Below are 69751 nucleotides of genomic sequence, written 5' to 3'. Positions count from 1 at the left end.
CGCGGGAGCTGCAGCTCGACGACGCGGCCGCCGCCGCCGCCGGGCGCGCACGCGACGCCGCGCCAGGAGCAGGGCGCCGAGGGCGACGCCGCGTCCCACCCGGACATGGCGCCGTAGGGGTCGCGCAGCCCGCGGCGGAACGCGAGGAGCGCGTCGATCTCCGCCCGCACCCCGGCCGTCCGCGGCACCGGCGGCGCGGGGGGCGGCTGCGCCTGCGCCGCGGCGAGCGCGAGCATGAGCAGCAGGAACAGCGACCGCGACGGCGGCATCGCGGGCGCCCGGGAGGGAGGGGAGTGTAGGGCGGAGAGAGAAGAGCCGCCCCCCTTTTGCTCGCGGTCGTGTCAACTTTGGCGGCCGCGGCGGCGTCTAGGCTCTTATGGAGAGGCCGGGGAGTGCGCGAGGGGTGGGAGCGATTGTGAAAGAGGAGAGCGTTCGCGCTTGCAGGGCGGAAGAGGAGGGAGAGAAGAGAGCGAGAAAAAGGAGGGGTTTGGTCGAGAGGTTTTGGACGGGTTTGGGTGGCGTTCGAGGCCGTTTTTTCCGCTCCGGTGTGCGTTTTCTGGGCAGCCTTTTTTTGTTTTCTTTCTCCTCCCCGCTTCTCTCCCTCCTCCAGCTTTAACGCCATTTGAGAGAGGAGAGAGAGAGAAACTGTGGTGGTGGCTAGTGCTAGGTTAACGTTAAACTCGCTTTTAGTGCGAAGGACAGGCTGTCACAGTGAAGGCCCTTTTACTGGGGACGGATGCTGACGGAGCGTCGCCGGCGCCGCGGACGCCGACGAGCGGGGCCCGCGGAAAAGCTGGAGGCGCGCCCGGTGTCAGCGACGCCGTGCGGGTGGGGCTGGCGTGTCTGCGCCGCACGGGTCGGAGGAGGGAGATTAGTGAGGTCTAGCTGGGTGTTTAGCAGCGTGGGTTCGAGCGGAGCTGCAGCTGGTGTGGTGCTGACTGTTGACTGGAACGCGGCCTGCCGCGCAGGCTGTGCGATCCCTGGGCACAGCACAACACGGGCTCGCTGCTTCTGCTTCGTGCCGGCCTGCCCAATGTTGCCTCGCCGTGGCTTGCCGATTGCCATCCATGCCAGATCCATCGTTGCTGCCAAGCTTTCGTGTTAATACACCTACATTCTGTTTATTTATGCATGCAGGATGATGCCTGGAACAGTGCGTGTGAATAATTGTGCAGGATTTTTTGAACCGGAAACTGTCAATCTTGGTGATGGACAGCTCTATCCGCAGGGCGGGGAGAGACTGATTGCGATGGGACTGCATTTACCGACCTCTTTTGAACCTTGGTTTCACTTTCATCAAGGAAAGGTCCAGTGAACATCCCTCCTGTTTCGTTAAAAAAAAAAAGAAAGGAAAGGTCCGGCGGTGAAGGGATTCAAGCAGAACAGTCAGTAAAAAAACAAACAATTCAGCAATGTGCTCCTACGCGGCCAGTAACTGAAATGTCAAATTTTGAATGGCCCGGAGACAACAACGGGGCTACGAGAGTAAACACGGAAGAGCAACTGAGAATGGTACCTGTCGCGATGCTTCAATGTAGAAGCCGTGAACACTGAACAGTACACCCTGCTGAACCGGCCAGGCTTGCCACATACGTACTCCGTATCAGTTCAGCAATGAATCGCCAGATGCCAACCATCCGCGACGTTCGCCTCTGACACCAGCGCACCGTTTCCTCCTGCCCCCTTGGCCGTGTTTGGATGACACCTTGAATTTTTTTTTAAAAAAAAAATAAATGCATGCATCAAGTACTAAACAAAGTTTATTTGCGAAATCTTTTTACGGATGGGTGTAATTTTTTAAGACGAATCTAATGAGCCAAGTTCCACCATGATTGGCTAAAGTGATGCTACAGTAATCACATCTAATCATCCTCTAATCGTATGGTCAAAAACCTCATTAGTTGCAGTAACTGCTTGTCGGTACCCCAGGACTGGGGTACCCCCTCTTGCTGTGTCTAGGCAAGGGTCTCGTAGTTATCATTAACTACGCCCTGACGGCCGAGCAGCCGGACCCCTGTGGTCCGGAGCCCTACTCTCCCGGCCGATGGCCCCGAACCCGCTCCCCGCTCGGGGAGGGTCCGGTGACGCCACGTGTCCAGGAAGGAGGTAGCCCTCAGCCAAAACAGCTGGGGCCCCGGATCCCCGCCGGGTCCCGGACCCCCATATACTATCCGGACCCCTCATCGGGTGGAACCAACATCGCGCCTGGGATGGTCCGGAGCCGCCACGTGTCCGCAGGTGCGGGCACGCGCGCGGTACTGCTTGGCTTCCACTGGAAGACTCGCCTACCTACCGCATTCAAAACGTTAGACGGAAGTGCGCCCTGCCACAGCAGAGCCCGAGGCGGCTTTTGCCAGGTTGCACTGTTGGTCGCGTGTTACCGAGGCGCATAGTACAGTCGCTGGCACCGTCCACGCCGCGTATGTTAGACTACTATGCCAGTTGGACACGACGGCTCGGCTTCGCCATTATGACGCCTACACGGTAGACCCAGCAGTCTACGCCGCAATCTACACCGCCTCAACGGGCGCCTCGCCGATAGGACAGATAAAAGCCTCCCTCGGAGAGAGAGTCTACAGGGTGATAAGCGTATCCGACGAAGAGATCCTCAACACTGTAGCACTTTGATGGTATACTATACAACCTCGTTGGGCCCACGTGTCGGGGTCCAACGCTTGTGTATGCGCCTCACTTGCGCTATAAAAGGGAGATGCCCGTTAGAGAAGGACTCATGTCTGAGGTCTGGGGAAGCAGAGGGTTGACTCATTCTGAAACACAAGAGCTATACAGCACACAGTGGACGTATGGTATTACGCTCCGGCGGCCTGAACCACTCTGAATCCTCGTGTGTTCTTGCGTTCTTGCCCCCAAGTTAGATCGGCCTAATCGCTTAGCGCAATCCCGAGTACACCCCTCTGGGATTAGGCGGATGCGTTCCGCCACCCGGCTGTGGGTACCCTAAAAAGACCACAACACTGCTACAGTATCATAGTAGTGGAGGTGGTTTCATAATTAGATTTTATTTAATACCGTAATTAGTGGTCAAAGCACCGAAAAGTTTTCATGAATTTTTTTTCAGAGACCATCCAAACATGGCCATTGTACCTTGTTGCGTTGTTTTTTCGCGCCATGCTTGAGCACGTTTTTCATTAAAAGAGTGCCTTGTTGCGCTGTTGCCAGCTTCAGCTCTAGTCCCGGGCTCCTGGCAGTGAAAATGCTGGCTCGGTGGCTCCATCAGCGAGCCCAACGGCTGAAGCTACCGTTCGATCCAAATGTGCATACTCCTACCTCGTTGTCGTTGGACAAAATCGCGAAGATGAACCAATTCTCTCTTCGTGTTTTCTCTCTTCGAGAACAACCAATTGTCTCTTCGTGTCCTTTTCTCTCTCTTCGTGAACAACCAATTCTCTCTTCTTGTCCTTTCAGGCCCTGTTTAGTTCCCACCCTATAAATCAGGTAAACACAAAAAAACGTCACATCGAATATTTCGATACATGTATGGAGTACTAAATGAAGTCTATTTATAAAACTTTTTGCATGGATGGGTTGTAAATCGCGAGACGAATCTAATGAGCCTACTTAATACATGATTTGCAACGGTGATTCCATAGTAATCATCCGCTAATTATTGATTAATCATAAATTAATTAGCATCATTAGATTCGTCTCGCGATTTACAACCCATCTGTGTAAAAAATTTTGTAAATAGATTTTATTTAGTACTTCAAATTAGTAAGATTCCAACTTAAAAAAAATTTTGCGCTGAAACTAAACACGGCCTAAAAACAAATTCTCTCTTCGTGTTTTCCCACAAGATCTGGAGCACGGAGCATACATCATAGACCGCGATGGCGTCAGCACACGCTTTACAGTTTACGCAGCGCGATACGGTACGGGTTCCTCCCATTCCGTGCGCGCGTCAAATCAGTCGCCCCCATGCTTCAGATTTGACTCTTTTTTTTTCTGGGGGCCTTTTTCTTCGTCGGAGTGTGTCCCATCAGCGTTTGACGTGTCGGGAGAATTTTCCGAACACTAATTAAAAAACTAATTTCAGAACTCACTTAGAAACCGCAAGACGAATCTTTTGAGGCCTTTGACCGCATCATTATTACATGTGGGTTACTGTAGCACTTATGTCTAATGATGCCCTAATTAGGCTCAAAAGATTCGTCTCGTCGTGTACATCCAAACTGTGTAATTAGTTTTGTTATTTGTTTATATTTAGTGCTTCATACATGTGTTTAAAGGGGAGGTGAAAATTTTTGGGAACTAAACGGGCCCTTAGATGCCGAAAACCCCCTCCAAACTTTCCATCACATATCCATCACATCAAAATATTAAATATAGTAAATGACTAATACATAGAGTACTAAATATAGATAAATAAAAAAAATAATTACATAATTTTGATGTACGTTACGAGACGAATCTTTTGAATCTAGTTAGGTCATGGTAGGACAATATTTACCACAAACAAACGAAAAGTACTACAACATACTACACTGTCGGATGTGACCAGCGTACTACACTGTCGGATGTGACTTTTTCTCCCACTTTACTTTTCCAGAGATCTAAACACAGCCGGAGTAGTGGGCGAGCAGCATATGGAATGGCGTGCTCCGCTCTCTCCGCTGCTTGCAGGTAGTAGTACTGCAATGCTACTGCCGCTGCAGTACGCTCCCAAATCTCTCCCAGCTGGACCCACCCCGATTCTACCAGCCGCATCAGACTCCAAAGTTATGAAGGCACATGGCGTAATCTGGTGGTACCATGCCGTGCAGCTCGGCGGCCTTCAGTAATGCAGTGGGGCAGCACGGGGGCCGTAGAATACTAGCGCCCTGTCGGAGTATCCGATTACGGTGAGAGATGAGATCGTGAGACGCCAAGCTTAACGGCCTTCTAGTCAGCGCATGTGCACGCCACCGTAGGACGGCGGGGGTGCGTCGTGCGAGCAAAACTATCCTTCTTTTCGCCCAGATCTTTCGCAAGGAGATTGTGTAGGCTGCCTACGATGCTTCAGGGCTAGTAAATTTTAACCGGAGCACACAGTCACACAGGTTGGTTTCAAGACCCCGTTTTACTGCACTCGAAACTACTCCATGTTAGATTCACGACCTCGGACGTGATGGCTAAGTTGTTTTTTCACCCCACGAGGCAACGAACTCCCCCTGCTCTCGAGGTGAAAAACGCAACGGTGAATTTGGGGTCTGCATGGTAAAAAAAAAGGTGCAGTAATTGCCAATTGCCACTGGCCAGGACCGGCGTCTTGCCGGCTTGGCGGCTTCGGCTAGCAGCCTACCACCACACACACTCTGACTCACAGCACGGGCACGACGCCTGCAGGAACCAGACGATTTCCTGGTCCGTACTGCCACGCCGCAGGGCTCCAATAATTCATCAAACGGCCATATGGGTGGCGCGACCTGCCACTGTTTCAGCTGACACGGGTCACTGGAGCACGAGCACCAGCAAAGCCGTGTCAGCTTTACTGCTCAATCGTCGCCGTGCCGGGTGCTCCGCTCCGGCTGGCTGCTCCCGCGGTCCTCGAGCTCGGTCTATCTGCAGACCATTTCGGTAAAATCTGCAGCGTGCCTGCATGGGGCCTGTGGTTCTTGAAAGATTGGCGTTCTTCAACGCGCCTCCCCGGAACATTACTGCTCTCCACCTGCGCTTGTTCCTTGGAGAGTTGCCACCCATACCTGACTCTCCTAATGGTTTGAAAACCAATTCAAAACCACACCAAATCATTTCATTATTAATATACTTTAGAAACCAAACTAATTCCATCCACTTGCTATTCCACCCAAATCAATCCAAACTAATTCCTATTTACTCCCAAAACAAACAAAACTAATAGTTTCAACCCAAACAAACTGGTCTCGAACTACTGCGTCTAATTCTCTCCAACTAGTTTAGTGCCTCCGCTCTTGACATGAGGCACACGTGTAGTTTTAGCCATACTATTTTGCACAGAGTAGCTGCCAGCCATACTGAATCATCTACAATAAGTTTTAGTCAATTTCGATAAAATTTTATAATGTGAACGCAATATTTTATTTCTAGCGTCCGACTCTTGACATGGGCTCACGTGTAGTTTTAGCCACACTGCTTTGCACAGAGTAGCTGCTAGTCATACTGAGTCATCTCCAACAAGTTTCAGTCAATTCCGATAAAATTTTGTAGTGTGAATGCGAGGTTTTATTTACAGAGTCCGACTCTTGACGTGGGGTCCGCATGTAGTTTTAGCGACACTGCTTTGCACAGAGTAGCTGCCAATCATACTGGGTCATCTCTAACAAGTTTTAGTCAATTCCGATAAAATTTTATAGTGTGAACGTGAGGTTTTATTTTCAGGGTCCACCTCTTGATGTGGGGCCCACGTGTAGTTTTAGCCACACTGCTTTGCACAGAGTAGCTGCCAGTCATACTGAGTCATCTCTAACAAGTTTCAATCAATTGCGATAAAATTTTATAGTATGAACGCGAGGTTTTATTTCTAGGGTCCGGCTCTTTGTGTGGAGCCCACGTATAGATCTAACCGCACTGCTTTGTCAAAAGTATCTGCGAGTCATATTGAGTCATCTTCAATAAATTTCAGTCAATTTCAAAAAAATTATTATGTGAATGTGTGATTTTTAATTTTAGAGTCATACTATTTTGAACAAAATATCCATTTCAACTTACCCAACCCATTTTAACCCGTATTTATATAGAACCCACTTCATCACAATCCATTACTTAATTCAACCCATTTCAATCCACCCAAACACAATTCGTATCAAAACTCAATCCACAAAACCTATTTCAACCCAAACCATTAGCATGGTGGCCCATACCGCGCGGAAGGAGGTGCTGGATCCAGTCCAGTACGGCTACTAGATCCAAGTGTGCCAAAGCTGGACAGGGCATGACCAGTAGCAATAGGAGGTGTTCTTCCTTAGACGGTTAGATCTGTAGCAGCAGGGGATTGAGGGATTAATTCCCTAACTATTGAGGAGGAAGTTAACTGAACAATTTTTAAGGATTTTACAGAATACCAGCGCTACTCGTACAGAGGTTCTAGGAAATTGTAGGTTACAGATAGGAGCTAATCCGGGGTCAGCAATGATGGTGAGGTCATGATCGGACTCATGATTGATGAGCGAGTTCACGACAGTGATACGCAATTGGGATGTACTCCCTCCGTCCCTAAATAACTGTCGCTTTCGCTTCTCGAGAAACAATTTTGATTAATTTTATATAAAAAATATTAATATTTATGATACATAATTGATATTATTAGATAGATTTTTTAATCTAATTTTTTAATAAATTTATTTGAAGATACAAATGTTGCTATTTTTTATAAATCGAGTCAAATTTATGGCACGCACCTCAAAGACGACACTTAAAAAGAGACATAGAGAGTAGTACAAATTGTTCAGTGAAAAGGACGTGCTCCTATACTAATCCTTTCCGGAGAACAACAATAAATGTGAGCTTGTGGACGGACACGCGTGTTTGCAAGCACGCAAGCATAACAGAGCTCACGCCGTCGGAACCTTCGTGCCAGGATCGGTCTCACACCCTCCAGGTGGACGCCTCGCGTGCCCATTCATTTCTGAAGCGCCGGGTAGCTTCCAAAATCCGCAGACGAAACGCAAACGAGCGGGAAAACAAGACGACGAGAGCGCGATGGAGCGCAGGGAGGACGAGCCCAAAGAAAGCCATGGTCGCTTTCCTGAAAAGAAGAGGCTTTGGTGGCATTTGGGTCGTCATTTGGCGACACGCTGAGGATGAGGACTAGCGCCCGTGGTGGCATGGCCGGCCATGACTTGGCCTATTCGCACATGCAGAGCTATCAACTGTCTTAGGGTTTCTGGTTTGTCTGCACGGGCGGCACCCAAAAATCGGGACTGAACTGCGTACGGACAGTTTCGTCCATACGCATCGGAGTGCTCAACATTCGTTTCTTCTTCCCGCCTTCCAAGGCACTATCTATAGTAAATGGGTTTGTGATGGAGACCTGGGCCGGGCGGCACATCCCGCTGAATTCGGCCGAACTAAACCCTGCTGAATCGTCTGATTCCTTTATGCCTCTGCTCATGAAATTCAGGTGTCTGTCCACGGCCACATTTCGCTATCTCCCCCACGTCCTCAACTCCTCATACAATTCCTTTTCAGTTCCATCCATGAATTTCAGGTACCAACTCCCAGCAACGTCACTCCACAACTCACCAAGCCCCTATAAAACAAAATGTGCAGTGCCCTACGCAAACGAACAGGCCCTAGCAGCTCGCCGATAAAACGGCGCCGGGTGGGGTTTCTTCCGAGTTCAATGTATGATGCCCAGCCCCCACCACTTGAAGCGAAAGGGGAGCTCTCATGGTGTCTGCTCGCCGGGTGGATCGAGCCACCGGGCTAGTGGCCTAGCGGCACACGCCATGATGCCGTCCAGTTTCTGGGCGTCCCCGGACCCGGGCAAAAAAAAAAACCCCAGAATTATGCTAAGGACTGCACTAAACAAGACCTAAAAGAGACTCAATGCAGGTGATGTGGGCGAACACATGTCCCGACTGGGAGGATTAGCCGGGCAAAGACAAGGAGCGTGTCCCCTCTCGCGGATCCCTGGATGTGCTTTCTGACCAAACTGCCATAGATTCCAGCCCAGGTGAGAAGCATGAGTGCTGTAGGTTGGTGGCAGTTTGCTCACTGCTTCACTTTCATCAGAGAATGGCTTCTTTTGCCTGTGCCAAAGGCATAGCCTTTGCTTAATGCTTTTGTGATCATCCCATACTTGTAGAGGATAGTGACTTGACTACTGTGGTTCATGAGTGTACTTATATATAGAAGTTAAAACGGGGAATAGAAGGAAGGTCTGAGTAGCTTGGTGACATCATAGGACTCATCGCACTCGAGAATCTTCAGAAATTAAAGTTTCTCCAAGCCTCAGGTCTCTATTCCCAGAGGTGCCAGTGGCTAAAGCAAGGTGCGGAAAGGATTTCTGTATGAACAAAGCACGATTGTGATCACAGGGTCAGCCCAAGATTTTAACTGCGTTTGCCAACATAGGCCCTGTTTGGTTCGAAGTAGCACAAAAATTTTGACCAATAATTAGGGGTACTAAATAAAGTCAATTTACAAAACTAACTCCACAACCCTGCGCTACTTCGCGAGACGAATCTAATGAGGCCTTTGACCGCACGATTAGAGGATAGTTACTGTAGCATCACTATAGCCAATCATCGATTAATTACTGTCATTAGATTCGTCGTGAAAAGTTACACCCATCCGTGAAAAAGTTTTGCAAATAAACTTCGTTTAGTACTCCATGCATGTGAGATTCTTTTCTCAGGAATCGTGTGCGCTACTCGTGCTACTCAACCAAACAGGCCCTATGGGATTTTCCATATGACCAGTGCTAGTTTCTACAGTTATTTTAAATCTAATAGCTTCTATGAAGCCTGATATCTCTCACAGTCTGATGACATCCATTGCCAACTCTTAAATAATATCAACAGCAAATTGTGGTGGTTCTTTACATAAAAATATTATCCACAAGCCCCCCCAGACATTGGATGACCCACTGAAGTACCCACCCATGATCGTTAAAAATTAGTTAGGTAGATGATTATCCTTTCGGCCAAATGCCATTCCAGTTTTGAATCAATATCCATCTCTATTCCTGTCAAGTGTTGCACTCTGAAGTAAACAGCAGAAAAATGAGGAACGTCTGATATAGAATTTCTGGATTGACATAATCAATGATACTAACAATGCGACTGAAATACAAAACCCACCTCAATCGTTCCAGTAGGATTTCATACACCATGAACAATAAAGGCCTTCTTAGCAGAGATTCGAGCACCATACAGAACTTACCTAAGATCAAACAAGTCTCATCGACGGACATGGGAGTATTTAGAGCCATGATAATGAACAATAATATCATTTGTCTAACTCTCAGCCAGACATTCACAACTTGAGAAGTCCTTTATTCCGGAAGAACATTGTTTGCAATGCTAAAAAATGTTAACCAATAATAATGCACATCAAATATCTGTGTATTTTAATGTACATACACAAATATCATAATAAGTACAAACAGAGTGATTGAAACTACTTAAGTTAAAACAATACAGTACTTCAATGTCTACACTGTCACATTTACATGAATATGTGTTGCACGTTGGACACTTGGACCTGTCCAAGCTGATGAAAACAAACAGAACATGTCTTTGGCATTTCCTAGAGACATCTAGCATACAAATGGAATGATTGCATAGCGAGAGCGAGGGTAATCTTCAAATTTCTGAAGATACCATTTATGAGTTTGTACCGCTGCAAAGGACAAGTTTGTTATCTGCACAAAAAGGAGTGTCAGTTCAGGTTGCTGTAATGAAAGATACTGAAAGAAATCATATTCACAAGTTGCTTTGACCACCAAAAGTGAAAAATGTCACAGAGAAGCCTACCACAAAAAGGTACAGGAACCACACCGAAATGTCTGATCCACCACTAGCTATCAGCATGCCCAAATATATTACCTATATACCAAAATAACACCAAATGTTAATAACATACTGATTTCAACCCCATAATTCAGTGCACTATCTGACAGAAGCAGAAACAGCAAAACGTTCGACATCAACATCATTTAGATATTTGAAAATGGTGAAATAAGTTGTGTTCTTAAGATAATACTAAATTTTTATCAGGTTTAAGTCGTATACAGAATGCGTGCATTCCCTTTTATGGCGCTCCTAAAGAGAACTTTACTGCAGCAGAATCTAGGTTGACGAGGAGCGTGCGTATTTAATTAGAGGTCTGTCATTACATCAAATAGAGCTGCAGCGTAAACCTAAAACAAATCTAGCATAACCTGCAGGAATTTCCACCATTTGAAACGCCCCTCATCCACCAATAGGGAACCCATCCCAGGCTCCCAGACCCTATAAGTTCATAAAATGGAAAATTTACTTTATTGGTCAGCCTACTCTCAATTGCTATCATTATTTTAGCACTTTGATGGGATTTTCCATATTCATCACTATGTGCAACATTCTGAATATTAATGATGGGAGTAGGAACTTAGCACTTTGATGGGATTTTCCATATTCATCACTATGTGCAACATTCAGAATATTAATGATGGGAGTAGGAACTCACTAGTTCAGCAAGGTAATGAGGGCAACACACCTGACTGAACCAGTCACCGCATGGAATTACATATTCATCAGAATCTTTGTGTTCACGCAATGATCCCTGTAAAAAAAACAGGAACAATGAAATCCTAAGCATAAATAACTTCACAAAATTGTCTCATTATTAATATCTAATAACCATAATCTTTACGCTAAACAATTATTCTTTGCAGTTTCAACATTGGCATATTTTCTTCATATCCACTGCTTATATTGTTCAGATTTGCAACAAAAAATAACAGTATATTTAGGGTTCTACATGTGAAAAGTGAATACGTACAAGAATTGCATGGCAGCGGATCTGATGGAGTGAGCCCCAGATGAAAATAACAGCACCGATCCACTGGCACCACCCCAACTTCAGAAGAGGCTTCAAGAGATGTGACGGGTCGATTACTAGATCTGGCATCCTCGCTCGACCCTTTACTATAAACTCAGCTATTTGATATTGAAGATACTGTATTGCTTCAGGAAGAGAAGAACTAGCAAGTGACAAAGGAGCAGCCACATAGTAGCTGGCGGGAAAAAAAACAAACAGTTTGTCATTTCAAAAGGCCAATGCAATAAAAAAAAGAGGATGATGATAACATTGGAAGGTGTTCTGTCCGCAAAACTGGTACATGCGGCCCGCTAACTAGGCATATGATCTTGGAAGCACATAAAGCGCTCGAGGCCGTCAGAAGATTCGTCCTTGGCAAAGTTCCTTCCACGGTTAAGTTAGATGTTCGGGAACCTTGCGGCCGGTGCCATTATATTGAAGTCTAGACATCAGGTTGCTGTAATTATCCAAATGTTTAACTACTCGGTGGTGCCAATGCTTTCTTGAACTGTTTCTTGTTTATTAGGCCATGTACTTTATTTATCAGTTCATGACAGCTTTTGTTAATTCACCACAATTTTTTCATAACAAGTGCGGTTTATGAACATCTGCGTGATGCTGCAGGCTATTCATTAGGTTCTGTTGGCTGGGCAGTAAGGAGACATGGTTACAAATCTATATATCCTATATAGATAGCACCCACTAACTATTTCTCTCTTCATGCAAGATGTTCACATCATTCTCCACTAAATGTCCCGCTAACTTTCAACAATCTTATTAATTAAAAAAATATTCATGTCATCTCTACAATATGCAATACTTTTAATCATTAATTAACTAAAGTAAAATCATATACATACGCTATTTTTTCATCACCTATTCTTCTATAATGTGATCAAATATTCTATTGGTGTTTCTTCTTTTAGCTTATCAATTTTTACGAGATTCAATAAATAAGAAAATGTCCATATGATCTCTACTATGTGCAATACTTTTAATCTTTAATCTATTAACGTAAAGTCATATACATACTCTATTTTTGCAATACTTTTAATCTTTAATATATTAACGTAAAAACTCATATACATACTCTATTTCTTTGAGCACCTATTCTTTTATAATGTGATCAAATATTATATTGACGTTAGTTTATCGATTTCTAACAAATCTTGATAAAAAATAACATGCAAATAAAATTCATATCAACTCTTCATGCAAGGTGTCAACATCATTCTCCACTAAGTGTTCCACTAACTTTCAACTACCTTATTAATTACAAAAAATGTTCATGTCATCTCTACAATATGCAATACTTTTAATCTTTAATTAACTAAAGTAAAATCATATACATACGCTATTTTTTCATCACCTACTCTTCTATAATGTGATCAAATATTTTATTGGTTTTTCTTCTTTTAGCTTATCAATTTTTACGAGATTCAATAAATAAAAAAATGTCCATATGATCTCTACTATGTGCAATACTTTTAATCTTTAATCTATTAACGTAAAGTCATATACATACTCTATTTTTGCAATACTTTTAATCTTTAATATATTAACGTAAAAACTCATATACATACTCTATTTCTTTGAGCACCTATTCTTTTATAATGTTATCAAATATTCTATTGACGTTAGTTTACCGATTTCTACCAGATCTTGATAAAAAATAACATGCAAGTAAAATTCATATCAACTATATAGACTATATAGATGGCACCTACTAAAGTCATTAGCTCTATTTCTCTTAACATGTAAGTTATCCACATCATATAGGAATCCATTATATCAAATGCCACATCAACATCCACTAGGGCCATCTATTTATGTTTTCCATCGATTTCTTTTGTGAATGTTACCATGCAATCATCTTAATTTTTCTACTTTCAAATTTCACATTAAATTTAAGAAATCCCGCAGCAACGCGCGGGGTATCACCTAAGTGCCATGTTGCTATGTCATCAACCCACTAAGTGTCATAATTTCTATTTCTCTCAGTCATGTTTTTCAATATGTTGCGGTTCATCAAAAGTATAAATAAAGAAGCCCAACAACCAAATTTTTTATATATTAATTAAATATTACTATATTCAACATACATATGTTAAATCCCCTCCCTTTATTTTCTTTTATTATTGTCTCATGAACATTATTTTCATTTATCAATTAAATATTAGTCTATCTAATATTAATAAATAAATCCACATTTGTTTCAAAAAGAAAAACAATTAGTCTCCTATGGTATTTCTGTCTTCTAAAATTGATGCATCCCACTAGAAAACATTAACAAAAAGAAAAACAATTAGTCTCCTATGGTATTTCTGTCTTCTAAGATTGATGCATCCCACTAGAAAATGTTAATTTATATTTCTCTCAATCCCCATTGAGCCACCAATAATGTAAGAAGCACTCCTTCATCCACCTTACTATGTCTCTTCATTTCTCTCATGTTTGTAACTTGATCATCCAAGCTGTGATTTCCTTAAGTCTCTCTATCTAACAATACACTACCACCACCACCCCTTCCACTTCTCATAATCTGTAGACCCCAATGCTCTATATATTTTGCTTAGTCGAAGCCATCATAGCGTTACACACACTCGACTCCATTATTCCATTCGGTTCTGGTAGCTCCTTGCCTTCCCCAGCTGTTTTGCTACTCTTAAATTTTGTCTTGCATCACTGTGGCATGCAGGAAGAGCACCGTCAAGGATTGTTCCAGGTCTCTTCTCTTCAATGTTACACATTCATTCATTATGTTCTGATATTGACACTATGTTTGGTTCATCCTTAATATTTTACTATTTGATACAACTATATTTGTACAACTATATTTCCAATTATCAACATTTCACACACAACTGCATTCCTCACATTTCATTTTAAAAAAATATTTGCATAAATTTCGCTTAGCCAAAGAGTCGATACAAAGTCGAATCACTTCACAAAATGAAGCAGACTTTTTCCATTTTCTCCTAGAATAAAATTAAAGTGATCTTACCATACCAATTACAATTACTCTTTTTATCAGTTTCATCAACTTGAATTTTTTTATATGTACTTCAATTTTAGTATTTAAGCATATCTTATATACAACCATGCCATATATCTCTAATGCTAAAATTGACTACAACTTCATATCTCCATCTTTTCAATACACTCAACTTCAACATTTTTGTCCATAAATACCGCAGCAATGCGCGGGGTATTCAACTAGTTTATTAGGTTCTGTGGCCATAGATAAATAGATAAAACAAGTAAACAACACAAAGCAAAGGCCATAGAAAAGAGCTCTGTTACTAGGCCTAATTTCTTTGTCAAAACATTTTGGCCCAAGTCCTGGTTTCCTCGGAGGTTCAAGAGGAGCCCAGCCAGAAAGCGGCCCACGGACTCGATTCCAGTTCGTGAAAAAGCAGAGGCGCGCACGGGTCCTCCGGTCCTCCTCACCGTCCCCGGTGGAAAAGCAGAGGCGCGCGCACGCGGACTCGACCGTGCGAAATTTGCTTCGAACGGAATTCCGCTAGCTGGCTGGATGGAGATTGGAGTCACGCAGCGCGGCGATCCGGGCTCTGAGAATTTGAATCCAGCGGCGGCCCCAATTTTGATTTTCCGGTGCGATATCCGCCTATCCGCCTCCGCGGGGAAACGGCGAAGCGGCCGCTCTCCGCCGTTTCAACTTCGACGCTCGCGTCGCGATTCGTGGCCCGTGGCGCCGCATTCATTCCCCCATTCCAGCGGGACGTGCGTCTGGCGAATCCTTCTCCGCGGGCACGGGGGGCACGCTAAGATGCGCGCACCGCGCAAATATCGCATCGCCTAAGAGCAACAATTGATTTTTTTTCTTTCTCCTTTCTCACTGTACAAGAGAATCCCATTTCTCAATTTCAATATATATAGAAGAAGTGTTCTAATAGATTGATTTTCCCTCTTTCTATATGGAAAGGGAGATGCGATGTCTCTCATTTCTATTAGGGATTGAAAAGAAATTATTGAGGATTGAAAAAAAATAAAAAAAAAGAGAGATAGAAAATTAATTTGCTGGAATATGTTTTTTCAACATCAATTCTCTATATTGAGAAAAAATAAAAAAAATAAAAAATCAATCTATTGGAGTGCTTTAACCGATGTTGGAGAGCAGAAGCATCACCAACCCGTTCCCTGAACTCGGGTCCTGCAAGATAACGCGGCGGCCACTAACAGCTTTGATCCTCTGCCACTAGCAGCGTTGCCTGTCGCTACGATTCCCACGCTAGATTACAAAATGTGGGTGCACTTTAACTGGAGGAACAGCTGCGTACGCAACGATTGTGCGGTGGCGCACTCTTTCACCTTTATCCACAAACCAACCCCACCAATTCCCTTTTACAGAACACAAACCAAAATCACATATTAAAATGCAACGCCCTGGAATCTTTGCAACCCTGCACAAAAAGATTTCAGGCACAAGAGCTTCCATCGAAGCTGCACCTTCAGAATTGCAAGATGGGCTGAATTCCGAGATCAGAAAGTTCAGTGCCCATGATAATTCCCCCATGGTAAAACGAGAGAATCGCAACAAGGCGGTTCTCAAACAAACAATTTCTGGCGAACTGCAACTTCATATCATATAAGAGAGCGAGATACATCTCCATCCCAAGAAACCTATCCATCTGTTACACTAACACCGACCTGGATAGATTGAACCTGCCAAACACAACATCGGATATCAGAGACGCTTGGGGCACGCACTTCATTTGTACAACTCCTAGGGACACACACACCACGATCAGAGCTACGACCTACGGAACCATCTCATGCGGCAACCTTCCGGGCCTTCTTGGAGGCGGGGGACTTGACCGTCTTGGGCTTGGCCTTGGCCTTCGCCGCGGGGGACTTCTTCGGCTTCGCGACGACCTTCTTCTCCGGCGCCTTGCGCTTGGTCCCGGCGGCGGTCTTCTTGGGCTTGGCGGCGGCGGCGGCACTCTTCTTCGGTTTCGCGGCGGCCTTGGCTGGCTTGGGCGCGGCGGTCTTGGCGGCAGCGGGCTTGGCCTTGGGCGCCTCCTTCTTGGCGGCGTCGGAGAGCTTGTACGAGGCCTTGACCTTGACGAGCTTACCCTTGGCGGCGAACCCGCGGAGCTGGATGGAGAGCATCTTCTTGTAGTTGGCCGGCAGCGACGGGCCGTGCTTGTCCTCCATGTACTTGGCGATGGCGTGCGAGCTCGAGCCGGTCCTCTCCTTGAGCGCCGTGATCGCCTCCTTGATCATCTGCAAGGAACAAAACCAAAATCCCGATCAGCCCGCACTCACCACGGAACAGCCCCAATCGAAGACGAAACCAGACGGGGATCGGACAGTGCTCACCTCGAAGTAGGGCGGGTGCGAGGCGCCAGCGGCGGCCGCGGCCTTGGGCTTGGCGGCGGCGGGCTTCGGCTTCGGCGCCGCGGCGGTCTTGGCGGGCCGCGAGGCGGGCTTGGCGAGAGCAGGCATCGTGGCGAGCGGGATCTCGAACGGCAGGGAGTTCTCTAGAAACGGCAACGGCAGCTGGGTGTGCTGGTTCAGTTTCGAAGCGAGAGCTCTGAAAGGATAGATCCTCCGGGACCGGGTCGCCCCTATTTATAGGCCGGGGAGGGAGCGATCCGGCGGGAGGGCCGTTCCGCGTTCTGATTGACTGGAAGGGTGGTGCCACGGATCGCGATCCGCGGGAGGGGGGGCTGGGCGCATCGCGGCCGTCGGATGGAGGGGGCGGCGCGGGCGGGGTGGGCCGGCGTGCGCCGCGCGACGCCCGCAGCGGGAAAACCGCGCCAACGGGTGTCCGTGGAACGCGTGCACGGCAGACCGGTGGGCTGGGGGAGCTGCCGGTGGGGACCTGCGGGTTTGGTGGGTATATAATTTTTCACAGTGAATTTATCGATGGTAATTAATTGATTATTGGCTACATTGATGTTATAGTAACTATTTTATAATCACGCGTTCAAAAATTTCATTAAATTCTTCAGGGTTGCTAGTGTGGAGTTCTGAAGTTGATTTTATAAATTGATTTTGTTTAACACTGTAATTAGCAACCAAACAGGGCCAAGCGGGTGCAGGAGCGAACTGGGGGGGCGTGGATTTGCGCGTGGTTTCAGGCCTCGGGTTCCCAATCCTGGTACGGGTGTACGTGGAATTTTCAAGAAAATTCGGATTCCGTTGAGCTGGGATTACCGAAATGCCCTTGGGCCTGATCGTATCGAACCCGTGAGTTGGCCCACCCAAATTAGCACTGTACAGGCCTAGAAATGCCGTGTGAATGAAAATGTATTGGATTGTAGAAAATAGCCCAGCATAGAGATCAAGGAAAAATCAAATTTCTGGTAGGTTTAAACTTCCGAGGTGTTAGTTTTCTGGTTAATTCACAGTCATCAGTTAAATTGAATCTTCTAAATTCAGTATTTCCCCAACGCCACTCTTCCTCTATAGCTACTTCCTCCATTCCAATTATAGGCTGTTTTGTATCCATATGGTGGTATCAAGTATATATACAACGTTTAGGACACATAGTGTCTGGTAATATCATATAATTTGAGCTGACTATGCGTAGTTGATTATCGCCACTGCAATCTGTTAGAGCAAATTTAGCCCCCATTTGGGAGGGTTTCTAGAGCGGCTTCACGAGCGGCTCCAGGTGAAGTCTTTCCAAACGTTTGTTTTGTAACCGGCTTCACGTGTGAAGCCGGTCCTAAAGCCATCGGCGGCTTACACAGGCAAGGTGAAGCCATGAAATCGTGGCTTCACGCGGCTTACACATCAATCTAATAAGTGAAGCTGTTTTGCCAAATATTTTCTAAAACGGCTCCAACTCCACCAGAGAAGCCGCTCCATCTGAGGAGCCGGAGCTGTTTTTGAAAGAGCCGGAGCCCTGACAAATAGATCCTTAATGGATCCGCTCTGCAAGGCAAGAGTGGCCCCCACTGGCATTTAATGGGGAGCAGCACCTCTCAGCCAGCTTGAGGTCGGCCTGTCGCGAGTCGCCTGTCCTATTCTCTCTTGTTGTTTCTCTCTGATCCTCTCTGATCCACGTAGACATACGTATGCTTGCAGCTGTTATTAAGGTTTTGTTTGGTTTCTACTACAAACCTAGCACGCACATTTTCCAAAAAAAATCTCGTAGAGTTCTAAATGAAGCCTATTTGCGAAACCTCTTTAGAACCGGTGTAACTTTTCGCGACGAATCTAATGACGGTAATTAATTGATGATTGGTTATAGTGATGCTACAGTAACCATCCTCTAATCACGTGGTGAAAGACCTCATTAAATTCTTCAGGGTTCCTAGCATAGGGGTTCCGAAGTTGATTTTGTAAACTAGCTTTATTTGACACCGTAATTAGCTGTCAAAATATTACTATTCCTAACACAACAGCAAACCAAACAGAGCCTAAAAACTTGCTCTTAGCTGGGTGTATAATTGGTTCTTTTTAAACGAACTGCACAAGATACTAACACCGTGTTTAGTTCCAAAAATCAAAATTCCAAATTTTTTTCCGGCACATGTATGGAGACTTAAATCTAGACGAAATAAAAAAACGCATTGCGACTGCTGACTGTAAATCGCGAGACGAATCTAATGAACCTAATTAGACTGTAATTAGACACTAAATTGCTATAATAATACTATAGTAAACAACCTCTAATGATGAATTAATTAGGCTCATTAGATCTCGGTTGTCGATTTACAGACGAGTTATGTAATTATTTTTGTGATTAGGCAACTAAACACGACCTAAGATAATGTGTGATTGGTTGAATAGCACTAACTTGTCTTCGAATCCTTGATCTCGGTTGTTTGTCTTCAGTTATAGTTTTGTCCGAACATAGGATTGCTTAATCACAAATCGATTTGGTCATCCCATCTCGTTTAACTTTTATTGTCCTCTGTGAAGGTTGCCACGAGACCAGCCATTGCCTTCTCATCATCGCTAGCATTCTGCATTTCTGCACGCCCCAGGCAGAGCTGCACATAACTCCCTCCGACAGCTGAACTTCTGAACCACGATGGTGCAAGTTTACACCCATCTTTTCTTGGCGGATCAATAGAAGCAGATCAATTCCCGATCTCCCCAATGCAAAATCGTATCCGCTCGACCACCCAAGGGACCTCGTGCTCAATCCTCCGCTGCCGCCGCCTCCAACACATGAATTAGGAATGAAAATGAAAATAGTAGTTTCCGATTTTTTATGACTGTTTTTGAGATTTTATCAACTTTTAAGGCTAAACGAGAATGAAAACAATTATCGAAAAAATGAAAACGAAAATGGTAAAAAATATAAAAATAAAAACGAAGGTGCTTTGAGCATCTTTTGATCGTCTTCGAGAAATATCGTATTTTTATGGTATTCTATCATATTTTACTGATATAAATATCGTATTATGTAAAGTGCCTGCACACCCTGCTATATATATTTTTAGAATGTCATATCTATATTTTTAGATAGCGATGACTAATTTATCCTAACCCTAAATTACAACCTAGCGACGTGAATTCATGGTACTATGGATAGTTTCATGGATCACGGGATTAATGTCTGAAATTTTAGTATTATCTATTATGAAATGAGATACATATTGTGGATGGACTGATACTTGGATTAATATCTTAACCATTAGTATTTGTGTATGAAATATGTCAAATCATGTGGTTATTGTTGTGCTCTATGATTTGACATATTTATTGTTTTTCAAAATATTGTTTTGATGTGTCCTCGACAGTATATTGTTGTTTTTAAAATTATCACATCATTGATATCCTTTTTATTTTCAGTAATATCGTATCGTTTTTGTTTTTGATAAAAAATTTTGTAAAAGTAAAAGTGGTGAAGCGGATCGCCGACCGATTTCATCCCTTGTCACAGATTCCACTTTCCACAAGATGACGGACGCCGGCGGCCGGCCGCGCCACGCGCCCATGCCGGCGACGTGCGTGCCGCTAAGCTGGCTGGCTTGGGCGGTGGCTGGTGTGGGTTTAGTTGTAGTAGGCTGGGCTGGGCCTGTCCGCGCCGTGTAAAACTACACGTGCTCAATCCGTCCCTGTTTTGGGCTGGACCGGCGGTCGCGACGCCGACGCTCGACAGCCATCAAAAACCGAGCCCAGCGCCGGCGTCAACAAGCAGGTCGTCCCGGAGAAACATGGCGCCGCCGACGGCTAACCCGTGCGTCCGTCTCGTCGGCTGGAAGGAGGCCCCCGCGCCGGGCTTGGGGTCGGCGTCGCGGCTAGCACGGCCTCGCCGCGCCGCGGTCGCCCCGCACAGGTCTGGTACCTCTTTGAAGTCGCGTCTTCCTTTTGCCATTTCTTCAGTTTAATCTATGTTTTGCCATGTGTTCGGCATGCTTGAACGGTCATCTGAACTGCAACGCTGATCTCATTCTTCAATTCGCTTGCCTAGCCCGCCGCCTCACTTCTGCAATTGGAAGGTCGCGGATTCCATTTTCAAAATATCGCTTGATTCATTGATGTACGAATATCAATTAGCTTCACAGAGATAGATCATTGGGTTCCGGTTTGCCGGATTTGGTTGGTGGGGAATTGGAGGCCAACGATTGGCAGTTCTTGAGTTGGAGCGTGTGTGCCTTAGGCGCCTCTAATGTATGCGACTTCTAGTAGTAGGCAATGCCTTGTTAGTAGGGACTAGAATGCTTTACCGGTGGTCCTAGTAGTTCATACTTCCTTTGTTCTAGATGACACTTTTTCTCTGCGGACGTTCTGCATTTAGCCTATAATATAAACCCGCCTATAACAATTACATGTCATTTTGGACTTATATGGCATTGTATCTTTTTTTGATGAACTATGGCATTGTATCTGAATGCAACTAATCTCTCAGAAACCCAATAAATTCTAATTGCTAGGACCACTTTCAGAAGAATATAATCGTGTGTTTTTCATGCTTCCTGTCTAAATTTTTAAAGATACGATGGTAGTCAAAGTCCCAGCAGTTTGAGTGTATTTGCGACCCAAAGGGGTGTGGAACTTGCCTAAAGTTTTCTTTGGGTGTCTCTGTACTGCTTAAGATATTTCATAACTTTCTTTGCTTTTTGAAGGAGTGACGTTCATTTTTTAATTCACTTAGTCTGCAATTCTGCATTCTCCTATAGCCAAACACAACCACTCTAATACTTTGTTATCTGTGCAGGACTGGCAGAGGGAAGTTTCCAGTGGCAGCCATCACTCTTGATAACTATCTTCCAATGCAAAGTACTGAAGTCAAAAACCGGTAACTTCTTCAGTTCAAAAGGAGTGCCCACATTCTTTGGTTTCTTAATTAATTTATTTTATGTAAATTTTCTTACATTTTCAGCTTGATACTACTTTGGGTAAGCTGTCAATTATTTGTGAAGTTGGCTGCATATATCAATTTAACAATAGTAAAGTCTCTTTTGTACGAGATGTTGAACTAATAAATTATTTTTAGGGATATGTTTGCACTTCTATTTTGAACTTGTGCTGTTGAAACCTTACAATGTTAAATAGAAGTTGACCTCACTTTGATCTTACCTACTGCAGACATGCTTATTGAATGATGGTAATTTTGGCAATCCTATCAGAGATTATTTGATTAATTCAGAAACATAAATGTGTTTTTTTTTCCATGAAGCCAATCCTGTGAAATTAACCTAATTATTGTGTATCACCCCCTGTCTCTGTAAGTTGGCAACTTGTAGAGAAATAGCTCAGTCAATATCCCTCTCTAAAAAACTCGACCCCTGGGAGAGACGTCCCATGGGCATTTACTACGAGTAACGGTGGGTCTTACCTGGTGGACAATGATGCCTTTTTCTCCAGTGAGACGGAGGGTTCAAGTGCTAGGGTCACTCTCATCTTTAGTACTCGCCACTATGCTATACGAGCTATATACTTGATATGATGGTTCTTTTATTGAACTTGTGTTCATCTTTTTAGGGAATTTGAGTTGATTCATCTTAATGAAGTCATTCTATACAATTTCTGGTGACTGCAACTGGTATTTTTATGTTTGGTGATTTTAACTCAGTAATCAGTAATCACATGGATCTTACTGTTTTGTCAGCAGTTTTTGAGACCTCCGATACATATTATCCGCTACTGAGTATGTTCTTCTGTCTTTGGTACAGGACATCAACAGGCGACATCACAAGTCTAAGACTAATCACAGCAGTCAAAACTCCCTATTTGCCAGATGGAAGATTCGATCTCGAAGCGTATGATTCTTTGATAAACATGCAGATAGAGGGTGGTGCTGAAGGTGTAATAGTTGGTGGAACAACAGGGGAGGGTCACCTTATGAGCTGGGATGAACACATCATGCTCATTGGGCATACTATTAACTGCTTCGGCACTAGAATTAAAGTGATAGGTAACACAGGAAGTAACTCAACTAGAGAGGCTGCTCACGCGACAGAGCAGGGATTTGCTGTTGGCATGGATGCTGCTCTTCACATCAACCCTTACTACGGGAAGACCTCAACTCAAGGATTGATGTCTCATTTCGAGGCTGTGCTTCCCTTGGGTCCAACTATAATTTATAATGTACCATCAAGGAGTGGCCAGGATATTTCCCCTGAAATTATTGAGGCAATTTCAGGATACTCAAACATGGCTGGTGTGAAAGAATGTGTTGGACACGAGAGGATTCAGTGCTATACTGATAAGGGTATTACAATATGGAGCGGCAACGATGATGAATGCCATGATTCTAGGTGGAAATATGGTGCTACTGGAGTCATTTCTGTAGCAAGCAACCTTGTTCCTGGTCTCATGCACAGTCTCATGTATGGAGGTGAGATTGCAGTGCTAAATGAGAAGTTGTTGCCTTTGATGAAATGGCTATTTTGCCAGCCGAATCCCATCGCGCTCAACACTGCTCTAGCTCAGCTTGGGGTGGCAAGGCCCGTTTTCAGATTGCCGTATGTTCCCCTTCCTCTTGAAAAGAGGATTGAGTTTATCCGGATTGTTGAAGCTATTGGACGGGAAAACTTTGTGGGACAGCAAGAGGCACGGATTCTCGATGATGATGGTTTTGTTTTGATCAGTAGGTATTAGTAAGTGAGCTTTGATACTCTTAAGTATTTTGATGTGAATAAGTGTCGTGTCACAAGGATTTTCGTACTTTAGTGAATAAAACTGTCTCATGGTATGAATGCTGATTTGGCTTATACTACTATTACAGTTTCCGTTGATCTAGGTAGTTCGTTTCTTTATATGACGTGCATCCAGCACATGTTACATGGAAGATATTATAAGATGTAAATCACGAGTACACGAATATATATGGTGGCATGTATTTCAAGCAATATAGAGACAGACCCTTGCTATGTACTTTAACCGTCACTACTATTAGTCTATTACTCCCTCCGTTCCAAAATGTTGGTTGTTTTGGCTTTTTCTAGATTCATAGTGTTTGCTATGCATCTAGATATAACATATGTCTAGATTCATAGCAAAATATATAAATTTAGAAATATCAAAATGACCTACATTTTGAAATGGAGGGAGTATCATTACTTCTATAGGAGTACTTGTGAAAAAACATCCCTTAATGATCCTAGCTCCTGGTAACGAGCGTCTTTCTTCTATTCTGTTTTCTCCTCTTCCTCCTTGTCCGCCGAGTTGCTCTTGGTGATGGAGGACACGAGGGAGAGCGGTGCCTGCTTGGCCCATCGCTTGATGTCGTGCACCCTCTTGCTGGTCCTCTTCCCTTTGCCGCTCGGCTTCACCGCGCCGTTCTGCCGGTCCTTGGTGATGGCGATGGCGAGGTCGTTGGGGAAGAGCGACCGCCAGATGAAGGCGTGCAGGAGCGTCGACACGAGCAGCAGCGACACCATCGTCGTCGACATGAGGGAGAGGCTCAGCGCGAGGGCCCTGCTCGCGAAGCACGGCTCGGCCTCAGCGTACTTGACGGTGGCCAGCGACGCCGTCGTCATGGGGAACGTGTACGACCACCACGCCAGGGAGAACCTGCGGGTAGCATGCGCCCCCCGGAGCTAGTGATCAGTTTGCATTGGGTGGTCGTCGCGGCGACCGAGCTGAGTAACCGAATCGAATCGGAAGAAGATCGACGGGTACTCACCGGAACCCGCGGAAGAAGTTGATGCGCACGACGAGGGACAGGTACAGGAAGATGGCCATGAAGAAGAAGGTGCGCGCCACGGCGTCGAAGCTGCCGTAGATGGCGGCCCAGGCGAGGCTCGCGGCGGAGGGCGTGGCGATGAACATGGAGTACACCGGGTGCAGCTCCTTGGGCAGCGCCTCGTTGGTGGGCAGCCGCTGGTACAGCGTCACGAACACGACGATGTAGTGCGCGACCCCGATGGCCCAGAGGAACTTGCCGGCCTCCGCCCACCCGACCCTCGCCGCCAGGATGGCCCCGACGAAGTTGCCCACCACCGAGAGGTGGGACGACGGGTTGGCCACCTTGCACAGCCGCCGCTTGCCGCCGGAGAGCCACTGCCCGTAGATCTTGAGCTCGAGCGCGAAGAGCGGCAGGACGAAGGCGCACCACACGGCCGGGTGCGGCCGCTCCGGCACGTAGGCGCGGGGCAGGCCGATGGTGACGAACATGGCCGCGATCCACGGCGCGAAGAAGAAGTTGACGCGCACAGGGTGGTAGTACTCGCGCCGGATGGCCTCGAAGTAGAAGACGCACTTGAGCGCGTAGGTGACGGACGTCGCGACCAGCACGGCGACGGCGAGCAGCCACAGCGCGACGTTGATCATGGGCGTCACGTGAAGGAAGCGCATCGCCGGGCTCGCCGCCAGCGCGCCCCAGAGGATGGACTGGCTGCCGAGGCCCAGGCACATACCGAAGCAGCCGATCGGGAACCGCAGCAGGAACGGCCACACCTCGTCCTTGGGCAGCAAGATGTCCTCGTAATCCTGAAGAAACGGCACGTTGCGTTCAAGTGTCAGCCGACGTGCGTGCGTGCGTGCAAAAACGGACGCCGTGTGCTGTGGGTGTCGTGGCAGTAGTACTTACGCGGACTTCGTCGAGCTCGGGGCCGCGGAGCGCGGCGAAGTAGCGGCCGGCGGGGACGCTCTTGTTGAGCGGGTCCTCCGCCGGTGGCCTGCTGACGGACTGGTCCTCGACGTGCGTCGGCAGGTCGAGGTCGGACTCCCTGATCCTCGTCGGCAGCAGCGAGTTCTGCTTGCTCAGCGTCGACTTGGTCCGGAACATGCTGAAGTCGCCCCGGCGCGCCGCCGCGCCGTCGCCCCCGGCCGGGCCAAGGGCGCCGCTGTGGTTGAGCACCCCGAGGCTCCTTCCGCTGCGCGGGAGGGCGCGCTGGCCCCTGCCGCCACCGTTCCTGCCCCCTCTGTCCATGCCCAGCACCGTCACGCCGCTGCCGAGGGAGACCTGCCGGCTGAAGGCGCGCTGCATCGGCGGCGGCCTCCGCTCGCCACGGACGTTGAGCGGCCCGCTCATCGCCGTCTGCCTCGCGTCCTCGGGTGGGGCCGCACGGAAGTCATCCGCGTGCTGGGGGCCCGTCCAAGACGACGAAGGGTCGGCCGCCATTTCTGCAGCTACGCGATCTCAGCTGCTCCAAACAACGAGATCAGGGCAAACAAGTGTTGATCGTGTTCGTGCCGCGCCCATATATGCTCGATCGATCGCGGCAGTGTGTCAACGTGGGCGGTGCTTTCACGTGCACCGGCGGGCGCCACCGCGGGCATGCGTGGAGAGGACTGTCCAAGTGGTTCGTCGATGGGGAGGAGATGGATCGCTGCTGGCCGTGCCTTTTGCTCGAAAGGAAGACGCCAATGGCGAGGTCACGAGATGTAGAATCCATTGGCTGTGATTTGCCCCCACGGTGCAGGTCATGAAATCTTTGAAAAGCAGAGCCCTTGTAACCGTGATGTTTGAAAGGCAGAGGTCGACAAGAGCCGACGGCCGCCAGTCTACTTACTGCTCGAGTTTTTTTTTTTTAACCGTGATGCTCGAGGTCGCCATTAGGCAAGAAAGAAACTCACGGGTATGTTGCCATTGCCAGCTTGTCATGCAAGCGCTCATGGTGGATTCGAGACACACGTACGTACCACGTACGCAAGTCAGGGATAGTATAGTATTAGATGATTCACGAGTCGAGGATTCAGGCGTACCAGGAATAGTGACACGGCTGGGGCGGGCTCAATGGAGTCATTGGAATGTGTTCTGACATGAAGCAAAAAGATTATCACGGAACAAAAACATTTCGCACCCCAAGAGTTTATATGCGCACAAGAGAATTATGAAAAACTGGGTGAACCGTCTGCCATTGATATGAGGTAAATATACCATAAAAAATCATGTGAATCTCAGCATACAATTTCCTCACTCATCTTGCAGCATTTCTGAATGAAGATGCATGCACGTAGTGCTGCAGTATTTGTAGTTGTATCGGTGGAACAGCACTTTGCCGGCCAAGGAAGTGAAACAGCACGAACAAGAATTGTCGTCTGGCGCTGCCTTCTGCACGGAGTTTGCTGGTTCTGCAGCTGCACCTGATGTGCCCGCAGATTGAGCAGCCAGGGCCGCGAGTCTTCTCTCTGCTGCCGCTGCTCTCTTCTCTCTTTCTTCCGCTAGCTTCCTTTGTCGTTCCTCCTGATTAAAAGTTCATCAAGGAATAAATGTATATAATCACGTGTGCAGCTTGAAATTGATGTTGCTATACAATGTTCCAGGTGTGAAATGATCATACCTCCTTTGCAATAAGGATCTGCTGTGGCGTCTGATGCTTTGGTTTAAGGCCTGGCACAGAAGTAGTTCTGTTGGCCATTTGGCCCATCGAAGTTTGGGATTGTGATGCTTGAGCCTACATTTCGATAGGACAAAAGAGATAAATAAGTAGCTGAATGAAAAGATTTTCAAAGGCAATCTAATGACTCGAGCAGTAATGATCACCAGCCAATCACTAACAAGATACTGAAATCAGGAACAAACACGAGCAGGCATGGATGCCATTTGGGGCAACAAACTCATTGTACCCACAACATTAAATAGTTTTTTTTTATCAAACATGCAGGAACAAACATGCAGGAGTAAGAGAGAAAAATGAGTGGTCCAAATACATAAGAAGCAAATCTCATCTTGAACATTAAACAGTAATAAACCAAGTATTGAACTTGAACTCATGAGCAACCGGGATAAATTGGATTTATGCAGCTATACGCCTATATCTACTCCTAATAATTCAGAAATGAGGACAGAGACCTTTGCTTTTTCTTTTTCCTTCTCCTCCTCCTTTTCTCTTGCTTTCTTTAACTTCTTCAATTCTTTCGCACGCGCTTTCTTCTTGGCATCCTTCTCTGCCTATAGTACATATACACAAAATTTTGTGTCAAAAGAAAACAAGCACACACACAATGTTCTGTTCATTCATTTAATGAATTGTTCATAAATTCTTATGAATGCACGAAAGGAGCCGAGACCAAGGGTTTTTTTTTTCCTGGGGCATGTAAGACTCACCTGTTTTGCAGCTTGTGATTCTTCCATTTCCTTTGTCAGTGCACTAGGCACATCTGCAGCATGCCAATCCCATTTGTCAAGGTTGAGAGCCATAAATCTTCTGAATGTATTTCTAACTTCCTTATCCGAAGCTACCAAGTAAGGAGTCTTTCCCCTTGCATCTTTGATGCAAGGATCCAAACCCTGCTCAAGTAACTCCAGGGTCAGCTGTGCATCGCCAGATTTTGCTGCCTCGTGAAGAGGGGTTGTTTCTTTCTTATTGGATAATGGTATGATTACTTCTTCATTTTTGTTCAACAACTCCAAACTGACAGATAAGTTAGAAATAGATTCCGCGGTGTCCACAGCCACTTCCTTCTTTTTCCCTTCACTTTCTTCAACACTTGTCACACTTTGACCATGGGGTAAGGTTTCATCTGTAGTTGAACATTCCATCTCATAATGGAGCTGTGTTAGGTTACTGTATACTCGCTTAGCTTCCTTCAGGGTGGGCCGATGAACAGTCAAGGGAACTGAGCGAATATCACAAGCCTGAATTACCGACTGAGTCTTATCGCCATCAAAGAGCATCTGGCGGTTCTTTGATGGAGCGTATATAAAGGCACAAACACAGGTGTCAAAGTATGATTTCCACGAAACAATTAATTCTTGAACTTCCTGTGATAAGGCAACAAAAAAGAAACACTTACAAAATGAAGCAATGTGAAAACTAAACTGTAGTTGGTTGCTAAAACTCAACAAGAACCAAAAGGAATGTGTGTTCTGAAATTTATAACACACCTTTTTCAATGCTGCTTCATTATAGCGTCGAAGAGAAGAGCCTGCTGAGTGCGCAACTTTGCCAGTAGCATCTTTTCCAGATTGCCTCTTTCCAGCCTTTGCTCTTACCACATACCTACAAAACAAATGGACAAACAAGAATCATTTATCATGTTATGCAGAAAGCAAAGCAAAGCCAATAAAAGGTATGTTCAACAAACAAACAAATTCATCTGATTCATCAACCAAAAAGTTAAAACTATGCCACCTCAATAAAGGAAATACATTATGAAATAAAGACATGGAGCACAGAAAAGGCAGTAGGAAACTTCTGTTGATAACAGGATTCACAATTATATTATCATTGGCAAAGATGCATTTCATGAAAAGGGAAGGTTTCTCATTTGAAGCCCTAAGTTCTACTTATGTTTATAGTTTATGCAATACTAATGGAAATGTCTGCCAGCGCAATGGAATGTTGTTGTAACCTGAGATTTACAAGGTTATTCTAAAGTGAAGGATGAAGGGCTTGCAGAAAATTCATGGAGATATATGGCTCACAAGTTCTTATGCATAAGAGTTGGAGTTTGGCAAATATTACCTATGAAATGTTTTATGTGCTATGACGGAATTACCGTCAAAAACACATCCAGCAAAATGTCCACCACTTGTTAGTAGAACAATCCTCAAATGTGACGCATCACGAGGTTCACATGTCAAACACTTCACCCTATTTATCACCTCATCCTCTTCTACACAAGATGCACTGTCCATCTGACCAGACTTGCAATCAATAAATGGTTCTTCATGTTCTTTCAACAGTATGCATCTCCAGATTGAAATTGTGTCACCCAATTGATGCCGAAAATAAAGCTTCTTCCTGAATTCTTCCTTGCCTTTAACTGAGAGTCCACGCTCTGATGCAGGTCTATTTTCTAGTTCATCTTCCGATCCAGATACGCTGGATATCTCCAAATCATCAAACAGGGAATCAGAATCTGCTTTGTCTAGGTCCTCTTCCTTTATAATAGCTTTACCAGCAATGCTCAACTTAACCTGATGGGAATGACAAAACAAATAGAAGCAAGATGATCAATAATATGAGACACGTGTTTGGCATTCAGACATTGAAAATGATATTTTGCACAATACCAAACCAAATAGTAATTGGATCATATGAGGAAAAAACAAAAGGATATATATTCCTTCTTTTTATCCAAAATTCCATGAAAGAACGTAACTGCTTATTTTCAGAGTATGGGAGAAAATGACAACTAGACCCAAAAAAGAATCATAACATGTTCCACAACACAGTGCAGTCCAACAGAGCAATGTGAAACTGAGCCTTCAGAGTACAATAGCAATGCTCTGCTGTCAGGGACATGATTAGATTTTCCAATGTCCATAGCATAATGTGACGAAGTTAAGAGATTGACCCTCATAAGTTGTTCTTTTCCAATAAGTAAGCAAGTCAACCAACTCCACAGCACAGCAAACTTAATTGGATGTTCCAGCTACAAAGCTACTTGAGAATGCCTACCATGATCAGCATAGCTGTTATAGAAATTGGTAGCCTATTTCATCACATCCATCATCATAAATTACATACTCCAACAATCAATTACAATTCAAAAGTGAAAGATACTTGGTCCAGTTAAGAGTAGGAAGCAGATACGTTGAGGCGGTGTAGGTCGGATTTGAAGTGCTCGCGCTGCTCCTGCAGCGATTCAAACTCGGCAGCGCAGGTGTTGCACGTCCACCTGGACCCCACAGCCTCTGACGGTTGCTGCTGCTGCTGAGTCGTCGGCGGTGGGCGGGAGGGCTCGGACGGTTCCACTGCGGAGGGGGCCGTGGAGGGATGAGCCCGGAGGAGAGCTGTTGAATCGAAGAACTCAGACGGAAGGTCGAATAGCGAGCGAGGAGGCCTCTTCTCCGGCGAGGCCGCCGCCATCTGGGAGGATGAGGCGGCGGCGGCGGCTGGTGTGCGTGGATCCGACGTTCCGGGCGGCGTGCGTGCGGTTTGTCTTCTCGAGTTGCTGGTTCCGGGTTGTGACTTGTGGCCTGTGGGAGGAGGCTGCACGCCAGAACACCGTTGGATCTGAGATCTACGCCCGGAATAACTCCTTGTTTGTTCATGTTTTGTTCCGCCTATTGGAACTTACTAGTTTTTTTTAAGTGTGTTCTTATGTTTAACAAGAAAATTCAAAATTTCACTATATTTGCATGAATGATGCTCTTTAGTTTGCATTATATTACTATCAAAAATATCGATCAACAATCAATATTTCCCTGTGAGTGTGTTGCCCAAGGTATTTAGCTTATTAGTATCATCAAATTGCCTAGCTGCATCATATCCTAGTTTTCTTATTTAGCACTCGAATCGTTTCAAATGTGAGAGGTTTTAGTTTGTTGTAAGTTTAGCTTATTTAACTTTAATATTCTTTTAAAAAAATCTCCTCTGGCTTTCAATATAAGATGTATTTTAACTAGAAAATGGTTAATAAGGTGATTCATCACCACTTCCATCCTCAATACTTGGTTTGTTGACTTGAAAAATGTAATATGTTGTTACATCACCACCTCAGTACCAAATGCTCATATTTGGTACAAAACATGAGGAATAAAAGTAATTCCATATAAAATGATAGGATGAAATCACCATGGATTGTTTCGAATCTAGGATTAGAGGTTCTTCAAAAAAAAAATCTAGAATTAGACGTCTTTAAAACCAAGTATACAATAAAAAGTGTCGGTGTCCCGACCCGGAGGCCCGGATCCCAACTAGTGAATGCTGCGTGTTTTCTCATCCCAGATGATGATGAAAGAGGCAATCACAGTAACGCACGGTTTATCCTGGTTCCGGCCGCGGGGCCGTACGTCCAGCAAAGGGGGTGTGCGAGGGCACTGTATTATCTTGCACCCGGAGTGCTTGTAGTAGGGGATACAAGCGAAGACAGAGAGGGAGAGAAGCTCCCAAGTCTCAGCTAAGAGTGGGGTCGGTGGAGATGAGTGCTCAGTAGTCCTTATGCGTCCTCTTGAGGAGAGAAGCCAGAGAGACCAAGCAGACTAGAGTCCAGACCAGGGGATCAGTCAGCCAGCCTCCGCTAAAGGAAGCCCACCTCCTCCTTTTATAGGTATAAGGAGGGGTGGTGTACACGAGTGGGGCATGGAAGTCGTCGTTTTCCCTTGAATCGCGGGGTTACAGTGGTCGGATACTGTAGGAAGTACACTGTGGGAAGGCGGCGTGCGTCGCTGTCGTCCTGGATCTCGTCCTTCGTCCTGTAGTGTTTCGGCGGTAGTTATGGCGTGGGATGGCTCCGGACCACCTGGTCGGGGCGCAGGCGTGCACACTAGAAGGCCCGGGGGACACGTGGAGGTCCCGGGCCTCTGAGAGGAGGGGGGAGGTCCGGGATCCCACCCGTGTGTGATGCGCCGGACCCCTTCCCCAGTGGGAGGCGAGTCCGGGAGGTCGGCGGGAGCAGTACCGAGTCTGTCTTGTCCCGCGTCGCAGGTCCCAAGGCGCTGCCACAGCGTCCGGGATGGCGGTGTGGTGACCAGAGTCAGCGGATGGGACCACGGTCATATCTACTGTGGGAGTGGCGGCCTGACGCCGCCCGTCCTTCGAGCCGTGGTGGAGTGGCTGGCTTTGAATGCCTTCGTACGGCGAGCGGTTAGGCGGCGGAGCCGTTTGTCCTTTGTGCCGACAGACGGCCTCGAGCGAGGCGGAGGTGCGTTGCGTGATTGAGGGACCTCCGAGCGAGGCAGAGAATAAGTTACCCGCTCGAGGGTATATCCGCTACCCTCGAGCGAGGCGGAGATTGGTCTTCTGCTCGAGGGTAGTTCCGTTGCCCTCGAGCGAGGCGGAGATTGCCCAGCGGACCCGAGAGGGACCCTCGAACGAGGCGGAGATTGTTCAGTGAGTTCGAGGGGAATGTGAATGGGCCGCACGATGGGCTTCTTTGAGTCCTTTCCTTTCTTCCGGACGGGAAGCAGGCCGTGGGCCTTCATGGGCCCAGTTGCTTTAGCAGGTGTTTGTGTTTTTTAAAGCGATCTTAGTACCCTGATTAGGGTGTCCCTAATTGTGGTACTCGACAAAAAGCCAATTGAGTCTCCAGCCACTCTACAGTGCCGCAACACCGCAGCGCAAGTGCGCAACTGATCAGGTCTGGGGACCTCCCACAAGCAACTAGCCTATCACTTTGACACGGGATGCGGTGCACAACAGAGCAGATGAGCCGGCCATAAACGGCATTGTATTTGTTTTTTTTAATATGTGACATTACAATTTTTCAACTTCTAAGATATGCCATTACAATTCATCTATTTTAAAACATGTCATTACAATTCTTCATTTCTTTGAACCGTGCTATTTTATACGTCTTTAGTGCTCTTGGACCCACTCGCAGCCCCGTGTATTTTTGTATGATCTAAAATACCCTGTTGCTTCTTTCCCTTCAACTCACTGGCGTATGGGGCCCACATGTCAGCTTCTTCTTTAACCTCCGGCCTCCTCCAACCTCCTCTCCAACACACACTACTCACCTCCCTCCTTCCCTCTGCCGCCGTCGTCAGAGGGCGCGGCGTCGACAAGCCCGCCCGAGGGCGCGGCAACGACCGACCACACGATGCTAGCGGGCTAGGGGCTCTCCCGCGGGGGGAGGAGCTCACCCGGGGGGAGCAGGCCGCCGCCGGCTGCGGAGGGGGGAGGGGGCGGAGGTGAGCCGCGTGTGATGGAGAGAAGGTTGGAGGAGGTCGGAGGTTGAAGATGAAGCTGACGTGTGGGTCCCACACATCAGTGAGTTAAAGGGAGAGAAGTAGTTGGGGTATTTTGGGCCATACAAAAATACGCGGGTCTGTGAGCGGGTCCAAGAGCATCGAAGACGTATAAAATGGCACGGTTCAAAGAAGTGAAGAATTATAATGACAAGTTTTAAATTAGGTGAATTGTAATGTCATATCTCAGAAGTTGAAAAATTGTGACAGCCTATATATAAAAAAACCTTGTATTTGTATGATTGTATTGCACCTTGGCTCACATTGGTAGTTTTTTAGTACACAGTACAACACAGACGCTCACACACGCACGCACACTCACTCCTATGAACACAGATCTGGAGATTCTCGAGCTTACCACTTAAAGCATAATGCCGGAAAATTCTAGAATAAATTCAAAAAAGTGCGAGTACCATGCCAAGTCGAAGACTTCGGGTGGGTAAGTTTGAGACCTAACTGACTGATCAGTTCGCGCTCACACTGATAGGTGGTAGCGGTCAAAGAAAACGTTCAGCCTGTGTTTACCGAGCGGAACGTGAGCTCTAGTTAGTGCTCAGGCCCATGAGAGTATGGGCCTGTGAGGCCCATTACGGGTGGACCTACGGCCACACCGACACTCGGAGAAAGAAAACTCTCTTTTTCCCCTTTGTTTTTTTTTTATCAAAACTGCGAAAGGGTGGACGATCAACCGCTAGATCAATTCGTTGTTAGAACACCAATTTCGCATATGGTTATGAGTTCGTTTTTTCCTTGTAGGAAACGTCTTCTTTCGAGCGAGGGCTCGCGCATCTCGGCATCAGGAAGCACTGGTGGAGGATAACCAGGGCTAACGGGAGCCATGGCCCCTCTGGATTCCTAATTTTCTCTTATGACTATCTAATTTTACCAACTAATCTGATCCACCAGTCTAATACTAGCCCTCCTTGAGCTAAACTCTGGCAGTCTGGCCCCTCCTGAAATTTTGCTCAAGCTCCGCCTCTGTTAGGAAGTGCATGTGAAAAAGAGGTGGGGAAGCGGCAATCAAACCCGTCCACTGAACCGGCGTCATTTCGCTGGCCACATACCTGATCGAGCTTGGAAATCATGTGTTTTGCTTTTGCCCTCGCACTCAACATCCCGTATGATGGCGTACAGCGCGGTGTGGATCTACGCGAGCAGTGAATGGGCTGTACTTCGTTACAACTGGTACAACGACGTCCTCACTTTGTTTTTCTCTTTGTTTTTTTGATAGAAATTGTTTATCTCTCCCACTCACACACAAAGCCATGAAAGGAAAATCCCAGTAAAATATGAAGTGCTCTACACGTAGTATCAGAGATTCAGAGGAGGACATCAGGGAACCATCGGATCTGCATCGTACTAATAGTACAGTTATTTGCCACTGGTTGCTACCACAACACTCCAGCAGTAGGTCAGTTTTAATGAGAGTTTCATAAAAGATTTTATGACATTAAATATCATCACTTTTGCTAACATGGCAAGGAAAGAGAAGGCTAGTGTTTCATGAGATGTGAGGAGAATTTCATCACCATAAAACTCATCTGGCACAGTTATCTAGTTCTCAGTCTAGATAACTGTGTCCACGAAACTCCCACTAAAACTGACCTTATACTATGAAATATTTTGTCAAAAAGGGAAACCCCACAACAGCAGTACTTTTACTAAATGCGCCAAATATTTTTGGATAGCTTCTTTGTAAAACGAATCTGCATAATTTATCAGATAACTTTTTCAAAAAAAATAAATTTTCAGATAACTTGTACGGCCAGTCTACTCCTCGTGCTCCACTCCATACCGCCCCAGCACGCGAATCACCCCACCCCACCACAGAAAATCATCACAGCAATCGAAGCACCAGCGCTTGCACAGACTATAGTGCCCCACACCCTGTCACCAGCGCCGCTTCACCCGAACCTTAACCCAGGGTCAAAACCCAACCCAACCCAACGTCTCTGTAGTAACCCCGAAAGCCCGAAGCTGCAAAACCCACGCGGCCACACGCCCCCCAAACAAAACGGCCACGCTAAACCCCTCCCCTCTCCAATCTATCCCCCACGCTGCCCATTCTTCTCCGGTTTCTCCCCTTCTCCTCAACCCAGCAGCAGCCAGCAGCAGCCGCCCCGCGACGCGGCGCCATGGCCGCCGCCCCCCACCACCACCGCGGCCACTTCGTCCTCCTCGTCCTCTCCCTCGCCGCGGCATTCGCCGCCGCCGCGGACTCCTCCCACAACATCACGGCGGTCCTCGACGGCCGGTCGGAGTACACGCTGTACAACAGCTACCTCTCCGAGACCAAGGTCTGCGACGAGATCAACAGCGAGCACACGGTCACCGTCCTCGTCCTCACCAACGGCGCCATGTCCTCGCTCGTCGCCAACCTCTCCCTCGCCGACATCAAGAACGCGCTCCGCATGCTCACCCTCCTCGACTACTTCGACGAGAAGAAGCTGCACTCCCTCGACTCCGGCTCCGAGCTCACCACCTCGCTCTACCAGAAGACCGGCCAGGCCGCCGGCAACATGGGCCACGTCAACATCACCGACCTCCGCGGCGGCAAGGTCGCCTTCGCCTCCGCCGCGCCCGGCGCCAAGTTCCAGTCCACCTACACCAAGCGCGTCGACACGGAGCCCTCCACCCTCTCCGTCCTCGAGGTCTCCGACCCCATCACCTTCCCGGGCCTCTTCGGCTCCCCGTCGGCCTCCTCCGTCAACCTCACTGACATCCTCGACAAGGCCGGCTGCAAGCAGTTCGCGCGCCTCATCGTCTCGTCCGGGGTCGTCAAGATGTACCAGGCCGCCATGGACAAGGCGCTCACGCTGCTCGCGCCCAACGACGACGCCTTCAAGGCCAAGGGCCTGCCCGATCTGACCAAGCTATCCAGCGCCGACCTCGTCACGCTGCTGCAGTACCACGCGCTGCCGCAGTACGCGCCCAAGGCGTCGCTCAAGGTCGCCAAGGGCGACATCCCGACCCTGGCCTCCACCGGCGCGGGCAAGTACGGCCTCTCCGTCGTCTCCAGCGGCGACGACGTGTCGCTGGACACCGGTTTGGGCAAGTCCCGCGTCGCGTCTACCGTGCTCGACAACACACCGACGGTCATCCTCACGGTGGACAAATTGCTGCTCCCGTCCGAGCTTTTCGGCGGCGCGCCGTCCCCCGCGCCGGCGCCCGGACCGGCCGCCGACGTGCCCGTTTCGGCCCCGGCTCCCGAAACATCTGCGCCCGCACCCTCCCCCAAGGCCGCGGGCAAGAAGAAGAAGAAGGCCAAGTCCCCTTCGCACTCCCCGCCCGCGCCCCCGTCGGACTCGCCCGACCTGGCCCCCGCCGACGCGCCGGAGGGTGACGCCGCAGACAAGGCAGACTCGAAGAAGAACGGCGCCGCCGCAGCGGCCGTGAACTTCGCGGCCACGGTGGCCTGCATCGCCCTGGCCGTCGCGGCCTTCTTGTGAGCGGGCGAGCGGCAGGTGTTCGACGCCGAGCCCCCGCATAGTTATTCTCCCTCTGAGCATGCGTGATCTGACGCAATGCAATCTGTTGTTGCTCGTGAGTTCTCGTGGGCTCCATTGATAATTTGATATGCTCATCAGGTGTTTCTCCTTCTTCCTGGTTTGCTTGTTGGTAGGTAGTGGAAGTAAGAATTTGTTAGGATTTGGTCCTCCACTTATCAGGTGGAGATGAAGAGCTAGGAACTGTCATTTGAGGTTTATTTGTTCTTCCTATTGTCCTGTCATCCTGTGCTCCTTCCAGCTGCATTCTGGTACTAGCTAGTATTTCACACGATCGAGTCAAAAAAAAAAGTATTTCACACGATCACATCATGTAGTTTCCTGTAGCTTCTTGCATTTACTCGGCGATTACTGTCGTGGCAGGGGATGAGATTGATCTGGCTAATTTTTGTTAGCACCGGTGATTTGGTGGTCGGTTCTGATGGAATGTTGGGACAACGAGAAAGCAGGCAGGCATTGCTGGAGAACAGTAGCTTTTTTGCAATTTTTTTCAGATTAATTTACCTCATGGAGGAGAACAGTTTTCACCTTCATACCGTGTACGCAAACAAAAGACCCCCACGGTGCATCATGTGACTCTGCACTGAACCCTGGAACCAATGGACGTGGCTATGGACCGTATCCTGACCTCGCTATGCTTTGCAGCAACACGTTGGCCGGCGCTGCTCCGGCCGTGGTCCCCCACGGGCGGAGAGGAGCACCGAGCGCGCACGCCCAGGGAAACCGAAAGCGACCGCTCGAACCTCGTGTACTCGGGGATGGCTGCATTGTCTCGTTTTTTGCCAAGCTTTTTGGCAGGCAGGGCGATGCTTGCCTTGCCTCTGCGGCGCACCGTCCGTTCGCGCTTGTTGGCTGGATCGCCCGCCGCGTCTCCTTCCTCTCCCCGAGAATTTCCTTGGCTCCTTTTGGCCCCGCCCGTTCCCGGAAGCGGAGTGGCCGCTGGTTTTCTGCGACGGGGGCGTAAGCCTACGGCAGAGCTCTCGCGCCACGAACCGCACCGGGCGGGGCTTCGCAACGCGTCTCGAACACGCTCCTCAGATCAGCCGAACAAACGGTCGACGACAATAGCTTGTGAGCCCTCGTCAGTTCGTCCCCCCTGCTCCCTGTCCCTGCAACGGCTGCAGCGCGTGTCCGGTGTCCGTGCGTCGGTGACTCGGCTCACACATAACAAGTGCTTGTTTTTTTTTCTAGATCTTGAAGAGTTTTGACCTCCTGAATCCTGGAGCAGGTCAGCGTAGGAGTCGTTGAAAACATATGGAAGATCCGATTAAATAAATATTGCATGTGCCTATACATGCTGAATGTGCGGTGCTGGGACTCCACTCCGCGTGCCAACACGTGGAAAAAGTTCTCGAGGAGAGAAAAAAAACATGTGCAGAGAGAAGAGAGGTCAAATCTAGAGCAAAGAGAGCGGGAAATTAAACAAAGCCTACGATTAAAAGGATTTGACACTTGCATCTGAGCTTGTCTTTGTTTGTCGGGTGAGATAACCAAGGACAGAAGGTCTAGTGAAATGAAAAACAACTGGCGTCCGTCATGTGGCGATGGAGTCCTGCAAAAGAAATTCACACGAGCTGTGCCTGAGCCGGTGAGCGCTGAAGTCGTCCAAACACAGGCCTGGTGTGTTTGGACACGATTGCGAAGAGTACAGGAATCGAAAACATTGGCGCTCGTGTGGTTGGACACGATTGCGAAGAGTCTAGTCTGGTGCGTGTCACTGAACCCCCTTAACTAATCTCACTGTCTCAGCCTAATTTCAGCCCGGGAGGCCGTAGAGATAGAGTTGACCAGTTTTACTCCAGCAACTGCAAGACTGCAACCTCAATTCGGTAACTGTTTCGCTGTGAACTTGCAGTGACCAGACCGTCGCGTGATGGAACTTGAATTCTTGAAGCCATGTGCAGTGTTCGTCAGTTACTGCCTTTGGAACCTGAATAGTGAATTCCTGGAGCCACCATGTGCAGTGATATTACTGCATTCCACATACAGTAGTTCCTTGTTTCCGTATTACCACGCTTTTTCTAATTTCTATACCACTTAAGCCCACACGAGTAGCCCATTTCAACTCACCACTTGAGCCCCCAACCCCATAAGCAGGCAGGCGGAATAGTGTGAGTTGCATCGCTTCAACTGAATGACTGGCTAAAACTTGGAGGTCCAGTTCTCGCAGTTCATGGCAAAGTTACCTATTTGTGAAAGAACGCTGTATTTGTATTCTCTCTTGCAATTTTATCTGAACATGCACACAAACATACGACAGTCAGTCGTAATTAAACTGGAAGCTCCCCCATGCAATCTCATCATACAGGTGCAGTCCTAATTTCGTGCTCTGCGGCCTGCAAAGTGTGCAAACTGTAGATGACTCGGCCTGCACGCAATGGTGTGGAGGTAGAACCGTAGAAAGGGAGGTCCAGCGAGTTGGAGCACAGGGGTAGCCACTAGCCAGCCAGCCACGCTGTCACTCTGCAGTGCCGTTAGGCTTTTCACCGCGGTCTGCGGTCACTGACCATCGTGCGCGCCGCGCGCGTCACTAGCACTTGATAGTGGTGGACTGGTGACAAACCGTATTGGGCAAAGGCAGCATCTCACTTTAGAGCGTGCGAGAGGGGGGAGATCATTGCCGGCTCGGACAGAAAGGAGGCTGGAGGTTGTTGTCAACGGCGGAACCAGGGCCCAGGGGGGGGCTAGCAGGGGCTGTGCCCCCCCCCCCCCCCCCCCCGATGCAACGAGCTGCAAGCGGCCGCCGCCGCAGCGGTTTGCAGACTCGCGGGCGCCGCCGCAGCCAGGCGCGCCGCACGGTCGCGGCGGCGCAACCGGGCCCCGGCCGCCGCCATAGCTATTGGCTTGCCCTCCCGGCCGGCAGGTGAAATCGCGAGCCTCGACGACGCCGGGGCGGAGCATCGTGCGGAGGTAGAAGGCAACCTGCCGGGCCGGAGCATCGTGCGAAGGTAGAAGGCAACCTGCAGCAGCAGGCACCCTGCACGCCTAAGGTAATCCCTAACCTAACCTTTCCCTAATATATTCCTCCAATCCTTTTCTATTTTCTTGATTAATGCAAGGAATGGATTTGTAGGCTGTACAATCGTGTGTAGCTAAGCTAAAAATTATGCCTTGACCTTGATCCCTTGACCTTTCTAGGAAATCACGGCTAAGCCAAAAAGAAAGACACAGACACTTCTTTCATTTTACAAGAAGATTGAAGGTGCAGTTGGGGATCTACAAGTACAAGGGCAAGATGATTTGGCTGATTAGGATCAGAACCTTCAATCTAATGAAAATGTTGTACTTGAAGATGAGGCTCCAAGCAGGCAACGACAGAGCGTGCATTTTCAGCAATGAAACTTCTCAAGACAAGACTTCGCAACAAAATGGAAGATGAATTTTTAAGGGATTGCATGTTAATCTATATTGAGAGGGAGATTGCTATTAAGTTCACGACAGATTCAATTATTAATGATCTCTATGCGAAGAAGAACCGCAAAGTTCGACTAAAATGAAATCGTTTGTTTTCACTAACCCACCCTTTTGTAAAATGTAGCTAGCTTTTGTAATATGGTTCCTGGCTGCATGAATGAACAATGAAAATTTGACGTCAACTGTCAGTACACCTAATCATTGTATTCTCCATATCCAATGAATATATGTTGACTTAGCCTCTTGGCCCCCCTTCAAATATTTTCTGGTTCCGCCGTTGGTTGTTGTTGCCTTGCAGGTGAGAGACTTCCTTTTGTTTTTCAACATAGTTGGGAGACTTTGCGAGGGAATGGATGAGCCCTTTGCAGTTTTCTACTGGTAGTGCAACTGCTGAAAGCCAGTGCGGTGCTGAGTGCGGTGCTGCTGCACCGGTGCTGGTGCTTTTCTTCTGTTGAACCCAATCGTGGCCTGATGATTTTGCACTTTTGCTGCTTACAGATAATAAGGCAGGCCCAGTATGCAGCCCATTAAGAGGTTAAGGGCCCGTGGAGATGTCTTGTCTAGTTTAGCGCGGTTTTTTTATTTATTTTTTATTTTCGTTTTAAAACAAATATATTTTCGATTTGAAAATTTACAGGAATATACCCCGGCCGCCCCGCTGCCGGGCAGCCAGGACCTGGCCACCCGGAAGCGGGGCGGCAGGGGCATTTCTGGAAAAAAATTCGCAGAGAAAATTACGCGCAGGTCCCTGAGGGCCGGTCGCCCTGCAGCCGGGCGGCCAGCCCTGGCCGCCCGGCTGTAGGGCGACCGGCTCTCCAACCCTTATATAAGGGTTGACTGGTCCCTCCACCCCTCATTTGCATCACTAAAATTTCAGAAACCAAGAAAAAAAAGAGAGGGAGGGAGGGAGAGAGGCGAAGGCCTACCGGATTTTCGAGCCGGCGACTGCAGGTAACCAAAATTCTTCTACGCTTTACAAATAAATTATGTTGTAATTATTTTTATTGAAATAGTAGATTAGCAATCAATTTAATTATTATTAGGAGTGATTAGTGGTACATTTAGGTGCAGTTACTTGTAATGATTAGTGTTGATACAGTACATTTAGTGTTAGATTAAGTATTAGAAAGTACTAGAAAATTGTTAGAGAAGTATTAGAAAGTCTTAAAAATTGGAAGATAATATTAATTTTTTTAGAAAATGTTAGAAAATTGTAGAAAGTATTTTGTTGAAACAGTAGTTTAGCAATTAGTTTAATTATTATTGGGAGTGATTAGTGGTACATTTAGATGTAGTTACTGATAATGATTAGCGTTGATATAGTATATTAGCAATCTAATTGCTCACTTGTGATTGTCAGGGCTCAACACCATGGCATCATCAGGATCCACCTACATTCCATGGAGTAAGGTGATGAAAACAGTTCCCCAAGGAGTCCAGGTGCCTATGTGTTTTTGCGGATCCTTGTGCAAACTAATGAAATCAAGGGTTTTGGGGGACGACTTTGGCAAAAGGTTCTTCATGTGCGAGAATTACGAGTGCGACCCGCCCAAGCATTACGGTAAGGACCGAGCAAAGGTACTACAAAACACTATCAGAGTTTGTCACTTTCAGATCTAGTAATGACTTCTAACATGATTTGGGGAAAGACTCCACCGCCTCTATGTGATTTCGTGCAATGGTTAGACACCGAGCATTCTCAGCAGGATAAGGACCACGTGGAGCGTCAAGCAAGGTGGGCTGCACAAAGGTGGCAACGAATGCTGCATGAAGAACAGATGGAGGAGAAGTGCAAGAAAAACCAGGAAGAGATTCAGAAGAGAATTGCAGAAGTGGAACGTCAGAAGGCAGAGGAACGTGAAGCTGATAGGGAGAGGAAGCGAGAGAGGGCCCGCCGTGCTAAGGAAGCAGGGTCTGAAGCTATTAGGAATGGAAAATATCCCCGGTGCACTCAGTAAAGCACCACCATGTAATCCCGGCATTTTATATTTCCTAAGGCATGTTATGTTTACTCACAACACGAGGTTATCGTGTTGCACATGCCATACTTTTCATTGTTCAAGTACCTAGTAGTACGAACGCCTTAGGCCTTTGCTTTGTAATCGTAGCATTGTTTATAAAACTGTATTGCAAACCAAAAATTTATGATTCGTAACTACCCTTCTATTTTCAGTACACTACATTCAGTGAGCAATCTAATTGAACCAACCTACACATTTAGAACTGCAACCAAGAAATCTTACTACACAAATACCTTGGTAATATTACATGCTACAATCTGGTGCAAATACATATCCATACATAACGAAATGTAATTATCACATACAGGTCGGAATACATATCCATACATCTGGTTCAAATACATATGCACACATAACGGAATCTAGACGTGACGGGCTCCAAAATCTAGAGGCAATCCATCGGTGGGATTTCCAGAAGGTCCAACCTCAGCACCAGCATTATCTTCTTGCATTTTAGGGCACTTCTTGTAAGTGTGACCATCTGCTCCACACAGATTGCGTCATTTTTTCTTCTTTCCTGCCTCAGACTCATCCATTCCATTACGGATATGAAGTGTCTGCCGTCGACCTACCCCTCTCCTAGCATTTGGATTGAGAATGTACATTGGAGAGATATTTGGTGTAGTGAATGATCCCAGACTGCCTATGCCATATATCTCATGGCTCCAAGTGTGCACAACGGTTTCTTTTGTGTAATATTCTGAAACAAAAACCCTAGGATCCAACCCAGATTCTGAACATGCCGCAATGACATGGAAGCATGGTAAGTGAAGAAGCTGTGGCTTCTTGTATCTGCAAAAAACCTTGCCTTCCGGTGTTATCAAGCAATCCTGAACGACTCTTTGTCTGCGGACACCCTGCCCTGTCCTGTTATTGCATGAAACCTCAAACCTTTGATCCTTTGTGCCCATGGAGACCACTCTGTGATATTGAGTCTTTTCAATCTTTTCTTTCATGTAGTTAGTGACCCTATTATAAAAAATCACTCCTGGATCATTAAGTAAGACAACAGCTGCCTGATACCGCTCTCTGAAGTACCTTGTGCATCCGTACATGATGAACTCAACTATGCCAACAAGAGGAAATCGACGAACATGATGCATTACCATATTGTAACACTCTGCGTGGTTGGTTGTCTCGAGCCCATATCGACGACCACTAGTGTTGTATAGAATGGACCACTTCTCCTTAGGTGCATCCTTAATCCACTGTGTGAAAGGTCCGCCGCCGGAACGTCTTCGGCTGGAGGTTGAGGCCTGTTCCTTTAGCAGCTCGGCGCACATGTTATCTAGCACCTGCCACAATGCATCAAACTTCCGCTACTGACTCTGAGTGCACAACCTCTTGAACAAATTCATAAGTTCCTTATTTTTAAAGCGCTCATAAAAGTTTGCACCCATATGCCTTATGCACCACCTACTCACAACATCTGGCCATAGAGGAGGTTGTCCTCGACTTCCTTCATGTAGTTGCCTTATTGCTGCTAGAAGACCTGCATGTCTGTCACTGATAAGGCAAACAACAAGCCTTCCAGCAATAACGTGAATCTTCACACGTTCAAGGAACCAGTACCAGCTCTCTGTGTTCTCATTCTCAACAAAAGCAAAGGCGATGGGAACCACCTGCTTGTTACAATCAACTCCAATCGCTGTCAGTATTGTCCCCTTATATCTTCCTGTCAAGAATGTGCCGTCAATACATAGAACAAGAAGACAATACATAAATGCCCTAACACATGCACCAAGGCAGAAGAAAGCACGAAGCAGAAACCCAGGTCCCCCATCTAAACTCGGTACAATGTAGGTATCAGCCGCACTTCTAGGATTTCTCTGCACAATTGCTGACAGCATGTGAGGCAGGTTATCATATGATGCCTCATATGTGCCGAATCTCATCTCAAACACCTTTTGTTTTGCCCGCCAAGCCTTTGCATAGCTGATTTTGTATTGAAAACGGTCGTCGATGTCCCTAATTATCAATTTTGTCCAAAATTACCCCATACATTTTCTTGGCCACGAAAGTGGATGTGATGTTACGGTGAGTTTGCGTAACAACAGTTAATCTACATGTATGTGGTGTAACAATTGAACACTCCCAGTGTGTCTTGTACTTGCCCTTATAGGCATGGACTCGCTATGTACAATCGCCATTGACACACTTCACCTCATATTCTTTGCTGCTAGACTTCACAACTCTGAAGTCCTTCCTCAACGATATAGCCCAAAGCTTCACAACATCTTTCACAGCTTCAATGCTAGGATACTTTGCCCCCTGTGAAAGTGATCTAGGCCCCTAAGTGGGTTTTGGTGGTTAATGACAAAACACATATGCATTTAATCGTGTAATTGAGCATGTGTACAGGTGGTGAACAAATATAGGTGAATCAAGTGACGATATACGACCCTAAAAAAAAGGAAATGAAAAAGCGGAGTTCAAGTTTACTCAAGAAATTAGTTTTTGAATTAGATATTTGAGTATAGGAACGCCGTACTATCAAGAGGGACTTGGTTCAAGGGTTTCGATTTAGATCTTGTGCTCAAGAGAACCTATACAAACTTTGTGAGCCACAAAACAACTCAAAGGAGCCATAAACCGAAGTTTTTCCCTGCCTTACCCGGATACTCCGGGTATAAGGCCGGATACTCCGGACCCCATTGCCCGGAGTGTCCGGGTGCTGTTTCCGGGCTGAAAAATCAGGGTTGCCCGGAGTCTCCGGGCATATACCCGGAGTCTCCGGGTACCCTTTCGCCCAACGGCTATTTTTGGGCTGAAGACTATAAATACTCACTCCATACCCCTTCAGCCCTCTCTCTTGCCACTTTGGACAAATAGAACTCAAACCAAAGCCAAAGAGAGCTCCCTCACTCTCCCTTCTTCATTCTTGAGTGATTCCTTTGAGGAATTTGAGTGAGAAGCAAGCAAGAGCAAGGATTAGTGCTAGTGAGCGTCATTTCCATCTCTTGAGCACTTGGTTTTGGTCAAGCCCGCGGATTCAAGTAAGTTACTCTTGGAGCCTTGTGCTCCTAGACGGCTAGGCGTGCTTGTGATTGCTCAAACAAAATTGTGAGCTGCATAAGAAGTTTGTAATCTTCATTCCTCGCCGAGGAATCCATAGTAAGTAACCTTGGGCTTGAGAGGTGATCTCGCCCTTGGGAGAGGAGCATAGGGGTTCTTGAGCACCGTCTCTCGAATCCTTCCTCAACGGAGACGTAGCACCTTCGGGTGTAAACTTCGGGAAACAAATCCTTGTCTCCTTTGTCTTAGTTTATTTGTTTTCGTTGTCATTTGCTTGTGAGACTTCTTTTCTAGGGTTTGAACTCGATCTACTCACTCACGAGTTTCTAGTGAACTTCGTTTGTTGGAAATCAACCTAAAGGAACCCCTGGTACTTTTTATCTAGCTCGATCTACTTTTCCTGCAGAGATACTTGCTGTTTCGTTTCAGCTTGTTCAAACCCGGAGACTCTGGATATAGCTCCGGATACTCCGGACCACCAAACCCGGAGTATCCGGGCACATACCCGGAGTATCCGGGCTAGTCTGTGTCTGACTCTTTTGTTAAGTGTTTTTAAATTGCAGATTGCCTATTCACCCCCCTCTAGGCATCTTAAGATCCTTTCAATTGGTATCAGAGCTTGGCTCTCCATTCAAAGGGCTTAACCGTCCGGAGAGGTCAAGATGTCGGATGATGAAAAGAATCAAGAGATTCCGGTTAATGAAGGTGAAAAAGGTGATCCTAGTGATAAAAGAGACAAAGACAAGAATGTAGAGCCATCCAACAACAACAAGAAGGGAAAGAATAAGAATGGTGGAGTAGAAAGTGAAGAAGAGACATCCGATGATGAGATGTCTTATGAGGAGTGGAAGGCATGGAGGAAAAAGAAGAAGGAGCAAAGGAAGAAAAAGACTAGCTCCCGAGTTATCATTGACCCTAGTGATGACTCCGACACCGATTCCAAGAGAAGAGCCTCACGCTCTTCAAACAAGGGCAGCTCATCAAAGTTAAAAGGCAAAGGTGATTATCGAAGAGTTGCTCATGACTACACTTTTTCTCTACCTAGTGAGCACAATGCATCAATTCATATGGGCAAGCCACCTTTCTTTGATGGTACCGGATATAATCAATGGAAGATTAAGATGTTCGGTTACATGAATGCAATTCACAAGGATCTTTGGAAAGTTGTGGAAGTTGGATATGAAATTCCGGATGAAGATGAAACTCCAACCCCGGTTCAAGCATATGTGCTACAAAGGAATTTTCAAGCATTGAACATCCTACACACATCCGTGAGTCCCGAAGAGTTTGACAAGATAGAGGATGCACCAACCGCCAAAGATGCTTGGGACACTCTCCTAGTGAATCATCAAGGATCAAGAAAAGTACGAGAATCAAGAATCAAAACTTTAGAAGATGAATTGAGCTTGTTCTCCATGAAGAAGGATGAAGGCATGAAAGAGATGTACAACCGAATGAAGAAAATCACAAATCAAATCAAATCTCTTGGTGGTGACAAGTGGGGTGACCGTGAGATTGTGGACAAGCTTTTGACCGTGTATATGGCTAGGGATGTTACTCTACCTAGCTTGATTAGAGCTGAAAGGGGATTCAAACACTTCACCGCCGAGAATGTTCTTGGAAGAATTGAAGCTCACCATGATCAATTGAAGAGAGTCAAAATCAACCAAGATCTAGCCGAGCTTCAAGAACAAGCGGCCAAGAATAGTGGGTTGGCACTTCAAGCTAAGTCAAAAGGCAAAGAAAAGGCAAACCAATCCTCAAAAAATGAAGGCACTAGTAGTGATGATGATGAAGAGCTTAATGATGAGCAAATGGCTTTCTTTATCAAGAACTTCACAAGAGTATTGAAGAGAGGCAACTTTAGAAACTTTGGAAAGAACAAGAAGTATGAGCCAAGAAGAAGGTCTAATAGGCCATGTTTTGGGTGTAACAAAGTTGGGCATTTCATTGCCGATTGCCCGGAAGAGAAGAAGAAAAACAAAAACACCAAAGAAAACACATCCAAGAGAGATAAATCAAGATACAAGAAGCAAGCCGGAGAAGCTCATCTTGGTCAAGAATGGGACTCACAACAAGAAAGTGAGTCCGAAAAAGAAGATGTTGCAACCATGGCTTTCAAGGCATCATCTCCACATCCTACAAGCTTGTTTGAAGATCTCACCGACGATGAAGATGAAGCTCCTATCATGTGCCTCATGGCTAAAAACTCCAAGGTAACATCTCCAAACACATCGGATGATGAATTGGATAATGAAGTAGAAGTTGCTAAACTAGTCAAGAAATATGGTAAAGGGGCCGCAACCAAAATGATGAAATTAGTTATGAAACTAGATGAAGCGGATGAGACTCTTGAAACACAAGAAGAATTGCTTAGACTTGAGAGAGAAAAATTCAAAGCTCTTGAAAAGGACCTCGCCTATGAAAGGGAGGAAAACAAGATGCTTGTGAACTCACTCAAAATCAAGGATGGCACTCTTCTTGAGTTGAAAGAGTCACTCTCTAGTGAAAAAGAAAAAGTGGATGATTTGACTAGAAAATTTTCTTTTGTCAATGACACTAACACTTTCCTAAGGAAGGATAATGAGAAACTTCAAGAGAGCATGACAAGCTTACAAGCTAATCACACGGCACTTGAGGTTCAATTTAATACTCTTTGGGAAAGTACTTCTAAGACTAAAGAGACATCTAATTCATCTAGTCCTTCTACAAGTGTTTTAATATTGATATTCAAACTTGTGCTACTAACCATGTTGAGATGAATGCAATGAAGAAAGAAATCTCTAGACTCACTCACTTGTTGCAAGAAGAGGCTCCATCATATACTCAAGTCCCAAAGAAAATTCCCTTTACAAGGGTAGGTGAATTTGAGAAACACACCAAGGGATTTGGGTAAAGATACATGAGCAAGTTTGGGTTTGAAGTGGGTAAGGGACTTGGTAGGAATGGGCAAGGAACTCCACATGCCATTCCATTTACCAAGAACAAGAACAAGACCGCCTTGGGTGCACAAGGAGGTCTAGTGAACATGACCACTCCCATTCATAAGACAAATGATGTAATTCAAGAAAGTGGTCATGTCAACTTCATCAAGAGAGGCACAACATGTGATGAGGGTGCTAAGATCGTTGCATCCTCATTCAAAGAAGATAAGTTCAAGACCTCTAACCCAACTAAGATCAAGGCACAAGAATCATCTCATGTGTCCTTTTATGCCGATTATGTATTGACAAGGAACCACCGTGGTAAAGTGGTTGCCAAGTTTGTAGGACACCGTACGTGGAACACAAAAGTGAAAAAGCATGTATGGGTGCCCAAAGTTCTTGTGACTAACATTAAAGGACCCAAGTATTGTTGGGTACCTAAAGGAAAAGAGTAATTTTGTTTTGTAGGGATACTCCTCCGGTGGATCAACTTGGGTGATTGATAGTGGATGCACAAATCATATGACCGGAGAAAGGAGTATGTTTGAAACAATAACCGCATCAAGTGGAGATCATTTCATTACTTTTGCGGGAAATCAAAAGGGAAGAGTGCTTAGTACCGGTAACATTAATCTAAACTCAAAGTTCACTCTCTCAAAAGTTCTTTTAGTTGAGTCACTTGGTTATAATTTGTTATCCATCTCACAACTTTGTGATTCGGGCTTCAATTGTTTGTTCACTAACGAGGGTGTGACCGTCATTAGAAGAAGCGATGACTCCATTGCTTTCAAGGGGGTGCTCAAGGGAAAGCTCTATCTTGTGGATTTTTCTCAAGAGAGGGCTCAACTTGATGCTTGCTTGATAGCAAAGTCTAGCTTGGGTTGGTTATGGCATCGCCGACTAGCTCATGTTGGGATGAGAAATCTCAACAAGCTTCTAAAGGGGGATCACATCCTAGGACTAACAAATGTTTCTTTTGAGAAAGATCGTGTATGTAGTGCATGCCAAGCCGGGAAGCAAGTTGGTGTTCCACATCCATCAAAAAGCATCGTCACCACCGTCAAGCCATTTGAACTTCTACATATGGATCTCTTTGGCCCGGTGGCGTACATTAGCATTGGTGGTAACAAATATGGCTTGTCATTGTTGATGATTATTCTCGTTTCACTTGGGTATTCTTTTTGCATGACAAAAGTGTAGTGCAAGAGACTTTCAAGAAGTTTGCAAAAAGAGCTCAAAATGAATTTGAGACTAAGATCAAGAAAGTGAGAAGTGACAATGGCACCGAATTCAAGAACACTAATGTAGAAGAGTTTCTAGATGAAGAGGGCATTGGTCATGAATTTTCGGTTCCATACACTCCTCAACAAAATGGAATCGTTGAGAGGAAAAATAGAACTCTCATCGAGGCCGCAAGAACAATGCTTGATGAGTACAAGGTCTCGGATCAATTTTGGGCGGAAGCAATCAACACGGCATGTCATGCAATCAACCGCCTATATCTTCACAAGATCTTGAACAAGACGGCATACGAGCTCCTACTTGGTAAAAAACCTAATGTGTCTTACTTTAGAGTTTTTGGAAGTAAGTGCTTCATTCTTAACAAGAAACCCAAGAACTCTAAGTTTGCACCTAAAGTTGATGAAGGTTTTCTTCTTGGTTATGCCTCAAATACTCATGGCTATCGTGTTTTCAACAAAACCTCCGGTTGTGTTGAAATAGCGTGTGACGTGACATTTGACGAATCTAATGACTCTCAAGGGGAGCAAGTTGATAATGTTGTAGGAATGGAAGAATCATCAAGTCAAGCTATCAAGAAATTGGCGATTGGTGAAATAAAGCCTCAAGAACAAGTGGACAATGATGACTATGAGTTGATATTTGAAGAGCCATCTACCTCTACATCCGCTACAAAACCCGGAAACTCCGGATATGAAGCCGGAGACTCCGGACATCTTAACCGGAGTATCCGGACTCCAGACCGGAGTATCCGGGATATTCAAGCCGAAGCATCAACTCAACATCAAGATCAGTCTCAAGATGATAGAGAAGCTGAACCAATCCAATATCAATCCTCCATTTCACATCCAAGAGTTCATCACATAATTCAAAAGGATCATCCCGTGGATAATATTCTTGGAAGTATAAGTAAAGGGGTAACCACTCGATCTCGTTTGGCTACTTTTTGTGAACATTACTCGTTTGTTTCTTCTTTGGAACCTCTTAAGGTGGAAGAAGCATTGGATGATCCGGATTGGGTGATGGCTATGCAAGAGGAATTGAACAACTTCACTCGGAATGAAGTCTGGTCCTTAGTAGAAAGACCCAAGCAAAATATCATTGGAACCAAATGGGTCTTTCGAAATAAACAAGATGAACATGGCGTGGTGACAAGAAACAAAGCAAGGTTGGTTGCTCAAGGCTACACATAAATCGAAGGTTTGGATTTTGGTGAGACGTATGCACCCGTAGCTAGGCTTGAGTCAATTCGTATTTTGCTTGCCTATGCTACTCACCATGATTTCAAGCTATATCAAATGGACGTGAAGAGTGCTTTTCTTAATGGACCAATCTCCGAATTGGTATATGTTGAGCAACCACCGGGCTTTGAAGATCCAAAATTCCCAAACCACGTCTACTTGCTCCATAAGGCGCTCTATGGGCTTAAGCAAGCCCCTAGAGCATGGTATGAATGCCTTAAGGACTTTCTCTTAAGAAAAGGCTTTGAAATAGGTAAAGCCGATCCTACTCTTTTCACTCGCAAAGTTGATAAAGATATCTTTGTGTGCCAAATATATGTCGATGACATTATATTTGGCTCTACTAACAAAACTTGGTGCGATGATTTTAGTAGGATTATGACAAAAAGATTTGAGATGTCCATGATGGGTGAGCTGACCTTCTTCCTCGGATTTCAAATCAAGCAACTCAAGGATGGCACTTTCATTAGTCAAACCAAGTACATCAAGGATATGCTCAAGAAGTTTGACATGGAAAATGCCAAGCCCATCAAAACTCCCATGCCAACCAATGGGCATCTTGATCTCAATGAAGATGGCAAGGCCGTGGATCAAAAGGTATATCGCTCCATGATTGGATCACTTCTTTACCTTTGTGCATCTAGGCCCGATATTATGCTTAGTGTGTGCATGTGTGCAAGATTTCAAGCTAATCCGAAAGAATGTCATTTGATGGCGGTTAAGAGAATCCTAAGATATTTGGTCTTCACTCCTAACCTTGGTTTATGGTATCCCAAGGGCTCATCTTTCGATTTACTTGGCTATTCCGATTCGGATTATGCCGGTTGCAAAGTGGATCGAAAGAGCACTACGGGGACTTGTCAATTCCTTGGCCGGTCCTTGGTAGCTTGGAGCTCTAAGAAGCAAAATTCGGTTGCCTTGTCCACGACGGAGGCCGAATATGTCGCCGCCGGTGCGTGTTGTGCACAACTTTTGTGGATGAGACAAACATTGAGTGACTTTGGTTGTTATTTTGATGCAATTCCTCTATTTTGTGACAATGAGAGTGCAATCAAATTAGCAAACAACCCGGTATAACACTCCCGAACAAAGCACATAGACATTCGTCATCACTTCTTAAGGGATCATGAGGCTAAGGGAGATATTGCTTTACAACATGTAAGCACCGACGGGCAACTTGCCGATATCTTTACTAAGCCTCTAGATGAGTCAAGGTTTTGTGCTTTGAGAAGTGAACTAAACATCTTGGATTCTCGTAACCTAGCTTGAATTACTGCATACACTTGAGTGATCATAGATTAAGTGATTATCAAAATGAAAAGATCTTGAAAACTTTCAAAAAATTGGGTGTTTTTGTGTTTATAAAAGGCTTGGTTCTTCTCTTTACTCACTTGAGATCATTGTTTCCTTTGATTGATTGTTGGCTGATCTCAAGTTGAGTAATTTCTCTCACACCATTAGATCTACAAAATCTATCTTAGCCAAATCCATCTAGATCAAGTTCTTTTGAACTTATTTCTGCTCAGTCTCAGGGGGAGCCGGAGTCTCCGGCCCAGGGCCCGGAAACTCCGGACTATCCGGATACTCCGGCTCTGGGGCCGGATACTCCAGATATCTGGTTTTTACTATATATACCGTAGGGGGGGTCGGGGTAAACGGTTACCTTCACTCCTTTTACCACAGTCGCCGCCCCCTCTCCTCTCTACTCTCCCACTCACGCCCTAGGAGCGATTTCACTCTTCCAAGCATCAAGAACTTGTAAATCTTTGAAGGAAGACTCTCCTCCCCTCCGGAAACTCCGGGGAAGTCTCGGATTTGAAGTTCCCGCGCTCTCAACGGTCTCAAAGGTACTTTTGAACTTCGGATCGCCCGATCTCCCAATGTCGTAGGTTTCTTTGAAAAATCTTTAGAGCATCTCTTCCTAGCATATGTAGGAACCTTTGGCTAAAGTTTCATCCAAATCCCATGGTCAAACTCTTAGATTCTTGAAACTTAGGGTTTCAGGCGCTCTTGTCCGGATACTCCGGATATACACCCGGATACTCCGGACCCTCTGGGCCGGAGTCTCCGGGGATATGACCGGAGTCTCCGGACTTGATCTCCACCAGCACATCTTTGTCTTCTCAATTCTATCCAGCTTGGTCTTGATCTTTGTTATCTACTTAGGCATGGTGAGGCCACGCGCCGGTGAGTCCTTGGAAGACGCAGAGCAACGGAGACAAAAGAGGCGTCATGATCCTCACTCTCAAAGGGAAGATGCTCCTCGAAATCCTCCAAGGGAGTTGCGTCCACGACATCGTGCCGGGAAGGAACCCGCTGGGAGCAGTTCTAAGGAGCCAAGGAAAGCTCCTTACATTTTGCAAAGCCGAGCAGCGGCTCCTTCATCTCGTCCAACTCCAACAAGCAAGGGTATTGCTCATGACATATGTCCTAAGACCCCTCCTCGCTTGGTAGTTGAGTACCCTCCCGGGCAGCGCACTTATCCCAACATTCCAAGGCTTCATCGACCTGGGATAGTGCCTGGCTTCACAGTTGAGATGGAAAGAAACTATTACAAGCAAGATGTGGCACTTAGAGAGGCACGCAAAGAGAAAGTTTACAGATATGACAAGAGTGAAGGTCTTGAGCAACGCTTTTGGTGCAAGCTTCACGAAGACTTCTATTCTTCAGTTGTGATGCGTAAGTCTCGTGCTCCCATTGTTCATTGCAAGTATGTGGATTGGAAATATTATGAGAATATGAAGGATCCATTCTTTAATGAGGCTATGGAAAAGTGCAAGGAGATGGGTCTCTATGATATTATGGGTTTTCGCTATGATTGGAATGAGGAGATCCTTGCTCAATTTCATTCTTCTTTATATTATGATGAAAATGAGATTGCATTTTATTGGACCACCGAAGGAGCAAAATATGGAGTGGATTACATGACCTTCTCTAGGATTCTTGGACTTGGCACTAAGGATGAGAAGAGAGATCCTATTCATGTGGAGGAACAACTCAAGACATATCAAGTACCCACCTTGTTCTACAATCCTATTTGTGCTCAAGAAGGAAAAGCAAACCATCTCTTGCCGGTTTACTATGCAATGAATCAATTCTTTAGAGCAACCATTGATGCAAAGGATGGTGATCCGGTGGCACTTAGATACTATGCAGTGAATCTTCTAGCCCGGACTTTGCCAAGTGGTAGACCTTTTTGCATTATGGACTTCATTTAGAATGAGCTAAGAAGGACTATGATTGAAGCCAAGAAGTCCCTTCCTGCTGCACCTTACATCATGTATATGATAGAGAGGGTGACCAAGGTCACATTTCCGAAGACAGTTAAGCATGAGCCTCTCCACTTGCGTGCCCACTCAGGTGATGCACCACCTCTTCCTCCCGCTCATGCCGGTGCAACAAGAAATCCAAGACATGATCCTGCTCCATCTTCTGTGGGTGCCTCTTCATCGTCTCGCCATCGTCATCATGACTCCTTTGTGAAGAGGGCCCTCCGCAGCTTATTTGGGATGTGTAGAACTATTGCAAATGATGTGCATGAGAACACAAGGTCAATCAATGAGATTCGAGGTCATTTGGGACTTCCTTTGGATCCTCACCGCGAGCTCCCGGACTTTGATGATCCATTTGCTGAGTGGGATGCCGCCGATGAGGCTTCTATTGCCGCTACTCATGCTCCACTCCCACGTGCTCGTCGTCAGCCCCGTTCTCCTCGTCGCCGTACTACTTCCTCCCGCCATGCTCCTCCAAGTGGCCAAGAGATCTTTGATGAGGATGAGGAGACCGAAGAAGATGAGCCCATAGGCTATCATGAGCACCCCGACTCCGATGAAGATGAAGATACCTCCGAGGATGCCGCCCAAGATGAAGATGATGAGTAGATGGACTTCATGCTTCTTTTCATTCCCTTTTTGGCACTTGATGACAAAGGAGGAGTGAAAATGCCATTTATGTATTGATTTGGGCATGTGTCGCCTTTGTATCGAACTTATGTCATTTCCATTTCGTTTTAAAACTCTCTTGATCGTTTGTAAGGACTATGTGGTGTGAGATCCGTTGTAATGAGTGCTACTCTGTGCTTAGCTGTCGAACTTGAGTTATTTTTAAGAAATTTCTGCTAGTGTGTGACACATTTGAGCTGTGGTTTATCTGTTTTCTGTTTGTCTGTGTTCTGGCTCAGAAGGGCCGGATACTCCGGGCTACAGGCCGGATTCTCCGGATATCTTGACCGGAGTCTCCGGACTTATACCCGGAGTCTCCGGGTCCAGCTGACAGATACACATTTTATTGAGTGGATAACATGTCATATGCATCACACATACTCTTGGCACTCACTTGTTCACCCCACTGTAAATCTTATAAGAGCATTTGTGTTTCTCTCGATAAATATGCCAATTGTTGACATGTCAAGTCAAAATTGAAATTCAAAGTTCATGGCATACATTTAGGGGGAGCTCTTATATGCTAGAGGTTTATCGCTTTATGATTATCAAATGAATTATATGTGGGTTGTCATCAATCACCAAAAAGGGGGAGATTGAAAGTGATCTAGGCCCCTAAGTGGGTTTTGGTGGTTAATGACAAAACACATGTGCATTTAATCGTGTAATTGAGCATGTGTACAGGTGGTGAACAAATATAGGTGAATCAAGTGATGATATACGACCCTAAAAAAAGGAAATGAAAAAGCGGAGTTCAAGTTTACTCAAGAAATTAGTTTTTGAATTAGAAATTTGAGTATAGGAACGCCGTACTATCAAGAGGGACTTGGTTCAAGGGTTTCGATTTAGATCTTGTACTCAAGAGAACCTATACAAACTTTGTGAGCCACAAAACAACTCAAAGGAGCCATAAACCGAAGTTTTTCCCTGCCTTACCCGGATACTCCGGGTATAAGGCCGGATACTCCGGACCCCATTGCCCGGAGTGTCCGGGTGCTGTTTCCGGGCTGAAAAATCAGGGTTGCCCGGAGTCTCCGGGCATATACCCGGAGTCTCCGGGTACCCTTTCGCCCAACGGCTATTTTTGGGCTGAAGACTATAAATACTCACTCCATACCCCTTCAGCCCTCTCTCTTGCCACTTTGGACGAATAGAACTCAAACCAAAGCCAAAGAGAGCTCCCTCACTCTCCCTTCTTCATTCTTGAGTGATTCCTTTGAGGAATTTGAGTGAGAAGCAAGCAAGAGCAAGGATTAGTGCTAGTGAGCGCCATTTCCATCTCTTGAGCACTTGGTTTTGGTCAAGCCCGCGGATTCAAGTTTGTTACTCTTGGAGCCTTGTGCTCATAGACGGCTAGGCGTGCTTGTGATTGCTCAACCAAGATTGTGAGCTGCATAAGAAGTTTGTAATCTTCAATCCTCGCCGAGGAATCCATAGTAAGTAACCTTGGGCTTGAGAGGTGATCTCGCCCTTGGGAGAGGAGCATAGGGGTTCTTGAGCACCGTCTCTCGAATCCTTCCTCAACGGAGACGTAGCACCTTCGGGTGTGAACTTCGGGAAACAAATCCTTGTCTCCTTTGTCTTAGTTTACTTGTTTTCGTTGTCATTTGCTTGTGAGACTTCTTTTCTAGGGTTTGAGCTCGATCTACTCACTCACGAGTTTCTAGTGAACTTCGTTTGTTGGAAATCAACCTTAAAGAACCCCTGGTACTTTTTATCTAGCTCGATCTACTTTTCCTGCAGAGATACTTGCTGTTTCGTTTCAGGTTGTTCAAACCCGGAGACTCCGGATATAGCTCCAGATACTCCGGACCACCAAACCCGGAGTATCCAGGCACATACCCGGAGTATCCGGGCTAGTCTGTGTCTGACTCTTTTGTTAAGTGTTTTTAAATTGCAGATTGCCTATTCACCCCCCCTCTAGGCATCTTAAGATCCTTTCACCCTGCACAATCTCATTCTCTCTGTATTCGTACTCATTACTCCTAATATCCTGTATCATTGGATTTTCAAAACCCTTGTCTCTCCATTAACCTAGCAACGAGTAGTCCTCATCGTCTGATGAGTCCCCACATTCTTTCATCATTCGAGCCTATTGGTCTTTATTCTGTACAGCTTCCACTATTCCAGGTATCCGCTCCCCCTCATCAGCTAAACCTTGTGGCTCAGGTTGAATGACATGCACGTTCTAATCTTCTTTTTCTCCTACCTGATCAGCTATACCTTGCGGCTCAGGTTCTGTGACATGCATGTTCTGATCTTCATTTTCTTTTTCCACTGCTTGGTTCATATGAGATGATGTACTTGATCCTTCACCGAAATGGGCTGCCTTCTGGGGAATCTGAATTAGCATTGCAAGAGGCCACCCGCGGTCAAGAGCTGCTTGCATGTAAGTCCGCCATTCTTCGGTGTTTGCTATAAGCATCAACTCCCAGAAATCCCCTTCAGTTCCCCAATTCGTCACAGTCTGAACGGTTAGGAAATGAGTCTTTGGATTCACATTGAATATCTCGTGAAGCCATTTGCATATGGAACCAAAACTCCTCTCTAAGGGTTTATCTATTCCGCACTCTTTTCGTTCAAAAGCTGATAGATCTACTCCATACGCATCATGAGAAATATAGTAGTCACCATAATGAACTTAAAAACGAAGCTTGCTCGACATATCTGGACACACAATCAGGATATTAAATTTATTGCTAATCTACTGTTTCAACAAAAATAATTACAACATAATCAATTTGTAAAGGGTAGAAGAATTTTGGTTACCTGCAGTCGCCGGCTCGAAAATCCGGTAGGGCTTCGTCTCTCTCTCTTTTCTTGATTTCTGGAATTTTAGTGATGCAAATGAGGGGTGGGGGGACCAGCCAACCCTTATATAAGGGTGGGAGAGCCGGTCGCCCTACAGCCGGGCGGCTAGGGCCGGCCGGCCGCTGCCAGACGACCGGCCCCCAGGGACCTGCGCGCAATTTTCTCCGCGAATTTTTTTTCAGAAATGCCCCTGCCGCCCCGCAGCGGGGCGGCCGGCTATATTCCTGTAAATTTCCAAATCGAAAATATATTTTTATAAAAAACGAAAATAAAAAATATAAAAATATAAAAACCGCTAGTTTAGCTGTGAAGTTGTCTCGTTACGTTGCCAAAGTGCCCTGACATGCAGAATTTTAGGGCCCAAATTGATGTCCTAGACTTCTCTTCAGCGAGCACTGTACGAGTTGTGCCTAGCTTTATTAGGAAGCTCTCTTGCGAAAGAAGGGGAAAGCTTGTGGCAATCGCCATACGAGTTGTGCTGCAATGAGCCAATGATCCTCGAATGCAAACTGCCAGTAGCACGTAAGGCATCTCTTCTTGCATTGCATGTCGGCATGTTACATTACATGCGCAGACTTTTTCAAAAGGAAAACAAAAGCATGTACAGAAGCAGGGGTTGTTTGGTTCCAGGGACTTTTTTTAAGTCCCTGGAACTTTTTAGTATTTAGAAGTATTAAATAAATGTTAATTATAAAACTAACTGCAGAACCCTGGGGCTAAACTGCGAGACGAATCTAATGAGGTATCTTAATCTATGATTAGCGAATGGTTACTGTAGTATCACTGTAGCAAATTATGAATTAATTAGGCACATTCGGTTGTCTGAATACTGTTTCGAACCGTTGAAGATTCTCGGCTGGATACAGTCCACGGTAAATGTTCCAAACCGCCGTCTTACCACGGTGGATACGGGACAATTTTTATTCATCTGCACCAGTTGATTCCCTTGCTCCATTTCGTGCCAGGTTGCCAGCTGCAAGAAATAAAACGAGCCTCAGAGATTGTTGGGCTCCATGGTAACATGCCGAGATCAGATCGAGGAGCCAATCAGTCTGGGCAGAAATATGTCTATATTTTTTTTTCTGAAATATGGAGCACAACTATACATTCCCGGGTCAAATTTGCTACTATTATTACAAGAATCTAATCTCGCGCAGCCAGTCAACTATTCGCAAACTTCAACATTGACGGTGCTCCCCATACGCAAACAACAGCAGGTCAAACGCATGCAACTCATCGAGTCATCGTACACAAATTTTTACTCTCTCTGATTCTGTTGTAACGCGTGCAAATTTACAGCTAGAACCGCTTGGAGGCTACGCGCGGTTTTTTTTTCCTGCGCGAGTGAAACTCTTCACACAAAAGAATTCAGAATGGAAAACGAAAAAACTGTGAAAACGTATGATCAGTTTGGTCCCACAGCTGCAGCTGCGATCACGTCGCCCGCCACCTCGGGCGCTGCTCGGCGACACGCCGGAGCATGCCGTCGACCATGACGTCCACGGCGTCGTCCATGCCGCCGCCGAGCCCCTTCCCCCCGTCGTCGGCCGCGGCGTACACCAGCCTCGGGATCATCTCCACCACGCGCTCCCGCATCAGCCGCACCCGCGGCTCCGGGATGGCCGCCAGCACGCCACGCACCGTGAGGTTCCCCGCGCGGAGCTTCTCGCGGTCGATGAACACGGACCACTCCGCCTCGCGCCCGTCGCCCACGGGCAGGTACCACCCGTACTGGCGGTACGCGCTCCGCCGCCAGAACAGCACGGGGACGGCGCCGGCCACCATGCAGTCGAACAGGGAGCGGCGCGTGAAGCTGTCCCCGCGCGGCTGCAGGCAGAACCTGGCGCCCATGAAGAGCTCCATGACGAGCGCGTTGTTCCTGATGCACCTGCCCTCGGCGCAGTCCAGCGCGCCGCACGCGGCGGGGCCGGCCGCCTGGCACTCCCCCAGCAGCAGCGCGCGGAAGTCGCCCCTGATGGCCGAGCGCGGCGCGCCGGCGAAGGCGAAGAGCATGGGCCGCGGGCGGCGCGCGACGTGCCGCTGCCACGCGCGCACGTCGGCGGCGGCGCGCGGGTGGAACCCGGTCGGGTACGGGACGCCGACGTCCATGTCGTCCCAGGGGTCGCGCTCGATGACGAGGCGGGTGATGTTGGCCACCCCGGGCATGGTGAGGAAGCTGCCGCCCCAGGCGTCGTCCGACGTGCGGCGGAAGTCCCACGTGATGCGGCCCAGCGCGATGAAGTGGTCCCAGCCGCGGGAGCGCCGGTACCACGGCTGCGCGTGGAGCCACGACAGCAGCGCGGCGCAGTCCCTGTCCCTGTCGGCGCCCGTGGCGTTGGCCGCCCACAGGTGGCGCCCCACGGCGAGCCCGGCGTAGAAGGGCACGAAGAAGGCCGCGGAGCGGGCCGGGTCCGCCGTGCGGCACCGGTGCGAGAGCAGGCGGCGGTGGACGATGTGCTCCAGCGCGAACTGGTCGGACGCGTACCACGACCCGAGCAGCTCCCGCGGCAGGAGCGACGACAGGTTGGTACCCCCCGCGGGGAGCCCGAGCCCGTCGTTGGCGAGGTAGGGGCACAGCGAGTACATCGGCGCGAGCTTGTCGCACATCCGCAGGAGGTCCTCGTTGAAGGCCGCGGGGAGGTCGTAGACGTACACCAGCCCGCCGCCGCAGCTCGAGTCATTCCCATCCCGGCGCGCCGGTACCGACGCGGTGTCGGCGGCGGCGGCGGCGGATGAGGAGGCCGGGGCTGGAGGGGGCCGCACGGCGCGGAAGGAGAGGAAGATGAGGAGCTGGAGGGCGAAGAAGGCGAGCATGAGGAGCACGACGGGCCGCGGGCGTCGGGCGGCCGGATTTGGATGCTCGGGGCGGTACGTCGCCATGAGGGCGGCGGGGGCGAGCCGATCCAGAGCTAGACTGCTAGAGTGAAGGGGGATCGCGCGTCGGGGTGTGTGTGTGTGACTGTGTGGGGGGGGGGGGGGGGGGGGGGATTTGGTGGTGGGGCGATCCGCGTGCCTGGCGGCACGGCGGCGCGGGGACCAGAACGTGCGGCGCAGTATGGCGGAGGCGGGGGATTGGGGGGAGGATGCAACTGGAGATCGTGATGCTTGGGGGACTGTTGTCTTTTGGCAGTAAACAAGTGCGGAAACGGGAAAGAACAGCGGCGGCTTTCGGGCACGGTCGGCGCGGCGATGCCCCATGCCATGGATGATGTGGGGCGAGAAGAATGTGTGCGCCCAAGAGACTTGAGGTACACTCCAGCACACTGAGCCTTGGTGATTGAGCACATACCGACGGCTCCACTTCGAGTTCTTTTGCCCTGTAAATGCCTGGACAAACAACCGTGTCGTAAATTCGAACCATCCTGGACTAAATTGAAGCCAGGCAAAGGTTGCCTACGCTCTTCCGTGATCCTGTGAATGATCTTATGTTGCGTGTCAAAACTAATTTGTATCCCCTTATCTGAAACAAAGCTCCATTGTTTTAGAGATTCAGATGTAGCAAGTTAGTTTGTGGGTAATCACCATCTAAACTAACAACACTAGGACTGAAACCTCTGTCGGTATTAACTACAGCTAAGAATGCAACGAAGATGCCAGGCGTCGCCGTGTAATCATCCAGCTTGGTCTTGAGATTGGGGTTGACCAACTTTAGCGGTTCCTGCGATATAACCGGTAATTATGGGCCAATATACAAGCTAAGTCTAGGCCGCCCAGAGCCAACTTTTCTCAAATGGGCCAACTTTTTCCAAAATGGGCCAATTTCGGCCTATCCTGTGCGAAACGAGCGGATACACGCTCTTTGCGCTTCCTGCTTGGAGCGGATACAGCGCCGGCCCCGCCACGCCGGCCACCGTCTTGGCCGTCGCCGGGTCCAGGTCGCCTGCCAGCACCCATGCATGGCACAGGAGCACTGGCGTCCTGCTCGCTGCGGCGACGGCGACGACGGTGGCCAACAGGCCGCCGCGTGCTCGCGTCATTACAGTTTCTGATGAGCGGGTGCCGGGTCCCTAGAATTGAAGCAAGTTACCATTGAATTGATCGATCGAGCTCCAAGAAAGAACAACAGGTTCAGGCAGCATTCATCGAGGAGAGGGAGCTCGATCTCCTCCTAGTGCTAGTATGCCAAGGGTCCCCGGTTGGCCACGCGTTGCCGCTGATGCAAGGATGGCGGGCGGCGGCCTCACGCGAAGTGGCGAATGGGGTGATTTGCAAAATTAGAATGGGATGAGTGGGGTGTTTAAGTGCTAAAACTACCCACCTCTGCCCACAGCCCTCGGATGAGAATTCTGTAGTTTTAATTGGAGTTCCAAAATGTGCACAAGAGTCTCAATTTCCGTAGAATATGGAGCCATATATATTAGCTTCTTGTGATCCAACGGTGATGGTTCGTCTCAAACGATCCAACAATGAAAACAATCGGGCTGCATCGTGCCAGGCCATTAAATCGTGCTGCGCCCGGGCTGACACTATGGGCCGGTATAAAGGCCCAAGGACGGCACTACCACTAGGCCGTTCTAGGCACGGGCACGATGGCCCCGAACCAGGCCATGCTGGTTAGTGTCATGCCAGTATCGCCCCAGCGGGCTTGGCCCATACGGCGTCCCGTACCCGACGGGCTTCCCCCCGCCGACGCCGACGTGCGCGCGTGGCAGCGTCACGTGCTCTCCCGCTAGCGCCGCAAGCTCTTCGGGTTCGCCGGCGCGCGGCGCTCCGGGGCGACTTCAGGGGGGTGTTGCTGGAGGAGTGTGAGGACGCCGACAGCGAGCGCTGCCGCGCCGTGGACTGCCGCGGCACGCGGTGCACCGACAACGGCGCGGCGATGCTGGAGCTGTTCCTGGACTCGCGCTTCTGCCTGCAGCCGCGCGGGGACAGCTTCACGCGGCGGTTCATGTTCGACTGCATGGTGGCCGGCGCCGTGCCGGTGCTCTTCTGGCGGCGGACCGCGTACGACCAGTACCGGTGGTACCTGACGTCGGGCCGCGCGACGACCGGGGAGAGTGCGTGGTCCGTGTTCATCGACCCGCAGGCGCTGCGCGTGGGCAACGTGAGCGTGCGCGATGTGCTGGAGGGGATCAGCGAGCGGCGGGCGCGGCGGATGCAGGAGCGCGTGGTGGAGATGATCCCGCGGCTCGTCTACGCGTCGTCGTCTGACGGGCTCGGCGACGGCATGGAGGACGCGCTGGATGTGGCGCTGGGCGGCGGGCTGGAGCGGATCCAACGGCGCCGTGGGAGCATCGCGCGTGAAGGTCAGTAGCACTTGCACCGGTTCTCTCTGCCTTGTGTTCCTCCTCTCTGTCCCTGATATGCGCGCCAGCATTCCGATCAATGGGATTCTCGTTTTCGAATCGAATCCTTAAAAGGCAACATTATGTGATCTAACCATTTCCAAACGTTTTCGCGCGCAGAGCATCCGGAAGGCCCATTCGTCGCCCGGCGTGTCGACGTCGAATCGACGGCGGCGGCGCCTCATTCTGACGGCAAAAATGGATCGGCGGCGGCGAGCAGTCGGGGCGCCGCCGGCAAAAACCAAGGCCCCCCAGCTTCGTCGTACATAAAAACCGCCCTTCCCGAAGCATCGGCATCAATACGCAACACCTTGCAGAAATCCTGAACTAAAACCGAAGACCTTGAAGCGTCTATTTTGAAAAATGGCTCCAAGCATCGATTGATTTCTACTGCATCTCGGATCACGGAAAGCTGAACAAGCATGGGCCGGGCCGCCGGGGTCAAACAATCGCAGAGAGTTAAATCGAGAAAGGGGAGATGGTTCCCGACTTCCTGTGGAACACGGGAGCGCTGCTTGCTGTTACCCCAGGGTTTAAGACACTAATGGTCAGTAGCATGTTGTTTACTGCTTACACTGCCGTGGTCGATGCGCCGGTGTTAATTGCAGTTGACCAAAGGGGCTGGATTTGCTGCACTGCAGGATCTAGAAGGTGGGTCATGGCCGGATTCAACGGCGATGAAAACTCGTATGACCTGACGCGAATTTTGTTGAAAACTATGATCAAATGGTGGTCATGACCGGCGCGAGGCGCTAGGGTTGGAAAGCGAGAGGCCGGGAGTTCAATTTCTCTTTTCTCTTTTTTTTTTTGTTCAAGCAAAATTGCAGCCAGTGGGAATCGGACCCTGGCTGTGTGTGTGTGTGTGGGGGGGGGGGGGGGGGGGGCAACACGTTGAAGCCTGAAAAATTCAAAGAAGATCGGCCGTAGGATCGAGTCGAAGGTCGGTAGCAAACGATTTTGTTGGGTACCGACCAGTTTCGTTATCTCTGCAGGTGACGTTTTTGCTGGGTGGCCTTAGAGGAAAAAGTAGGTGCTTTAGGAGAGAGGCTCGCTTAGAATAATCCGATGTAAGGCTCTCCACAATGTGTTGCAACTTGCTAGAGTGATGTTTGAACAGGAGGGAATTTAGGCATCACTTTGCACACTACAGCAAGCAATGCTAACTTCATGTGGTGTTAGAAAAATGAGGAGTAAGACAAGAACAGGCTATGGCTATGGTGCCAAATATTAAACAGCAATATATTTATTTATGGATGCTGCTGAAGTACACTCCTGCGTAGTACTAGTAGCCTGAATAGACAGGACATATGAGTAGCGCTGCCCATTTATTTTTATAGGTCCCAATACTATATAGCTTCGGTGCTAAATTTAAACGGTATGCACTGATGCACGGCTGCTGAACCCCCACGTTATCGATAAATGACACTAACAGATGGAAAGATCGTATTTTTAAGTCCGACTCGACGGCCAGACCATGGGACATGCGCGGTTGACCTTTTGGCACAAGGCTTCACCCCCATCTCATGGCCTCCGGAGCGACGCGCGCACGAAGAGCGGGCCGTCCATTTTGAGCGTCAGCATAGGGCGGTAGCCCACCGTGGCATCAGCATCCCACATCTCGAGTCTGAAGAGGTGGAGCAGCACGGCCGCAAAGATCTTCATCTGCCTGTACGCGAACTCCTTCCCCAAGCAGATGCGAGGCCCCGCCTGTGAACTCGTAACAAACAACAGGCCAAGCACATGTCACATGCTGCGGTTACTCAAGGACGCTGCGAGCGAGTGGCCCCAGTTTGTTTGTTTATTTGTTGAGGAGGATTAAGGAGATCAGATGGACTGTGGCAGCTCAGCTCATCACCTGGAAAGCCGTGAACTTGAAGGGGCTCTCGGGGACGAACACACCGTCGTCGTTGAGCCACCTCTCCGGCCTGAACTCCTCGGCGTCCGCGCCCCACAGGAACTTCATCCTGCCCATGGGGTACGGCTGGTAGTTCACCATGTCCCCTTGGTTCACTGCGTAGCCGTCCGGCAACGTGTCGTCCGAGAAGCAGTACTTCACATCCTGTGCAGTCGATAGCATATAATCGTGAGGCAAAAATTGGGGCACGACGTGCGGTGCCGATCGTTCGGGTCAGCATATTATTACCATGGGCACGGCCGGGTAGAGCCGCAGCGTCTCCGCCAGCGCGGCGTGCAGGTACTGCATCTTGCCGATGGCGTCCTCGGTCAGGCACGCCACGAGCTCCTGCGCGCCGACGTCGCGGTCGCCCGTGGCGGTGGCGGCGCGCACCTCCTCCGCGATCTTTTCCTGGACGCGCTGGTTCCTGCAGAGCTCGTAGAGGAACCAGGCCAGGGTCCCCGCCGTGGTGTCGCGGCCGGCGATCACGAAGTTGAGGATGATGTCCCGCAGGTACTTGTTGTCGAAGCAGCCGGGGTCTCGCTCCCGCTCGAGCAGGAACCTCGACAGGATGTCCTCTTTCTTGGCCTGCCACAGACAACCGGGTCAGGAAATACAAATTAAACGTGACCGGGCCAGGAGATGGTTGGAGCGACCGTGAGTCGAGCAGAGGCGCTGCAGAGGAACTCACGAATTCCTGATGGTTTCTGCCCATCTGCTCGATCTTCCTGTCGATGACGGCGTAGACGAAACCGTCGATGGTGCGGACCGAGCGCTTCATGGCCGCCTCCGACGCGATGCTGAAGAACCGCTTCACCTTCCAGAACAGGTCGAAGAAGCGGTACAGCACCTGCTCGCTGGCGTCGTCGAACGCCCTGGCGAACGCCGCGCCCTCTTCGCTGGATCCGGTCAGGGAGCCAAGGTTGACGCCGAAACCGATCTCGAAGATGGAGTCCAGCGTCGAGCGCATCAGGAGGTCCGAAATGTCCAGCCTCTCCCCGGCTCCCCGCGCCGCGGCGGCCACGATGCCCGCGAGCTCCGCGGCCGTGTCGCGGAACACGGCGCTGCTGTAGTCGCGCAGCACCCGGGTGGAGAACTCGTGGCTGGCGACCTTCCGCTGGTGCCGCCACTTGGCGCCGTCCACGTTGAAGATGCCGTCGCCGAGGAGGTCCTCCATCACGTCGTGCGTCATCACCCCCTTGCCGTAGTTGGCGAAGTTGGTCTTGAGGATGTACTCCACGTTGGCGGGCTCGACGGTGTAGACGTAGTTGCAGGTCGGGGTGAGCATGCGGAAGGTGGGGTACCTGCGGGAGAGCTCGGTTTGGTACTCCACCAGGCGGCCGAAGTTGAGCACCTGGTGCAGCACGGTGCCGGCCACCGGCGGGTACGTCCGGTTCTTGCCGCGGGCGAGGTGCCGGCGGGCGAGGTAGAGCGCGAGGAGGAGCAAGGATAGCGCGAGCAGCGCAGGCCTGCTCAGCGGTGAGTCCATGCCCGGCGGTGAGCACAGCTGTTGTCTCGGTGCGAGGTGGGTGGCTACCGGTGCTTGGTTGCGTGTGTTGTGGCCTCCAGCGGAAGAAGGTGGCTGTACCTTTGGGTTATAATATAATGATAGCACCTTTGGATTTTTCTTCACGAGTGGAGTGCAAATTAATGATCACCAACTGATGTGTTGCGGGGGATAGCGATCCGCCAACTCATGTGAGCTTTATCTGTATCCTTAACCTATCTCTATCATATTTCTCGACTCTGGAACGGTGGCGTAACAAGAATTTTTATATGAAGTATGTCAAACCAAAATATTTATATACAATTTGGTAAAATTTATTCAGCAATTTGATAAAATTTCATAAAAAAATACCCAGCAATTCGGCACACAAGTGCACAACTACTTAATGGCATAATAAGTCTTAATTACAATTATATATGTAGTTTAAAACAATATAATAATAGTTTGAAATATAAACGAGACAAGCCTAAATAACAAATAGGATCACAACACTATTTTTCAGGTCTATATGCTTTCTGATGGCTATGAAAGACTGCATCATTTTCATCCACATTTTCCAAAATGTCTCTTTCATTGAACATGTCAAGACAATCATCCAAGAGACTATTGTTCATTTTATTTCTCCCCTTAGTTTTGACAAAAATCACACTAGAAAATACCCTCTAAACACTTGTCGCCGCCGCCGGTAGAAGCAATACTGTTTTGAGAAACAAGTAAACCAAATCATAAACAAATGAGATCGCAGTAAAGAAAAGTTAGGGTTAGCAATTCGAGGAAAATTTCCTAAGACTAAAACTACGAGAAGAGAATGTGAGGTTGGGGGGCAATCTCTCACTAGAAAGCATTGCCGTGCTGGGACGGAGCTAGGTCTGAGCGTCGGCCGTCTGGCTTAGAGGTGGCCTGGTGGGCGGTAAGGATGAATTCGGATCGGATACGAATGAAATCGGATTCGGATGTCACCTTTTACCATATTTTAATCCGGATACAAATACGAATGCGTATCTCATCTGATACGAATACAAAACGGATAGTTCGAATCCGGATACTAATCCGGATACCTTCTCGATTTGAAACATAGAGCTCTCATGAGTATCAGTTTATTTTGTCAATAATTTTATAGTAAATCAAAATCATTATACAAGTAGAGAGTAAAAGATTAGGAGATAGCTAATAAAAAATAATATAATTATCTATGCATAGCTTTTATGTTAAATATATAATACTAATTATAAATATAAAATAAATAAATATTTAAATACTTAATAATTAAGATATATAAAAAAAGATTTTATCATTAAATAAATAAATAATTTGACTTGTATTAAATAATTTTAATTATGAAATAAATATATTAAATAGTTAAAGTTAATTTTTATATTATTATTAATTTTAATAAATATATTGTTAGTTATCTAGCTTTCTAAATAATTTAAATAGTATACATCATTAAGTAATAGGTATAAAGATAAGTTTAAGATTGTCTCACTAGTCACTTTCTCTTTGTGGATACGGACGGATACGAATGTGATCGGATATTCTTCGAATACGAATATGGAATCGGATAGAGAAAAGTTTTTAAAATCGAATTCGGATGCATCTATATGACATCCATATTAAATTTGAATATGAATACAGATATCCATATTTATATTTTAAACGAATACAAATACAGATAATTCAGATCTTGGGGCATCCGGATCCATGTTTGCGGGAGCAAGGGATCGGAAAACCGCGGCGGCAGGGCTGGGTGTCTGGGCCGATGGGGCGCGCCGAGCATGAGTGCAGAGTACTGCCGCCGGGCACCGCGGACGAGGTGACGAGCCCTTTGGGAAATGGGAACACGGAGTTGCGGGCAGGGAGAGGCGGAGAGTATGCCGTGCCATGCAACTTGTTAGAATAAAAAATAGAATTCTCTGAAACTTGAAGCGAAAATAGAATTCTCGCCAAAGTGCAATCCTTTCTCGTGTCTGAAACACAATAAAAAATCTGGCAAAGATATATTTTTCTAGAGGTTAGAATAAAAAGAATTATGATGAATAGAAAAAAAGAGAAATCCTTTAACTAGATAAGAGCCGGATGTAGCCAAGTGGATCAATGCAGTGGATCGTGAATCCACAATGTGCGGGTTCAATTCCCGTTCTTCACTTATTACATTATTGCAAATTCTAATTCCCATACTTCTAGTTACATATTTATTTACGACGATGAGTAATAAAACTATTACTATATTCTTTTTCCTTTTCTTTCTTCCAAGCGCAGGATAACTCCAAGGGGTTTAGAGTTTTTCTACCAATGGGGGCTTTCCCTTCACCATGGGGTGGTAAAAAATGTTCATAACTACCCCTCTTACTACCGCAGTTTACCTAGCCAACGTTTAGATCCAGCTCCACCCAAACTTTTTTGTTCACCCCAACATTACCCGCTTGTTCGACTGTGTTTAAGCTAGTTTATTTTGTATCTGTTGTTCTGTTTGTCTAAAAATCCTGAAAATATTGTGGTAGCCTACTCTTTGTATGTGTAGTTTACTGAAAAATTTTCAGGTGCATAGCCTATGTGCATGTTGGTGGATCTGTTATTGCTTGATTGCTATCCTAAGGCTAAAATAAATACTTTCGATCGTCAATAAATGTTGGGAAAAATTATATGACATGCTTTATCAATATCACGTTAAGCTGGTAAATTATTTTTGCTACATCATATATGCAAGTTAGGTGTTTGGTTCTAATTTGCTCCTAGCTATGCTCTTTTCTTTTATAATTGTTGTTAGTTAATTCTTTCATGTATGTGTTTTTTAACAAAACAAGCCCCTGGATAATTTGATACATGTTGTTCTAGGGTTGTGTTTAATCCTTCGAAGCAAGTTTCGTAACTTTTGCTTAATAGGAAACACTTCAGGCTAAACGACATTAGAACCAAAGACTGCACATCAGTTCTAAACTATTTCCGTCCTAACCATGATTGTGAGGTTACTCCGTAAATGCTTTTAGAGTTTGGTCCGTGCATCTCATTGTGTGTATTGGATTACTTGGAAATGCATCGCATCATGACCACTCATGTACGCACTGTGTTCTAACTATGCATGGCATTCTTTTTTATACATGTAGACGCCGCGAGCGAAGCCGTTTACGAGCTAGTTGCCGAGCCGATCCAGGAGCAGCAAGTAGGGGAACCGCAAGCCGAAGCAGCCGTCGAGTCAGATCCAGAAGACATCGTTAACCCCGCTGACTTGCAAGGCAAGCCCCGGAGCATAACCCATAATTTCAGTATATTAATGTTTATTTAAGTATTTGTGCATTTATGTTATATGAGTTGTATGGAACCCTAGTATGCATGTTCTCCCTAGGTACATGAGGGTCTATACTAGTATACAGGTGTCGTTAGAAATGCTCTGCTAAGTAGGATCTCGGTAGAAGTCGAGTCATTCCTGTCACTTGCGAGATTTGAGAACTTGTTTCTTATGGCAAGTGGCTTGGAAATGAATCAATAAGGA

At 47.3% G+C, this 69751-nt stretch overlaps 7 protein-coding genes, 1 long non-coding RNA gene and 1 pseudogene across 8 annotated transcripts in view; 3 read left to right on the top strand and 6 right to left on the bottom strand.

The window, feature by feature from the left end:
* Positions 1-433, bottom strand: part of LOC120641520 (probable inactive leucine-rich repeat receptor kinase XIAO) — a 4269-nt gene extending 3836 nt beyond the window's left edge. Inside the window, exon 1 of the mRNA XM_039917691.1 lies at positions 1-433. This exon is cut by the window's left edge and continues 3836 nt beyond it. Coding sequence (XP_039773625.1) covers positions 1-269 — 269 coding nt within the window. The 5' untranslated portion in view covers positions 270-433.
* A 9559-nt stretch (positions 434-9992) lies between these two features.
* Positions 9993-11717, bottom strand: LOC120643088 (polyprenol reductase 1-like). The gene is made up of 4 exons (XM_039919615.1): positions 11464-11717; positions 11149-11244; positions 10455-10526; positions 9993-10342 (listed from the first exon to the last, which is right to left on the bottom strand). The coding sequence occupies exons 1-4, from the start codon at positions 11590-11592 to the stop codon at positions 10238-10240; spliced, it is 402 nt and encodes a 133-aa protein (XP_039775549.1). The 5' UTR covers positions 11593-11717; the 3' UTR covers positions 9993-10237.
* A 4366-nt stretch (positions 11718-16083) lies between these two features.
* LOC120641519 (histone H1-like) lies at positions 16084-17075 on the bottom strand. The gene is made up of 2 exons (XM_039917690.1): positions 16846-17075; positions 16084-16749 (listed from the first exon to the last, which is right to left on the bottom strand). The coding sequence occupies exons 1-2, from the start codon at positions 16969-16971 to the stop codon at positions 16297-16299; spliced, it is 579 nt and encodes a 192-aa protein (XP_039773624.1). The 5' UTR covers positions 16972-17075; the 3' UTR covers positions 16084-16296.
* A 3478-nt stretch (positions 17076-20553) lies between these two features.
* LOC120641517 (4-hydroxy-tetrahydrodipicolinate synthase, chloroplastic-like) lies at positions 20554-23667 on the top strand. The gene is made up of 3 exons (XM_039917689.1): positions 20554-20767; positions 21650-21730; positions 22608-23667. The coding sequence occupies exons 1-3, from the start codon at positions 20646-20648 to the stop codon at positions 23533-23535; spliced, it is 1131 nt and encodes a 376-aa protein (XP_039773623.1). The 5' UTR covers positions 20554-20645; the 3' UTR covers positions 23536-23667.
* Positions 23668-23713: 46 nt separating this feature from the next.
* Positions 23714-30740, bottom strand: LOC120641518 (annotated as a pseudogene).
* Positions 30741-35454: 4714 nt separating this feature from the next.
* LOC120641516 (fasciclin-like arabinogalactan protein 8) lies at positions 35455-37295 on the top strand. The gene has a single exon (XM_039917688.1). It carries the CDS (start codon positions 35599-35601, stop codon positions 36910-36912), a length of 1314 nt encoding a protein of 437 aa, XP_039773622.1. The 5' UTR covers positions 35455-35598; the 3' UTR covers positions 36913-37295.
* Positions 37296-39683: 2388 nt separating this feature from the next.
* LOC120643087 lies at positions 39684-40625 on the top strand. The gene is made up of 2 exons (XR_005662845.1): positions 39684-39959; positions 40108-40625. It is a non-coding gene; the product is annotated as an uncharacterized LOC120643087 (long non-coding RNA).
* An 18197-nt stretch (positions 40626-58822) lies between these two features.
* On the bottom strand, positions 58823-60506 carry LOC120641515 (xyloglucan galactosyltransferase XLT2-like). Its single transcript, XM_039917687.1, has one exon. It carries the CDS (start codon positions 60453-60455, stop codon positions 59010-59012), a length of 1446 nt encoding a protein of 481 aa, XP_039773621.1. The 5' UTR covers positions 60456-60506; the 3' UTR covers positions 58823-59009.
* A 3567-nt stretch (positions 60507-64073) lies between these two features.
* On the bottom strand, positions 64074-66417 carry LOC120641514 (cytochrome P450 704C1-like). The gene is made up of 4 exons (XM_039917685.1): positions 65446-66417; positions 65004-65342; positions 64716-64919; positions 64074-64567 (listed from the first exon to the last, which is right to left on the bottom strand). The coding sequence occupies exons 1-4, from the start codon at positions 66241-66243 to the stop codon at positions 64382-64384; spliced, it is 1527 nt and encodes a 508-aa protein (XP_039773619.1). The 5' UTR covers positions 66244-66417; the 3' UTR covers positions 64074-64381.
* Positions 66418-69751: the final 3334 nt, after the last annotated feature.

Source organism: Panicum virgatum, chromosome 7K, assembly GCF_016808335.1.
Source record: "Panicum virgatum strain AP13 chromosome 7K, P.virgatum_v5, whole genome shotgun sequence".
NCBI classification, from domain to species: domain Eukaryota; kingdom Viridiplantae; phylum Streptophyta; class Magnoliopsida; order Poales; family Poaceae; genus Panicum; species Panicum virgatum.
The sequence above is the reverse complement of the archived record's forward strand: the minus strand, read 5'-3'. Positions and strand labels throughout refer to the sequence as shown.

Coding starts and splice junctions, on each gene's coding strand:
- LOC120641517 (XM_039917689.1), top strand. CDS start 20,646: ATGGCGCCGCCGACGGCTAACCCGTGCGTCCGTCTCGTCGGCTGGAAG. Junction 20,768..21,649: donor GCCGCGGTCGCCCCGCACAG/GTCTGGTACCTC, acceptor TTATCTGTGCAG/GACTGGCAGAGGGAAGTTTC. Junction 21,731..22,607: donor AGTACTGAAGTCAAAAACCG/GTAACTTCTTCA, acceptor TCTTTGGTACAG/GACATCAACAGGCGACATCA.
- LOC120641516 (XM_039917688.1), top strand. CDS start 35,599: ATGGCCGCCGCCCCCCACCACCACCGCGGCCACTTCGTCCTCCTCGTC.
- LOC120643088 (XM_039919615.1), bottom strand. CDS start 11,592: ATGCCAGATCTAGTAATCGACCCGTCACATCTCTTGAAGCCTCTTCTG. Junction 11,245..11,463: donor TCCGCTGCCATGCAATTCTT/GTACGTATTCAC, acceptor TTTTTTTTACAG/GGATCATTGCGTGAACACAA. Junction 10,343..10,454: donor GGTTCCTGTACCTTTTTGTG/GTAGGCTTCTCT, acceptor CTTTTTGTGCAG/ATAACAAACTTGTCCTTTGC.
- LOC120641519 (XM_039917690.1), bottom strand. CDS start 16,971: ATGCCTGCTCTCGCCAAGCCCGCCTCGCGGCCCGCCAAGACCGCCGCG. Junction 16,750..16,845: donor CGCACCCGCCCTACTTCGAG/GTGAGCACTGTC, acceptor TGTTCCTTGCAG/ATGATCAAGGAGGCGATCAC.
- LOC120641514 (XM_039917685.1), bottom strand. CDS start 66,243: ATGGACTCACCGCTGAGCAGGCCTGCGCTGCTCGCGCTATCCTTGCTC. Junction 65,343..65,445: donor GCAGAAACCATCAGGAATTC/GTGAGTTCCTCT, acceptor TGTCTGTGGCAG/GCCAAGAAAGAGGACATCCT. Junction 64,920..65,003: donor TCTACCCGGCCGTGCCCATG/GTAATAATATGC, acceptor TCGACTGCACAG/GATGTGAAGTACTGCTTCTC.
- LOC120641515 (XM_039917687.1), bottom strand. CDS start 60,455: ATGGCGACGTACCGCCCCGAGCATCCAAATCCGGCCGCCCGACGCCCG.